The sequence below is a fragment of the Ricinus communis genome, chromosome 3 (genome assembly GCF_019578655.1).
Source record: "Ricinus communis isolate WT05 ecotype wild-type chromosome 3, ASM1957865v1, whole genome shotgun sequence".
Taxonomy (NCBI): Eukaryota; Viridiplantae; Streptophyta; class Magnoliopsida; order Malpighiales; family Euphorbiaceae; genus Ricinus; species Ricinus communis.
In genome coordinates, this window is record NC_063258.1 from 8,892,875 (window position 1) to 8,964,963 (window position 72,089).

The 72,089-nt window shown below is 36.6% G+C and overlaps 3 non-coding genes across 3 annotated transcripts; all 3 read right to left on the reverse strand.

Annotated features, from left to right (window-relative positions):
• Positions 1-14,829: 14,829 nt before the first annotated feature.
• Positions 14,830-14,936, reverse strand: LOC125369705. The gene has a single exon (XR_007215381.1). It is a non-coding gene; the product is annotated as a small nucleolar RNA R71 (small nucleolar RNA).
• Positions 14,937-42,615: 27,679 nt separating this feature from the next.
• LOC125369692 lies at positions 42,616-42,722 on the reverse strand. Its single transcript, XR_007215368.1, has one exon. It is a non-coding gene; the product is annotated as a small nucleolar RNA R71 (small nucleolar RNA).
• Positions 42,723-67,502: 24,780 nt separating this feature from the next.
• On the reverse strand, positions 67,503-67,605 carry LOC112534220. Its single transcript, XR_003078521.1, has one exon. It is a non-coding gene; the product is annotated as a small nucleolar RNA R71 (small nucleolar RNA).
• Between the last annotated feature and the right edge of the window lie 4,484 nt (positions 67,606-72,089).

The following is a 72,089-nucleotide window of genomic DNA, read 5'->3' on the forward strand; positions in this document are numbered from 1 at the left end:
ACTAAAAAATTTACGCTTTCTACGAGGCAGTTTTCTCAGACTCGCAATTATACTACTTTTACAGGGTTATTTTCTTAAATTAAAAAATATACATGTTTTACGGGGTTATTTTCTTAAATCGATAAATATACCACTTTTACGGGGTTACCTTCTTATATTGATAAATATACCTCTTTTACAGGGTTGTTTTCTCATATTCATAAATATACACGTTTTAAGGGGTTGTTTTCTCATACTCACAAATATACCAAAATTACGGGGTTATTTTCTCCAATTGCTAAATATCCCTTTATTACGGTTTATTTTCTAATATTTATAAGTATACCCCTCTTACGGGGTTGTTTTCTCATATTAAAAAATTTACCCATTCTACGAGGTTGTTTTCTTAGATTCGCAATTACACTACTTTTACAAGGTTGTTTTCTCAAATTCATAAATATACAAGTTTTACGGGGTTATTTTTTTATATTGATAAATATACTACTTTTACGGGGTCGTTTTCTCATATTAAATTATTAGTACTATTATGGGTTTGTTTTCTCAAATTCATAAATATATATACATTTTACGGGGTTATTTTCTTATATTATAATATTAACCCATTATTTTCTTATATTAATAAATATACCACTTTTATGGGGTTATTTTCTTATATTAGGTTATTTTCTCAAATTTATAAATATACACGTTTTACGAGGTTATTTTCTTATATCGACAAATATACCCCTTCTACGGGGTTATTTTCTCATATTATAAAATTAACCTATTGAGGGGTTTTTTTTCTCATACTCACAAATATACCACAATTACGGGGTTATTTCCTCAGATTCATAAATATCAAAGTATTACGGGGTTGTTTTCACATATTAAAAAACTTACCCCTTCTACGAGGCTGTTTTCTCATATTAAAATATTTGCCCATTCTGCGAGGTTGTTTTCTCATATTATAAAATTAACCCATTTAAGGGGTTGTTTTGTCATACTCACAAATATACCAAATTTATGAGGTTATTTTCTCCGATTGATAAATATCCCCGTACTACGGGGTTGTTTTCTCATATTAAAAAATTTACCCCTTCTACGAAGTTGTTTTCTCAAACTAACAATTGCACTACGTTTACGGAGTTGTTTTCTCACATTTATAAATATACACGTTTTATGGGATGATTTTCTTATAATTATAAATATATCACTTTTATGGGGTTACTTTGTTATATTGACAAATATACCCCTTTTACGGGGTTGTTTTTTCATATTATAAAATTAACCCATTTAAGGGGTTGTATTCTCATACTCACAAACATACCACAAATACTGGGTTATATCCTCAGATTCATAAATATCCCAGCATTACGGGATTGTTTTTTCAAATTAAAAAATTTACCCCTGCTACGGGCTGTTTTCTCAGATTCGCAACTACACTACTTTCACAGGGTTATTTTCTCAGATTCGTAAATATACATGCTTTACGGGATTATTTTCTTATATGATAAATATACCACTTTTACGGGGTCGTTTTCTCATATAAATTATTAGCACTATTATGGGGTTGTTTTTGCAAATTCATAAATATACACGTTTTACGGGATTATTTTCTTATATAAAAAAATATACCCCTTTTACGGGATTATTTTTTCATATTATAAAATTAACTTATTTAATGGGTTGTCTTCTCAAACTCACTAATATACGACAATTACAGGGTTATTTCCTCAGATTCATAAATATCTCTGTATTACGGGGTTGTTTTCACATATTAAAAATGTTATCCCTTCTACGAGGCTCTTTTCTTATAGTAAAAAATTTATTCGTTCTACGAGGCTGTTTTCTTAGACTCGCAATTACACTACTTTTACGAGGTTGTTTCTCATATTCATAAATATACACGTTTTACAGGGTTATTTTCTTATATTGATAAATATACCACTTTTACGGGTTTGTTTTCTCGTATTAAATTATTAGTATTATTATGGGGTTGTTTTCTTAAATTCATAGATATACATGTTTTACGAGGTTATTTTCTTATACTGATAAATGTAAACCTTTTACGGGTTGTTTTCTCATATTATAAAATTAACCCATTTAAGGGGTTGTTTTCTCATACTCACAAATATACCAAAATTACGAGGTTATTTTCTCCGATTGATAAATATCCCCGTTTTACGGGGTTGTTTTCTTATGTTTATAAATATACCGCTCTTACGGGGTTGTTTCGTCTTATTAAAAAATGTACCCTTTCTACGAGGCTCTTTTCTCATACTCACAATTATACTACTTTTATGGGGTTGTTTTCTCATATTCGTAAATATACACGTTATACAAGGTTATTTTCTTATATTGATAAATATACCACTTTTATGGGGTCATCTTCTCATACTAAATTATTAGCACTATTATGGTGTTATTTTCTAAAATTCATAAATATATAAATTTTACGGGGTTATTTTCTTATATTGACAAATATACCCCTTTTACGGGATTGTTTTCTAATATTATAAAATTAACCAATTTAAGAGGTTATTTTCTCATACTCATAAATATGCCAAAGTTACGGGGTTATATCCTCCGATTGATAAATATCCCCGTATTGCGGGGTTATTTTCTAATATTTATAAATATACCCCTCTTACGTGGTTGTTTTCTCATATTAAAAAATTTACCCGTTCTACGAGGCTATTTTCTCATATTAAAAAATTTACCCATTCTACGAGGCTGTTATCTTAGACTCGCAATTACACTACTTTTACGGGGTTGTTTTCTTAGATTCATAAATATACACGTTTTACGGGGTTATTTTCTTATATTGAGAAATATACCACTTTTTTACGGGATCATTTTCTCATATTAAATTATTAGCACTATTTTGGGCTTGATTTCTCAAATTTATAAATATAAACATTTTATGAGGTTATTTTCTTATATTGATAAATATACCACTTTTACGGGATCGTTTTCTCATATTAAATTATTAGTACTATTATGGGTTTGTTTTCTCAAATTCATAAATATATATACATTTTACGGGGTTATTTTCTTATATTGATAAATGTGCCCCTTTTACGGGGTTGTTTTCTCATATTATTATATTAACCCATTATTTTCTTATATTAATAAATATACCACTTTTACGGGGTTATTTTCTTATATTGACAAATATACCCTTTTTACGGGGTTGTTTTCTCATATTATAAAATTAACCCATTTTCCAATTGCAATGCAGTTAATCTTTTACTATCTAGTAGCTTTTCCTTTATGGCGATCAGTTCATGAATCTCCATCTCCAATCTTTCCTTTTCTTCTGTTATCCTGGAAAGTTTAACTTCTAAAGAACTGAGCTTTTCTTTTTCTTCAAATAGACTTGAACTGAGCTCTTAGTTTTCCTTAGGTTCTAATTATTGATCATCTTACACTCTGATTAGACGATCCTAGGGTTTGATTTCAAGTTGCTCTTTGGATTTTCAAGTTAGTGATTCATGAAGGGATTAGAGTTCTTGGAGGTTCTTTAACATTCGGTATCAGAGCTTTTAGCTCTTAGATCATGTTACTTATCTTTCTTTAATTTTATTTCATTGTATTCTTTAAGTTTCTAAGTGGTATGATTCGTTTATTGATAGCAATCTTGATTGCTGCTTCCACGCGCTTTCTCTCAATAGTGGTGTTTATGCTCTCCAAATAAAACCAAACCATCGTACTAGACAAAGAGGAGTTGACTGGTCCACAACTCTCGTAGTCCTAAATGTTTTGAGCCAGAATAACAAAAATAAGGGAAAATTCATGTAGGCATACCTAATAAAACCCCACCCCAAATTATGTAATTATATGCATTCCAAATATCAAAACACGTGCATTCCCTCTTAGATTAATCGAAAACAACATTATTTCTTCTTTACACATGTGGATTTGTGTCTTGTCCTACTAGATCAAGTCTCAAGCTTGTTAATTACATTCCCATGATTCTTTACACCAATCCTTGATGTCATCAAGAGTCCTCATGCTTAGAGGAATATGGAATGATGGAGATCCTAATGGTGCAAATCTTAAATTGAAATATTGGGGCTTCTCCAAATGATCGCGAATGAATATTTTGGAGGAACGAAGGAATGACAAGAATCAAGGCACGCCCTAATATTTTGATTTAGGATTTGCACCATTGAGACTCATCCTTCCTTATTCCTCTAGGCACGAGGACTCCTGATGATGCAAGGTTTGGCATATAGAATCCTCATAACACAATTGACAAGCTTGACCGATGGCATTGGGCCTTAGCTTGATGATCAAGCAAGTGATGTAAATCCATGTGCATAAGTGAGAAATCATGTTGTTTTCGATTAATCCAAGCATAATTCAAGTTGAATTCGAGCTCTTTGATGTTGAAATGCAGATAATGAAGTAATTTGGGTCTGAGTGTTTTTAGGTAGGCCTATGCAATTTTACCATTATTTTTGTTAAGCTGGCTCATATAAGGTTGTTGCACAGTCAACTCCTCTCTCGTTCTTTATTTGACTTTAGTTTATTCATCTTTCTTTACTTATTTTTTCATATTTATCTTCTAGTTTATTCTTCTTATGGAATGAGGCTTTCGCACTATAGAAAATGCATGCAACTAAATACTTGAGGCTAATGAGCATAGTATTTCAGTTTTCTATCTTGCAGGAAATCAAGTTATGGGTTCTTTCAAGAACTTTGTGGACTTATCAACATTCGCACTAGAGAGCATAGACTTATCCCTCACATCATTCCTTTCTCCTGTGTTCTTTATCTACCTTTGCGTTTAAATCAATTCCATTTGATCCTTACACTTAGCCACATAGAAGAGAACAAAGAACTTATGATTTCTTTCCTTATCGGATATGGAATCCTACCTATATTCTCATTTTATTTATTTATTTTGCATGTCTTTTTAATCTCTATGATGTTTTGGTTTTACTTGGGGAGCATAAATATGATTGTTGAGTGAAAGCTCGTGGAAGCGGCAATCATAGGCACTGATCCAATGCTTCGACGAATGCGAAGAAAGAAGATTAGTTGATCGAGTATTGATATTATTCTCTAGATGATCGCGGATGAATCTTTTAGAGGAAAGAAGGAATGACGAGAACTGAGGCATGCTCAGATTTTTTTTATTCATGATTTGCACTATTGGGATTGTCCATCATTCCTTACTCCTCTAAGGACAAGGACTCCTAAAGACACAAGGATTGACTTAAGGAATCATGGGAGTGCAACTAACAAGCTTGACAGGTGGTATTAGGGATTACCTTAATGATTAAGCAAGATGAGAACTCATGTTGTTTTCGATAGATTGATACGACTGTGGCTAACTTGTGCCAAATTCGTATTCAATGTTGATGTCTTCACCAAGGATCATTCACCTAATCATGCAAAGATGCTCCAACTCCCAACAGGACCCTTAAATAAATTGTACTTAATAACCTTAATTATAAAGAATTAAAGGCGGTTTAACATAAACATAAGTTTGTAAAATACCAAGCCTTCACTTGATAAATTCACCAAGTTTATTAAGAATAAAAGAAGAGAATTAACTCCAAAATAATCAATCAACAATTCTCTTTACATAGAAATTCGTACTAGCTTATATAGGCCTTAAAGAAACCTAATTCTATAATGATAAGGAAGCAAAAACAATCAGAGTAGGAATAGAACTCCTAAACTAAAAGGATAACTTAAAACAAGACTCCTAACAATTAAAAGACTTCTTTGAATGAACACATACTTCTAAAATCTGTCCAGCCCTAGTCCATATAAAAAACATGAGAATTAGGCTTAAGTAACATGTGATATGCGAGCCCATTCTTGAGTATTGGACTCCAAATTGCTTGACTTGATTATCTTAAGCTTATCTTGGCTTGATCATGACTCCATATGTTGGATTGAGTTGATAAGAGCATCAATGAGGCCCATTATCTTGACTAAGCCCCATCTCATTTGGATTTTGTATCGGACTAGGATTCCTACTGGAAATAGGATTCCTTTCGTCGCTTGAACTCCTAATATCATCATAACTCCTTGCTGGATTATGATTCCTAGTGGAATTAGGACTCCTGGTTAAAGTAGGATTCCTTGAGCAAGTAGGATTTGCATCATTAGGTTTTCTTGTTGGAGTAGAATTGTTGTGCTATATGGGTTCTAATCATAAATATTCTTATTCATGATTTGCACCATTAGGATCTCCATCATTCCTTGCTCCTCTAAGGACGATGACTCCTGATGACACAAGGATTGGCATAAGGAAACATGGGAGTGCAATTGACAAGCTTGACCGGTGGCATTGGGGATTACCTTGATGATCAAGTAGGATGAGATATAAATCCACGCATGTAAGGAAAAACTCATGTTGTTTTCAATTAATCCAACCGTAATACTATCCGGAATTCGAGCACTCCCATGTTTGAAATAATTTGGGTCGGAGTGTTTTTAGGTAGGCCCATGCAAATTTACCCTTATTTTTGTTAAGCTAGCTCATAAAATTTAGGACTACAAGAGTTGTTGTCTAGTTAACTCCTCTCTCTTTCATGATTTGACTTTAGTTTATCTATCTTTTTGTATTTATTTATTCATATTTAGCATCTAGCTTATCTATCTTTTTGTATTTATTTATTCATATTTAGCATCTAGTTTCTTCATCTTATGGAATAAGGGCTTTCGCACTATTAAAACCACATGTAACTTAATACTTGAGGTTAATGAGCATATTATTTCAATTTTCTACCTTGCTGAAGATCAAGTTATGGGTTTTTTGAAGAACTCTTGGACTTAATCAACACTTGCGCTAGCGAGCATAGACTTATCCTTACGTCCATCATTTCTCTTGTGTTCTTTATCTACCCTTGTATTTAAATCAATTCCATTTGATCCTTATGATTATCCATATGGAAGAGAACAAAGAAGTTGTGATTGCTTTCCTTATCAATTTGAAATCCCACCGATATTCTCATTTTTTTTGTTTATTTTGTGTCTCTCTTTCTAATCTCTATCTATTATGATGGTTTGGTTCTATTTGGGAGCATAAACACGAGTGTTGAATGAAAGCGCGTGGAAGTGTCAATCATAGGCACCGATCTAATGCTTCGATGATTGAGAAGAAATAAAATTAGTTGATCATGTATTGATATCATTTTCTGAATGATCGCGGAGGAATATTTTGGAGGAAAGAGAGAAAGACGAGAATCAAGGTCCGCCTAATTTGATACGAATGTGGCTAACTTGTGCCAAACCCGTATTCAATGTTGATATCTTTACCAAGGATCATTCACCTAATCAAGTAAAAAAACTCTAACTCCTAATAGGACCCTTAAATAACTTGTATTTAAGAACCTTAATTATAAAGAATTAAAGGCTATTTAATATAAACATAAGTTTAAGTTAAACTAAGTTTGTAAAATACCAAGCCTTCACTTGACAAATTCACCAAGTTCATGAAGAACAAAAGAAGAGAATTAACTCCAAAATAATCAATATTCAAAACTCCTTTTAAATAGAAATTCATACTAGCTTATATAGGCCTTAAAGAAACCTAATTCTATAATGATAAGGAAGCAAATAATAATAAGACTAGGAATAGAACTACTAAACTAAAATGAATAACTTAAAACAAGACTCCTAACAATTAAAAGACTTCTTTAAATGAACAAATACTTATAAAATTCGTCCAAACCGTAGTCCATATAATAAACATGAAATTCAGCTTAAGTAACATGTGATATGCAACCCATTCTTGAGTATTGGACTCCAAATAGTTTGACTTAATTATTTTGGGCTTATCTTGTCTTCATTACGCCTCCATATGTTGGATTGAGTTGATAAGAGTATCTTGAGGCCCATTATCTCAATTAAGCCCAATCTCACTTGGACTTTGAATCGGACTAGGATTCTTAGTAGAAATAGGATTCCTTTCATCGTTTGAACTCCTAATATCATCACAACTCCTTGCTGGATTAGGATTCCTAGTGGAATTAGGACTCCTTGTTGAAGTAGGATTCCTTGAGCAAGTAGGATTTGCATCATTAGCTTTTCTTATTGGAATAGAATTCCTTGTGCTACATGGGTTCTCATCATCGATATTCTTATTCATGATTTGCACCATTAAGATCTCCATTATTCCTTGCTCCTCTAAAGACGAGGACTCCTGATGACATAAGGAAACATGGGAGTGCAATTGACAAGCTTGACCGGTGGCATTAGGGATTACCTTGATGATCAAGCAGGATGAGATATAAATCTACGCATGTAAGGCATAACTCATGTTGTTTTCAATTAATCCAAGCGTAATACTATCCGAAATTCGAGCGCTCCCATGTTTGAAATAATTTGGGTCGGACTGTTTTTAGGTAGGCCCACACAAATTTACCCTTATTTTTGTTAAACTGGCTCATAAAATTTAGGACTACGAGAGTTGTTGTCTAGTTAACGCCTCTCTCGTTCATGATTTGACTTTAGTTTATCTATCTTTTTGTATTTATTTATTCATATTTAGCATCTAGTTTATCTATCTCTTTGTATTTATTTATTCATATTTAGCATCTAGTTTCTTCTTCTTATGGAATGAGGGCTTTCACACTATGAAAACCATACGTAACTTAATACTTGAGGTTAATAAGCATATTATTTCAATTTTCTACCTTGCTGGATATCAAGTTATGGGTTCTTTGAAGTACTTCTTGGACTTAATCAACACTTGCGCTAGCGAGCATAGACTTATCCTTACGTCCATCATTTCTCTTGTGTTCTTTGTCTACCCTTGTATTTAAATCAATTCCATTTGATCCTTACAATTAACCATATGGAAGAGAACAAAGAAGTTATAATTGCTTTCCTTATCGAATATGAAGTCCTACCGATATTCTCATTTTTTTGTTTATTTTATGTCTCTCTTTCTAATATATTTCTAATATGATGGTTTGGTTTTATTTCGGAGCAGAAACATGAGTGTTGAATGAAAGCGCGTGAAAGCAACGATCATAGGCACCGATTTAATGCTTCGAGGAATGCAAAGAAAGAAAATTAATTGATCGTGTATTGATATCATTCTTCAAATGAATATGAATGAATTATTTGGAGGAAATAGGGAACAATGAGAATCAAGGCATGCCCAAATTGATACGAACGTGGCTAACTTGTGCCAAAACCGTATTCAATATTGATGTTTTTACCAAGGATCATTCACCTAATCAAGCAAAGAAAATGTAACTCCCAACAGGACCCTTAAATAACTTGTACTTAAGAACCTTAATTATAAAGAATTAAAGGCTATTTAACATAAACATAAGTTTAGGTTAAACTAAGTTGTAAAATGCCTAGCCTTCACTTGATAAATTCACCAAGTCCATAAAGAACAAAAGAAGAGAATTGGCTCCAAAATAATGAATGTTCAAGAACTCCCATTGCATAGAAGTTCATACTAGCTTATATAGGCCTTAAAGAAACCTAATTCTATAATGATAAGGAAGCAAATAAAAATAATAATAGGAATAGAACTCCTAAACTAAAAGGATAACTTAAAACAAGACTCCTAACAATTAAAAGACTTCTTTAAATGAACAAATACTTCTAAAATTCATCCAATCCTAGTCCATATAATAAACATGACAATTGGGCTTAAGCAACATATGATATGCAGCCCATTCTTGAGTATTGGACTCCAAATAGCTTGACTTAATTATCTTGGGCTTATCTTGTCTTGATCATGCCTCCATATGTTGGATTGAGGTTATAAGAGTATCTTGAGGCCAATTATCTTGATTAAGCCCAATCTCACTTGGAGTTTGAATCGGACTAGGATTCCTAGTGGAAATAGCATCCTTTTGTCGCTTGAACTCCTAATATCATTAGAACTACTTGTTGGATTAGGATTCTTAGTGGAATTAGGACTCCTTATTGAAGTAGGATCCTTGAGCAAGTAGGATTTGCATCATTATGTTTTCTTGATGGGATAGAATTTCTTGTGCTACATGGGTTCTCATCATAAATATTCTTATTCATAATTTGCACCATTAGGATCTCCATCATTCCTTGCTCCTCTAAGGATGAGGACTCCTGATGAAACAAGGATTGACATAAGGAAACATGGGAGCGCAATTAACAAGCTGAACCGGTGGCCTTGGGGATTACATTGACGATAAACTAGGATGAGACATAAATCCACGCATGTAAGGCATAATTCATATTGTTTTCAATTAATCCAAGCATAATACTAGCTGGAATTCGAGTGCTTTGATGTCTGAAATGCATACAATGAAGTAATTTGGGTCAGAGAGCTTTTAGGTAGGCCCAACTGAATTTACCATTATTTTTGTTAAGCTGGCTCATAAAATCTAGGACTGTGAGAGTTGTTGCCCAGTCAACTCCTCTCTCCTTTTTGATTTGACTTTAGTTTATTTATCTTTCTATATTTATTTATTCTTATTTAGCATCTAGATTCTTCTTCTTATGGAATGATTTTGCACTATAAAAACCATATGCAATTGAATACTTAAGGCTAATGAGTATATTATTTCAGTTTTCTACCTTGCAGGAAATCAAGTTTTGGGGGTCAACAATTCAAAAGGGATTCTCAAGCTTATTTGTGGAAGTTCCATATCACAGCTCAACGAAAACAAGGGAAAATCTGCAAGGGCCTACCTAATAACACCCCGACTCTAATTACTTTTTTATATGCATCCCAAATATCAAAATGCTCATATTTCCACTTGTATTACACTTGGATTAATCAAAACCAACATGATATCTCTCTAATGCATGTGGATTTACGTCTCGTCTTTCTTGATCATTAAGCTAATCCCCAATGCCACTGATCAAGCTTGTCAATTGCATTCCCATGATTCCTTATGTCAATCCTTATGTCATCTGAAGTCCTCGTGCCTAGAGGAATAAGGAATGATAGAGATCCCAATGGTGCAAATCTTGAATAAGCATATCTGGGTGTGCCTCAATTCTCGGCGTTTCCTCTTTCCTCCAAAAGATTCTTCCACGATCATTCAAAGAATAATATCAATACTCGATCAACTAATTTTGTTTCTTCGCATCTGTCCAAGCATTGGATCGGTGCCTATGATTGTCGCTTCCACACACTTTAACTCAACACTCTTATTTATGCTCGCCAAATAAAACCAAACCATAAAACAAGACATATATTAGAAAGAGACGAACAAAAGAAATGAACAAATGAGAATATAGTTTGGATTTTGGATACGATAAGGAAAAAATAGCAAGTTCTTTATTCTCTTCTATGTCTAAGCATAAGGATCAAATCGAATTGATTTAAACAAAATGGTAGAGAAAGAACACAAAAGAATAAAAAGGATGTGAGCGATAAGTCTAGGTTCGTGATACGAATGGGCTATCAAAAGAAAAGCTTGAAGATGATAGGATTGATGAGGAGCACGGAAGGAAAGCTAAGAATACTAAAGATGGGCTAAGCTTGCCACAAGGCCCAATAATAAGGTCTAAAACTAAGAAGTTGCAACAAGCCTTAAATGGGCTAGCAAGGAGAGTCCATTTGAAGGCCCAAGATCCATAACTATTAAAGAGCATCAAGATAGGGCTTTATTCAATCTATTGAAGGTTCAAGCCCATGAAGAACCAATTAAGGCATGCTTGTAGGCCTTGGTTTAGTTTTATTAAGTTTATTAAGGTAGAATAGTATTCTTCCTATTAGTTTTCTTCTAGGGCTTGTTTCAAGTCTATTTAACTTGAAAAAAGCTATATGTTACTTTAAGTTCTGATTATTAATGATATTTCATTGTTCTAGCAACCTTTGCTTGAATTCTTTTATTCTTATTGAATGCATTCCACACTTATTAAAGATTTGATCTATCTTTGCGGCGTGCTAGGATTAGGGTTTAAAGGACTTAGTTTTCTTTAGGTTCTAATTTATCGATCAACTTATAATCTAATCTAGAGTGATTCTACTATTTGATTCAATTTGTTAGCGGGTCTAGGTTAGTGATATACGGGTTCATAACTATTATAGTTCGTATATTCTATTCTTAAAGGTTCTTAACATTTGGTATCAGAGCTTTGGCTCTTGAAAATCAGATTGCATATCCTTGTCCTTTTAAGTTATTTAGTTGTTTCTTTAAGTTTTTATGAAAGTATTTCAGCTTCTTAGAGATCTTGGAATGGAGGTACAGTTGTGTTCTTGATTTACATTATTGTTCTTATTTTGTATAATTTCATATTCAGATCTAGTAAAAAAAAAGAAAATAAAGAAAGAAAGAAGATAAGTATTAAAAAAATTGAATCTGGAAAAAGAATCTGTAATCTTGAAAGCTTACTTGAATATCTTGACTTTTCTTGAACTATCTTATTTGTTTTCTTGAAAATTTTGATTCTTGATTTGGTTTTTGAGTGTTTATAGGGGCTGATCTTGTTAATCACATTTTATTCTTAGTGTTTAGGGTTACAAAAGAGTCCTAATCTAGGAAAAGACAAGATTCCTATATTTTATGAAGAGGTGTAGCTATAAAGTAGCTAATCCATTCAGTTTAGAGAGATAAGAGAATTTGGATGGTAGATCTGATTACATTGACAACAAACAAACTTGAGAAAAGAGAATTGGTACGCAAGGGCTGTTCAAGTAATTTTGGTCGATTTTTTTTGGAGAGTTTTGTTTCTTATCTAATCCCTTATTGATTATAACAATATTATTGAAGGTTTTAGATTAATCTTGAAGCTTAAAATTGGATTTTAGTTGCTGTTTGGTTAGAGAAAGGATACAAGAATCCGAATTGCAATCTTGCTTTCTTGGAGGTTTTTCTTCAATTCTTTTCTTATAATTCTATTTCTTTAGTGTTTTCTATTGTTTTCTTATTATTTTTCATCATTCTTAATTGATTCAATTCTGTTATAATATCAAAATCCAAAAATAGCCGATTTGGGTATTTTGAAATTCTTGATTGTTTTTCTTATTTCTTGAGTCTTAATTTCTGTTTCTTTCACATGCCCATTGCATCTTTAATGTTTTTCATCGAGTTTGATCAAATCAAAGTTGTTTAGGGTGTATTTTCTTGATTAGGCAGAATTAAAGTCTTGATATTCTTGCATGTAATTTCTTGATTCTTGCATGCTTTGAGTCTTTAATTCATATGTCCTTTATTTCTTTAGTTGTTTTCTAGTGTTCTTGACTCATTAAAAGTTGGAGAGAGTATTTCTTTAAAACTTACCGATTTACTTCTTGCCTTTTTCGTGTTTCCATTTTACATATTATTGCTTCTAGATAACTTCTTTATATGTCATTTGCTTCCTTTTAAGTTTCTTTAATCTTGGATTCCTAATTTCTTGATTCCAACATAACCTTGATACTTTCTTGAATTTTAACGTTTGCTTCAACTAAGTGTCTTAATTTTTGACTCTTGTGTACTACAAAGAGAGTGATAAATTTGTAGTGATTCTTGATTCACACAAGAATATTTAAAAACAAGGTGATCGTAGACAAGAACCTATTGGAATTGATAGATATTATGATAAACTTTATGAGGATCATGTAACTCTACGTTCATAGGAGCTGGTAGAGGAGGATTTAGTGTAAATTATAGTGTGGGTATATGAGCTAGGCGAAACCCTAACTTGGGTAGAGGTGGTGGCAATTATGGTGGTAATGGGTATACGGTAATGATGATGTTGACCAGAACCTGGGTAGTATCAAACTTCGGATACCGAACTTTGTAGGGAAATCTAACCCTGAAGCCTTTTTAAAGTGGGAAAAAGGGGTTGATTATATCTTTGATTGTCATAATTTTTAGGATGAGAAGCAGATGAGATTGTGGTTAGTCATTTTAGTGATTATGCTATTATGTGGTATGAGCAGATGATAATGAATACGAGAAGAAACATGGAAGAGCCAATTAACAGTTGGGTGCTCTTAAGAATATTATGAAGAAGAGATTTATACCTTTGCATCACGAAAGGGAGTTGAATTAAAGACTTTAATACTTAAGGCAAGGTACAAAGAGTGTTTAAGATTATTTTAAGGAAATGGAGATGTTAATGACTAGGCTAGGCTTAGTGGAGGATAGAAAAGCCATAATGGCACATTTCCTTAGAGGGTTAAACAAAGGATTTTCTGATAGGATTGAGTTACAACATTATGTGGAGATTGATTAGATGGTGCACATTGCCATTAAGTTTTTGGCGCCGTTGCCAGGGAGTAGTAACGGTGAACTAGAGTGAATTGTTTTTCTGTTACTTTAGCCATTATTTATTTATTTATTTATTATTTATTTTATTGATTTTATTGATTGGTGGTTGTTTGGATTGTCGGTTTCAAGTAGTTTATGACTAGGAGCTCTAACCCTGATCCCATAGAACCCTTATCTGACTTAGAGTGCTCTCTCAGATTATTGAGACGATGTTTGCAGGCAGTTGAGGAGGAGGTCGGAGTTACAGTTCAGGTTCATAGAGCTAACGTGATGGAGAACCACAACCCCCAGGCCGATGACGATCAGAGGATGATGTACGAGTTTGCTCGATCATCTTTGGATGGGACGAAGACTAGTATAGTCAGACCTGCTATAGTGGCCAATAATTTTGAGATAAAAGCCAACGTTATCTCGATGATACAGCAGAGTGTGCAGTTTGGAGGATTGCCCAGCGAGGATCCTAATGCACATATCTCCAACTTTTTGGAGATTTATGACACATTCAACATAAAATGGAACAACCCATGACGCCATTCGACTGAGATTATTTCCATTTTCCTTGAGGGACAGAGCAAAGAGATGGTTGCAATCTCTTGCACAGCAGACGATTACTATCTGGAAGGCGTTGGCCAAAAAATTTCTATATAAATATTTTCCTCCTACTAAAACTGCTAAACTTAGAAATGATATATCTTCTTTTGTGCAGTTTGATGATGAAAGCATGTACGATGCATGGGAGAGGTTTAAGGACCTTTTGAGATGTTGCCCACATCATGGATTGCCAGTGTGGATGCAGGTTCAAACCTTCTACAGCGGGTTGAACCTGGCGATGAGCCAGATGGTGGATGCTGCAGCAGGTGGGGCACTAAATAGTAAGACGCTCGACCAGGCTCAAAACTTGATAGAGGAAATGGCCATGAACAATTATCAGTGGCAATCCTCTAAGAGCTGACCAAGAAGACAAGGAGTGGTCAACCAAGTGGATTCTACAGCAGCCTTGGCAGCTCAGGTGGAGCTTCTAACCGAGAAGATTGACCAACTCCAGATGCCGGTTCGTACAGCGAACGTAGTGCGAACTGTACTACGGGAGGTATGTTTGCTTCATCCTCTTCTACTTTTCCATCTGTTTCTGCTGTGTCTTCTGATGTTGAGCAGGTTGATTATTTGGGGAATGCCCCAAGGCAGTAGAACAACCCTTACAGCAACATAAACAACCCTAGGTGGCGCAATCATCCCAACTTTAGTTGGAGGAACAATAATACCCGGGGTCCACCAGGTTTTCAGAGACTTCATCCAGTAGCAACAACACCAATTAGCTGCCTAAGCTCCCTCCACCGGAAAGAAGTCAAATTTTGAGGAGCTTATGATGAAGTTTGTGACAACTACGGAGATGAGGTTCCAGCAAACTGATAGTGCACTTAAGAATCAGTAGGCCTCGATTCAGAACTTAGAGACTCAGATTGGCCAAATCTCTAAGATGTTGTCTGAGAGGCAACAAAGAGCGCTCCCTAGCACCACTGAGTCTAACTCGAGGGAGCACGTGAATGCCATCACTTTGCGTTCAGGTAAGTTAGTTTCAGCTCCTTCTAAGCCTGTTTTTTATGACTCCACTATTGATGTGCAGGTTGAGGCGAGCAGTAAGGTTAAGGAACTTGAGGGACAAAAGGTGAAACCGATCCTAGTAAGGGAATATCAACCTAAGATTCCTTATCCTGCTAGACTCAAACAAGCAGAAGCGCAAGAGCAGTTCTGTAAGTTTTTGGATATTTTTAGACAACTACAAATTAACTTGCCTTTTATTGACACATTGAAGCAGATGTCGAAGTATGCCAAGTTCTTAAAGGACATACTTAGTAGAAAAAGGAAGTTGGAGGAGGTAGCCTATGTTAAGCTTAACAAAGAGTGCTAAGCAGTGTTTCAGAGAAAGTTGCTAGAGAAACGTCATGATCCAGGGATTTTCACTATTCCTTGCACTTTGGTTAACTTGTGTGTTGATCATGCATTAGCTGATTTGGGGGCTAGCATAAATGTCATGCCCACTAGTTTATTCAATAAGCTAGGTATGGGGGAGGGAGAACCCACTAGGATGTGCATTCAATTAGCTGACCATTTTGTTAAGCATCCTAGGGGGATTATGGAGAATGTGCTAATCAAGGTAGATAAGTTCATATTTCCTGTAGACTTTGCGGTTATGGATATGGATAATGAGCATGGTGTACCGTTGATTTTGGGGAGACCTATCCTTGCCACGGCTAGAGCTAAAATAGACATATTTGAGGGAAAGTTAGAACTTAATGTAGGGGATGACTGTGTTACTTTTAGTTTATCCCCATTTGATAGTTCTCCCATCGACCAGGTTCATGCCATTTGTAGGGTTGATGGAATTGATCTTGCATGTAATAAGCAACCACAGGATGTACAATTAGATGATGCTATACATGTCTCGTTCCTTGTTGATGTGTGTTATTCATCTGAAGAAAACAACTTGTATCAATTTGAGACTTTGTACTATGATACACCCGAGAAGGGTAGTTACAAGTTTATTTATGACAGGTCACCTAGACAGGATTTGGAGTGGATGAATGGGCATCCCGACTCGGTGTGGAGAGCACATCCTTGGTCATCTACTGCACACATTGGACATCCTCCTTGCGCTTATATGCCTCAAGCCCCAGCCTACATTGAGTCCACCTTCTCAATTTGCCTGCGATGCAGGAATACTGCTGCAGAGTCCAGCTAGACGACTCAAACAAAAAGAAGCGCCTTCGGGAGGCATTCCCAAATCTATTTATGCTTTTTGAGTTTTTGGACATCTTTTATTATTTATACACTTTTCTAGTTTGATATCTCAGTTTAATTTTAGTTTGTTTTATTTTGAGATGATTTTAGTTTATTGAACCTTTTACTAGATGTTGCTTGGAATGTGTGTATTCTTGAGTTTTGCAGGAGTTAACCTACTCGATGCTCATACGCAATTTGGAGGACTAACATATCTTAGAGTGTTAAAGCACACATCAAGGTAGGAAGTTCGGCGACCCGAGATGGCAAAGTAAAGCCCGGAAACCTCCCCTTCACCATGGTTTCCGTAGCCATAACGGGCTACAAAACCAGGCCATGCCCATCAGCACGGCCTAAGTCAAGCCCGCGATTAAAGACACATGAAGACTTGGGGGATTTCAACCATTTTGCACAGCTTCCGAAGGCATCACGGGCAGCAACACCAGGCCATGCCCCCGCCCGTGCCAAATTGGTGAACCATCGAAGCATAAGGGCTCGACCGCATTTGAGTCCAGTCGTCTTGATCAAGACATGACCTTCGACCCACATGCCTATAAAAGGAGGCTTCCAAAAATTTTTGCTACCCCTTTTCTAAAGCTCCAATGTGTGGTTTTCTTCTATTTCTCTCATCCTTTCTACTTTTCTCGGAATTCCAAGTAAGTCTCTTCACTTTTTGCTTTTATTTATTTTTATTTTAGTTTTTCTTTTATGCGTATACTTTATTTAGGACATGCTAGTATGTTTTGGTAGTTTTTATGTTGTTGCACTGCTTTAATATGACCTCAATTAGATTTAATTTATATTAGTTGTTATGTTTTCTGTGAAGTTGATTATGAAAATGATAAGTGTGGGGTTTGCAGAAATAAAGTTGCGTTAGTTGGTGCACGATAAAGTAGGTTGGAATGTATCAGTTAGTTAGTTTATGCAGGAGATTGAGGCTTTAGTCTTTCATTAGGTCTAAAGTTTTCTGTTAGTCGAATCATAGCCGTTATGCTGTCTAATTTTTGGTAGGATTTTTTATTAACTTAATTTCTTGTGCGAATAACTAATGATTCATTGCAGCAGGTAATATGACGGACCACTATCAATCCCATAGGAAGCAATCAAAACGCGTTCCTACTAGTAAGCGATCGCGTGGCGAGGGAACATCTTCCTCCACAGCACCAGAACTAGCACTAGCACAAGCACCAGCATCAGCCTCAGCACCGCAACAATAACTAGTATGAGCTCGAAGAGCACCTACTGTGAACCCACCTGCACCTGGTCGTCATCCACTGTGGACATTCCCTAATGCAGAAAATGAGAGTCGGTTCCAAGTCATGAGATGGAAGCAAGTGATGGCAGGTGGTTGCATTGACTTCGCATCCCTAGAAAGAGTGGGATTGGCTCAGGATGTGCGCACTGTGTTTAAGACTCTACCGTATGCACGATTCTTTAACATCATTGAGCCAACCTACCATGAGCTTATAATTGAGTTCCTCAACACCTTCTTCCTACAGCAACAAATCACAAACTAGCATCAGCCTGATGCAGTTTATTTCAGACTTGAGGGAAGGGAGTTCTCAATGTCAGTCCCACAATTCGACATGCATTTGGGATTATAGACTGAATAGGAGATCTCGGGGGAGGATTATTAGGGATGCCTCTACATCAACCCAATATCATACGACACCATGTGGGACTCATTAGTAGTTAGGCTGGAAACGTACTACCCAAGCAGGTCTAAGGCGTCTAGCCTTCCGGATCATCTCCATTATCTCCATACCCTATTAGCTTACACCATTACAGGCAGAGAAGATAGTTTTGGAGTGGTAACACAAACCGATGTCTTCATCCTCTAGGCTATGCAACATCAGAAGAAGTTAGTGTAACACCCCCATCACATGTTAACCAATAAACATTAGCCAGGAAGCATACTTCTCAGCAAATTCTCTCAAGAAATCATTCCAAGTCAAAGTCATTGGTCGATCTTTGCTTCTTAAAACTGTTTCCCACCAATCAAGTGCATCTTTTTCTATTAAAGATACTGTATATAGAAGCCTTTGTTCGGATGTGCAATTAAATCTATCCAACACCCTTTCTGTATTTCGTAACCATTCCTCAGCCTCAGCAGGATCAGTAGTACCTTGAAAAACATTAGCACCTTGTTTCCTAACTCTTTCATAATTCTTATCTATCACAGCCTTTTGTTGTTGAGTCTGAGGCACCGGTGCTTGTTGTTGAGCTGCCCGTTGCATCAGAAAATCCATAAACTGTTCCATAACATTTTGTACATTCGATTGTGCAGCATTTTCAGAATGTAGCTCATGCTCATCATGTTGATCATGTTCAGATGCATTTTCATGACCATGCACAGACTCTAATGATTTATCTGGGCCAGTTGTGTGTTCTCCTTGTCTCTCCATCTATATATATGAAATGCAAATATTCAGTCAAGTTCAAAGAACATATATCATATGCTTAATGATATGCAACATGAATCTACTCCCAATGAATCTAATCCCTGCTCTGATACCACTAAAATGTAAATGCACATAACATGGATGATGAGAAAATGCAGGCATTACAGTTAGGCTTGGGATATTTGTTGGCTCGTCAAGTCTGATCATTTATAGTAGACGCCCAAAAGAAGATACATCGTTGTTTTGGCCCGTACATGACTAGGTTAGCCAAGAGACTAGACGTATTGGACGATTGTCTATCAGAGCTTTCAATTATTTGTGACATGACACCAGTAGGGATCAGACAGATGATCAACATGCAGATGATTATGGCTACTAGACACCCACATGGTATAAAGTACAAGCTTGTGAACACAATAGTCAGGGAGGCTAGAGGCGTGAGAGAGCCCAAGATCCGGCTTGGGATCCGGATGTTAGGATTCCTAATCCAGCTACAGTCTTTATGCCTCCATCTGGAGCCTCATCCTCTTATTCTGCAGGGACATTGAATGCTCAGATTAATGCTTTGGATGACCGACTAGATCGAGTCTGCGATCTACAACAGCAGCACCATACTCAATTTGCGTAGTTGCAAGAGGAGACTAGGGCACAGCTTGGCGAAATGAACACCATGCTTCAGCAGCTTATGAACGGGTTGGAGAGGCAGGCCACCCATACAGACTTCTTAATGGAGCAGATGAAAAAGTTGATGGACACTAGAGCACAAAATCAGTGGCTCATTGATAAGATGGAGTTCGATCTGGCAGGCTGCTTCACGGACCCTCATCCACCGCAGCCCCCTGTTCCTCATCTTCAAGCAAGTCCAAGCAGTGAGGATACACCATCAGCAGACTCCTAGTAGAAAAAAATTATGCGACTCTTCTTTTTCCTTGTTCTTTTTATTTTTTTTCCTTTATTGTATTCTATTTTATTTTCTTGCTTTTTGTATGCTTAATTTTATGTTATTTCCCTTCATTTTTTTTGTTATGTTAAGTTATTTTAGTAAAACACTATGCTTCCCAATCTGAAAACTAAGCATGATCTTCAATAACTATGATGTGCAAGTCATATGCTTACCCAGTTTTAATCTTTCTAACACTGTGGACAATGTTATATTTAAGTGTGGGGTAGGTACCTTAGTTTGTTATTCTCTTGACTTTTGTTTCGATCAAGTAGTTAATGATTCTTCTCTTTGAATAGATACCCTTATAGCTTTTATCGAATCTTGTTGGAAGAAGGAAATGAATGAATCTCTTAATTTCACTCGAGCCAGGTAAAACTGGTGTTCCTCAATTTTTCCATTTTACTTTATCTCGGAAATAGAACATTGTTAATATTGCTGCTTATTATTATGATTGATTGTTTAAACTTTGGTTTGAGAATTCATGCAATTTTGACTCACTCAAATGGTGAGGTTTTCAGCCAAATTGGGTATCATTATTATTTATGCTCCTTTTCTTGTTGTTTAGTGAGCATTGCACAAAATCTTCTTTTTCTAGAACTTGCTTTGTGACTCCTTTTGAGATTAAATAAATTTTTGATAGTCATGAGATGATTTAGCCACTTAGGATTTACACAATTTCGCCAAAAGCCTAATCCTGTTTTTCCCATAGTGAACCAATTTTGAGCTTTAGCCTTTTCTTTCATTGTAATTCACCTTTGACACTCACTTTATAACTTTTATTCATTTTACCATTCTTTCTACCATTGTTGCTGAAAATTATGTAAGTTTATGCTGCATTTCATTTTGGATCAAATTGCATTCTTTTTATATATAATCACTAAGTTGCTAGATTTTTCATAGATGCTTCCTTCAATCCAAAATTGGATATTCATTCTTATTGTTTATGTCAATAACCATAGCAGCTCCTACATAAGCTGTTGTAATATATACATAGTATATATAAAAGAAAAGCGAATTTAGCATTCTTTTAGTTCATTTCGAGCATCATCTTATTGTTGGAGCAACTTAATGTTCATTTTTGGTATAGCATTTGATACTTGGCTATTTTCTTGCATTATCTGCATAATTTTCTAGCAACTTTTAGCCTACTTTCCATATTTCTCCATACCCTACCTTAACCACATTACAACCTGGCTCAAGACCCTTTGATCATGATTATTGATTATTTCACAGTAGTGGAGATTGGATCTATAAGCAAGTTTATGGTAAGCACTTTTTTCTGTATTTTTGTGTTGAGAGCTTGGCAATCCTCTTTCACCTATATACACTTGTGTGTTTCGAGTGACATCTTGTGAGGCACGTTTCTCAATTTCTCAATTTGAATGGTTTATCATTTTAATTTTAGCAGTTTTATTAATTTTGTTCTCTCTCTTAAGGATTTAGTGATTTGGGGATTTTGGGGAAATTCATTACGGAGTTTTGAGATTTGTTTTGAGCTAACTTCTTGCAAAGTATTTGATTGAGTTATTTGGTATTTGTTTGAGGAGTGAGTTGTTGATTTCTTGAGGACAAGCAAAAGCTTAAGTGTGGGGTGATTTGATAGGCATCATACTACACATGTTTTCATGCCTAATTGTTTACATTTTTGTGCATGATTATCTTGTTTTATGCTAGAATCACCTGTCTTTTGTTTCCTTTCTCATTTCAGGTCATTTTCGAAGGACACTATCAACAATCAAGGGAAATACGCGTGATTACGGACCAGAATCCATCAAATTAGATGAGGACTAGCACCTCGAGGGTTGAGCACGGCCTGAACTCCGGCCGTGCTGAATTGCTAGCTAGTTGCCTTTCAAGAGTGCCTTTTGGCACAGTTTCCGTAGCCACCACGGCCTCCACCACAGCCCATGGTGGCTCAGCACCGACTTCAGCACGGCCTGGAAGAAGTCAACACAACAGAACCTTTAGGTTCAGCACGGCCTGGACTCCGCCCATGTTGACCAGCACAGGCTTTACCATGGCCGTGCTGAGGAGACTATATAGGCGAAAGTTCGATTTGGTGAGTGGAGGCTTAATTTTTTCTGACCTAATTCCAATATACTCTCAATTCACTTGTTTTCTAGACCTCAATAGTCGACTTTAGGAGATCAAATTCATCAATTGAGGGAGGATTACACTTGTTTTCATCATCGATTTGAAGATCAAAATAACATTTGGGAGCATTCAAAAGGCAAATTAGGGTTTGATATTTTGGATTGGAAAATTAGGGTTTCTCATCCAACTTGAAAGAGAAGGGTGTACATGCGTTCAATTTCCTTTTCCTTATTTGTTCCTTATTTTGCTTTAACTATGAACATGAGTAGCTAGATCTTTTGAACCCATTGGGGTCTTTATTGTTGATGGATTGTGCTTAATTGTTAGATTTGTAATTGCCATTCTTGTAATCTTTTTGCTATTCAGTAATAAAGTTTGATTCAGTTAATTTAAGACGTTGAATTAATTGTCTTTTGGGTTGTTTCTTAACATTGAGAAATGCTTGTTACAACTGGAATTTGAATAGTAAGAACTGGTAGTTAACACTTAGAGATAAGGTTAATTCACTCGTCGGATTAAGAATTAACAACTCTTAATAGATTTAAATCATGCTTAATGCTAATATGTAATAATCTGATAGGAAGAGATTCCATTAAGTTAGTACAGGTTTAGGGAGTCGGTAAACTCGAGAGAGGAACCGAGTTCGATTTAGGATTTAGGCACGGGTAAGCAAGATTGGTAATTTATAAAATCAACCTTTAGAATTCCATCACTTAGGTCCCCTTTGGGTTTGCTTCTCTTGTTGTGGTTGTCTTTCGATTGTCAGTTGCTGTTTATTCCTTTATTTGCATTCATAATCATTAGTTAATTAATTTAGACTTCTCACACTCTATTTCAGACTAGATAACATAAGTGAACAGTAGTAACTCTAGGTTCACCCGATCTCCAGGGATACGACCTTGATACTCACTAGTGCTAGGCCACATCGATAAGTTCACTGCCTTAGGTGTAGGTTGCATAAGTAGCCTATCAAGTATAATGTAAGTGGTACTTTTAATGTTGTTGATCTAACTCCTTTTGATGTAGATGATGAGCTTGAGTCATGGAAGAATCATTCAAAATAAGGGGGGAAAGATAAAGATGGGCTAGCACAATAAAAGCTTGAAGATGATAGCCTTGATGAGGAGCACGCAAGGAAAGCTAAGGATGCTAAAGATGGTCTAAGCTCGCCTCAAGGTCTAGAGCCAAGAAGTTGCAACAAGCCTTAAATGATTATAGACAAGATTGGGCTAGCAAGGATATTCCATTTAAAGGCCCAAGATCTATAAATATTAAGGAGCATCAAGATTGGGCTTTATTCAATCTATTGGATGTGCAAGCCCATGAAGAACCAATTGAAGCCGAAATATGCTTGTCGACCTTGGATTATTTTTATTAAGTTTATTTAGGGCAGAATAGTCTTTTTCCTATTAGTTGTCTTCTAGGGTTTGTTTCAAGTCTATTGAACTTGAACCAAGCCATATGTTACATTAAGTTTTGATTAGTAATGATAATTCATTTTTCTAGCAACCTTTGCTTGAATTCTTGTATTCTTTTTAAATGCATTTAACACTTATCAAAGATTTGATCTATCTTTATGGCATGCTAGGATTAGGGTTTAAAGGACTTAGTTTTCTTTAGGTTCTAATTCTATTGATCAACTTTATAATCTAATCTAGAGTGATCCTACGATTTGATTCAATTTGTTAGTGGGTTTCTAGGTTAGTGATATACGGGTTCACAACTATTAGAGTTTGTATATTCTATTCCTAAAGGTTCTTAACAATTCGCTAATGCATGTTTTCATAAATCTGCAAAGTTCTTAAAGAAACCCATAACTTGATTGCCCATAAGGTAAAGAACTAAAATTGTAACGACCCGAAACTAGATCACATGAGATATTGTCCCCTTTGGCCCTCCACTGGCCTCATGGTTTTGTCCCCTTGGCGGGTTCGAGAACTTCCCAAGAGGTCCTTTTGTCCCCTTGGTGGGTTGAAAAACTTCCCAAGAGGTCCCCCATCTTGGAATTTTTCTGAACCAAGCACGTTTAACTTTAGAGTTCCTACAACTCCACAACTAAAAAACCAAAAGGCACCTCAAGTGATTAGTTCCAACTCTTTATATATATGTTATCAACCATTCTCCGCCCCCTTTCAATGTGCAATTCGATTCATTCATGTACCCCCGTACCTCAGAGTGCTGTCATCCTAGAAGCCTGCTAGAAGCTGCTTCTTGTCCAGGCATTCTATCTTTTTTTTTGCCTTAGCAATCACTTCCCGCCCTCGTCGGACCGCTCTCTAGGCCAGGGTGTCACATGCCTACCAGCTTCTGCCTGGTTCATCCTCGAACCACACATCTACTAGAAGGGTCCTGCTCTAATACCATTTAAAACAACCTGGAACTAGATCACATGAGATATTGTCCGCTGGCCCTCCACTAGCCTCATGGTTTTGTCACATTGGGGAGTTCGAGAACTTCCCAGGAGGTCCCCCATCCTGGAATTTTTTTGAATCAAGCACGTTTAACTTTGGAGTTTTTACAACTCCATAACCAAATAACTAAAAAGCGCCTGATTTGATTAGTTCCAACTCTTTACATATATGTTATCAACCATTCCCCGCCTCATTTCAATGTGCAATTCGATTCATTTGTGTACCCTCGTACCTCAGAGTGCTACCATCCTAGAATCCTGCCAAAAGCCGCTCCTTATCCAGCTATTCTATCTTTTTCTTTGCCTCAGCGATCACTTCCCGCCCTCATTAGATCGCTCTCTAGGCCAGGGTGTCACAAAAATAATATACTCACTAGCCTTAAGTATTCGAATGCATGCAGTTTTTATAGCGCGAAAAGCCTTCTTTCCATAACAAGAAGAAACTAGAAGCTAAATTATAAATAAATAAAGACAGATGAATAAACTAAAGTCAAATCAAGAACTAGAGAGTAGTTGATTAGTCAACGACATTCATGGTCCTAAATTTTATGAGCCAGCTTAACAAAAATAAGGAAAAATTTGCGTGGGCATACCTAATAACATTTCGACCCAAATTACTTTACTATATGCATCCCAAACATCCAAACGCTCACATTCCTGCTTGTATTACACTTAGATTTATTGAAAATAATATAATTTCTCATTTATACGCATGGATTTACATCTCGTCCTGCTTGATCATCAAGCTAAGCCCTAATACCACTAGTCAAGCTTGTCAATTGCATTACCATGATTCCTTATGCGAATCCTTGTGTCATTAGGATCATGCATAGAGAAATAAGGAATGATGAAGATCCCAATGGTGCGAATTTTGAATCAGAATATTTGGGCATCCCTCGATTTTTAGTGTTCCTTCTTTCCGTTAAGAAATTCGTCTACAATCATTTGAAGAATGATTTCAATACACTATCAACTAATTTTTTTTCTTTGCATTTGTCCAAGCCTTGGATCAGTGTCTATGATTATTGCTTCCACGCGCTTTAAGTCAACAATCCTATTTATGATCGCCAAATAAAACTAAACCATCGTATTAGATAGAAATTATAAAGAGAGACACAAAAATGACAAAAAATGAGAATATAGGTAGGACTTTGGATCCAATAAGGAAACAAATTATGAATTATTTGTTCTCTTCCATACAGCTAAGTGTAAAGATCAAGTCGAATTAATTTAAACATAATGGTAGACAGACAACATAAAAGAAAGGAAAGGCGTTGATTTCTTGCAAAGTTCTTAAAAGAACACATAACTTGATTTCTGAAATAATATGCTCATTAGCCTCAAGTAATCAGTTCCAAGTGGTTTTCATGTTAATGTGTTGGGGTCCGCAATTCAAAAGGAGTTCTCAAGCTTATTCATGAGGGACCACTTCTCTTTCTCAAGCTCCATATAGAATGGCTCTAGCTGATTTGAAAGAGCTAAAGGTACAATTGCAAGAATTACTTGATAAAGGCTACATTAGGCCTAGAGTATTATTGCCTTGGGGAGCATCGATTTTGTTTGTTAAGAAGAAGGACGGCACTATGAGATTGTATATTGATCATAGACAATTGAATAAGGTGATAGTTCACAACAAATATCTGTTACCACAGATTGACGATTTATTTGATCGAAGGAGCTCATGTATTTTCTAAGACTGATTTAAGATCCAAGTATCACCAATTGAAGATTAAGGAAGCAGATGTTCCTAAAACAATATTTAGAACTCGATACGGCCATTATGAATTCTTAGTGATATCGTTTGGGTTAACTAATGCTCCAGCTGCATTCATGGACTTGATGAATGGGGTATTCAAGCCTTATTTAGACAGTTTTGTAATTGTGTTTATAGATGACATTCTGGTGTACTCACGAACAAAGGAGCAACATGCTAAGCACTTGAGGATTGTATTACAAACATTGGGAGATAGGCAATTGTATGCCAAGTTGAGCAAGTATGAGTTTTGGCTAGAGAAAGTGGTATTTTTAGGGCATAACATTTCATCCAAGGGAGTATATGTTGATCTGAAGAAAATTGAGGTGACCGTTAGTTGGAAACAACCTACCAATGTGCATGAGATACATAGTTTTTTAGGATTAGCAGGCTATTGTAGGAGGTTTGTGCAAAACTTCTCTACTGTTGCTTTACCTTTGACAAATTTATTGAGGAAGAATGTGAAATTTGTATGGAATAAATGCTAAGGCAGTTTTAATGAACTGAAGGCATGCTTAACTTTAGGACTAGTGTTGACACTACCAATGATAAGGCAATAATATGTTATGTACAATGATGCATCCATAAATGGTTTGGGTTGCGTGTAATGATGCAACAAGGTAAGGTGATAGCACATGCCTCTCGTTAATTAAGACCACCTGAGTTGAATTATCCTACACATGACCTTGAGTTAGCAGTAGTTGTTTTTGCTTTGAAGATTTGGAGGCATTATTTGTATGGTGAGAAGTGATAGGTTTTCACAGATCACAAGAGTTTGAAATACCTATTAAACCAAAAGGAGTTGAATTTGAGGCAAAGGAGATGAGTTGAGTTATTAAAGGATTATGATTGCACCATTAAGTATCACCTAGGAAAAGCTAATGTAGTAGCAGATGCACTTAGCAGGAAGTCCTCAAGTAACTTATCTTATATTCGTACTATGAGAATTCCATTGTTACTTGAGTTGAGGGCAATAAATATAGAGTTAGCTCAGGGAGAGAATCGAGCATTGCTAGCCACTTTGAATGTTCAACGAGTGCCAATTGATAGAATCAAAGAGGCACAAGGTCAAGATGAGCAATTGGTGAAAATCAAGGAACAAGTTCAACAAGGTAACCTAGTAGATTTTATGATCTCAGAGAATGATATTTTTCTTTACGGGGGTAGATTGGGTGTACCTAATGTTGAAGTTCTTAAAAGGGAGATAATGGAGGAAGCACACAATTTAGCATATGCCATGCATCCGGTGAGCACTAAATGTACCAGACCTTGAAGGATAATTATTAGTGGTTAGGGATGAAAAGGAATATTATAGATTTTATGAATAAATGTTTGGTGTGCCAACAAGTTAAATCAGAACACAACATCCGGTAGGAACATTGAAACCTCTTCCTATTCCTGAATGGAAGTGGGAGCATATTACTATGAATTTTATGATAGGATTGCCTGTAAAGGTGAATTAATCATTGGATAAACTTGCTAAAATCTACATTCGGGAGGTAGTGAGATTGCATGGTCAGTCAGAGAGAATAATTCAAACACTAGAAGATATGTTCCAACTTGTATGATGGAATTTTAGGGTAGTTGGCGATTAATTGAGTTTTCCTACAACAACAACTTTCATTCGAGCTTAAGGTTGGCAGCTTACGAAGCATTATATGGTAGGAAGTGCAAGACTGCAATTTGTTGGGATGAAGTTGGAGAAAAGCAGTTAACTGGTCTAGAAATTTTACAGATGACAACTGAGAAGATTCAGTTAATCTGAGATTGACTAAAGGAAGCTTAAGATAGACAAAAGAGTTATGCAGACTTAAAAAGGGTACTGATTAAATATATTATGGGTGACAAGGTTTTCCTTAAGATTTCACCATGGAAAGGAGTACTACGGTTTGGTAAAAGAGGGAAATTAAGCTCTAGGTACATTGGTCTATTTGAGGTGATTGAAAGGATTGGTCCAGTAGCTTATAGATTGGCTTTACCTCCAGAATTATCTCAAATTCATGATGTTTTCCACATTTCTATGTTAGGACTTTATTTTTAGTTATCTCTTTTAGTTAGGATGTTTATCTCTATCCTATTTGGGCTGTAATTCCTTAATAGCTTAGAATTAGGGTTTTCTAAAGGCTATAAAAGCCTAGTACGGATTTTCGAGCTCATGGATTGATGATTAATATATTTTGTGAGTTTATACTCTATTCTTAGTTCTTGTTGGAGCTAATTTGAACTTATCAAGCAATTCATTATTTATGGCATTCAAATTCGACTTATCAACTTAGAATCCATACTAAATTATGGCGTCTTCTACCTCTAATACCTTAGGTTTGATAGTTGAATATACTTAAGGTTTCCATTGACCTGGTTCTTATCACAAAAGACTCCATTGTATACGAGTTTAATCCTTTGAAATAGGTTAGGTTCGTATCACAAAAGACTCCATTGTATTAAGAAAAACATCCTCACTTTTCACCAATTCAACTTTTGCCTCATCCTGATCATCATTAATGATTTATTCAATTTTGAATTCGCACAAGGATAAATAATTGTTGTCTTTCTCACAATCTTCAATCATCGCATCTTTAAACTCTTCATTGACTTTAATAGAGTAATTTACCTCTTTTACATCATCTTGATTACTTTTCAATGTTGGCTTATGCTCGGCTTTGTTTTGGAGATGCTTAGTATAATTATGAATCGACTCCTTTAATTCAAAAAGAATTATGCATAATCGAATTGATATCCTTGATAGTATACATGTTTGCATGCTTGATTTTGAGTTATTTTTAAAGCAATTTATGTTTTTTTTGTATTAGGACCACCCTGTTTTAGTTTCCTTTATGTCTTAGGTGTTTCTCTAGGTACATCATCAAAGTTAGAGAGAAATTAGACAAGAATCGGGAAGAAACGAACGAATCGGGCGCGTTAGACTGTTCAACACGTCCGTGCTGAGGAGCACGGTCAGGGTCAGAGGGCATGCTGAAATGCCTTTCCTATGGCGATTTGAAGTGATTTGCAATATGGTTTTCGAGAGTGACACGGCCTAGGAGCATGTCCGTGTTGAGGAGCACAACCCAAATCCAAGTCATGCTGAAGAAGGCCAAATGTACACTTTTAGATCAACATGATATGGATTCAGCATGGCCTAAATCCAGGCCATGTTGGATCCCAAAACCCAAGTTAAAACAAAAGAAGAAAAAAGGAGAAAAAGGAAAAACAGAGAAGAAGAGAACTTTGGACTATTCAAGATAGACCTTAAGAGCTAACTTCCAAACGATCAAGAAGAGGAAAACAGAGATGAATTCTACTTCAAAATCATCAAGATAGCCGATCTTGAAGATTGGATCCAAGATTCTAGGGAAGAAGAAAGAGATCTTGAGCTGTATAGTGTGGATATAGAGTTATTAAAGAGGGATAACATCTTACCATTTCAGAAAAGGGTGTTCATGTTCTTTTCAATTCTTATATACTTTGTGTTCCATTCCTATTTTACTTTAGCCATGAACATATGTAACTAATTCTATCAAACCCATTTGGGGTTGATCTTTAGCCATGCTAGGCTAGTTTTATGCTTAAATGATTGGACTATTGATTTAAGATTGTAGTTTTCATTCAAGTATAATAAAATTTATTGTTTCTTCTTCATTATTGAATCAATTTGAGAACTCCTTTGTAATTGAGAAATTCAATTGCGTTTGGACAACTGCTTGTGTGATTAGGTGATTTGCATCCTAGAGATAAGTGTAATAGCTTACTGGAATAAGAACCAGACATTCTTATTAGTGTAATTTAAAGATTAATGCTATTCTAAAATCGATTGTTAGGAAGAGAATCTAACTTTAGATCTTTAGGGTTAGAAATTGGTTAACTTAAGAAAGAAGCCAATTCATTCAAGAAATTATCCACAGATCACAATTCTTAATAAATCAATTCATAAATTATTATTTGTAAGCCGGCTAGCTAGAGTGATCCCCAATTGGGTTAACTCATCTTATTATCCTTTTTCAACTTTTATTCTCTTTATTAAATTTTAGCTTTCAATTGCATTCTTAATCATTTTTAGTTAACAATCTTCACCACCTTTTGATCGGTTAGATAATAGGATTAACGTAGTAGTAGTAGTTTCTCAGTTCCCGTGGAATACAATATTGATAGTTGTCATAGTTAGATTACATTCGATAAGTGCACTTGCTTGTAGATTTCTAGTCGTGTTAGCGAGCCATCAAGTTTTTGGCACTGTTGCTGGGGAGTTTGTTTTGAGAAATATTGTGAACTATGTGTTCTTGTTAATTTAGCCATTTACTATTTATTCTTTATTTGTTTTTTGTTCAATTTTCTTCTTTTATTCATTTGTGTTGTTGGTTATTTGTTGTTTCAGGTAGTGTATGATCAGGAGGTCCAATATTTATCTAGTAGACCCTCTACCAGAACTAGAGCGATCCCTCAAGCAATTGAGAAAGCGATTGAACGTAGAGGAAGAAGAGATTCAGGTTAGAAAATCCATATACGAGAGTGAGTCTGGAAACATTGTAATATAGATGGCAGATGCCAATGACAACAATGACAATAACCGGACGATGTATGATTTTGCAAAACCATTGTTGGAGGGGATATGAACATGCATTACGAGACCGGCTGTTGCCGCCAATAATTTTGAAATAAAGCCTAATGTTATTTAAATGGTGCAGCAAACGATTTAGTTTGGAGGCCTGCAAGATGAGGATCCTAATGCACATATAGCAAGTTTCTTGGAGATTTGTGATACCTTCAAGATTAATAGGACAACAGACGATGCAATTCGTCTCCACTTGTTCCCATTTTCCTTGAGGGATAGAGTAAAGCAGTTGCTATAGTCACTACCTCCTAACACTATCACTATTTGGGATTGTTTGGCAGAGAAATTTCTATTAAGTACTTTTCTCCCTCTAAAATTGCTAAACTTAGAGATAACATATCTTTTTATGTGCAGTTTGACAATGAGTCGATGTACGACACTTGGGAGAGGTACAATGACCTACTACAATGCTGCCCACACCATGGACTACCAATCTGGTTATAGGTATAAACTTTTTATAATGGTTTGAATTTGGCTACTAAGCAAATGGTAGATGCAGCTGCAGGTGGTTCTTTGAGCAGCAAGACACGAGAGCAAGCCCAAAGTTTGATTGAGGAGATAGCTAAAAATAATTACCAGTGGCACACTACTAGGAGCAGGATGGGACGTCAAGGGAGTATACACCAGTTGGATGCCACTGCAACCTTGGCAGCTCAAGAGGATTTATTATCTAAGAAACTTTATCAACTCCAGATGCATGTCCAAGCAGCTCAAACAAGCTGTGAGTTTTATGGTGGCCTGCATTACAATAGTAACTGTATATCGAGAGATATGTTTGCTTCCTCTTCTTTATCTAACCATGAACAGGTGGACTATATGGGAAGTCAGCCTAGGCAGTAGAATAACCCGTATAGAAACACCTACAATCCGGGATGGAGAAATCATTCGAACTTCAGACGGAGGAACAACAACAACTAGGGGCCACCAGGGTTTCAGCAACTACATCAACAGTCGTAACAATTTTTTCTCCCACCTCAGTTTCCTCAGGCTCAAGAGAAAAAGCCTAACTTAGAGGAGCTGATGATGAAGTTTGTGTCTGCTTCAGAGACTAGATTCCAGCAGACGGACGCAGCTCTTAGAAATCAACAGGCCTCCATTCAGAACTTTGAGAATCAGATAGGCTAGATTTCTAAGATGATGACTGAGAGCCAGCCAGGGACTTTGCCAAGTAATACGGAGTCTAACCCGAGAGAGCACGTGAAGGCTATCATTTTATTGGTATATATGATTATAATTAAGTTTCTTCATTTTAGCTTAATTTCTTTTTTTTTGTTAATCTATTGAGATATTTTTTTTGGTTGATCCTCTTTGACTCCTAGATTGTATTGGATGATCAGTAAAACTTAATTACTTATGTTGGTAGGTAGGTTTATATTGTTAACGATAGGTTTTTACTAAATACCAACCCAATCAATAACAGGTTAATATTGTTTCATTTTTTTTGAATTTTTAATTTTGTACACTAAATGCATAAACATGTTATTTAGTGATTGGTGTAAACAAGTAATTTTATTTATTGCCTTTCAATTTTTTAAGTATATTCCTATTTCTAATGATGATGATGCTGTGCAGGAAGATTCGGGTAGGAAAGATGGAAATAGCAAGGTGATGGAGCTAGAGAAGATAGAGGCTAGGAAGAAGAGTCCTCTGAGGGAATACCAGTCCCCAATCCCATATCCTGCCAGGTTGAAGTAGGAGAAAGTCGATCAACAGTTCATTAAGTTTCTTGACTTGTTTAAATAACTACGAATTAATTTACCTTTTGTTGAAGCTATTTCACAGATTGGTGAGTCTAATTATGCTACCCGTGGATGAATTCTTAACCAAGTTCGGTTTCTCTCTCGAGATAACCGAATTCCTAAATCTAATAACCTAAAGTTGGAATCTCTTCCTAACGATTGATTCTTAAATTAGCATTAAGCTTTAATCCGCCTCTATTAAGCTTTGTTAATTCTTAATCCGGCTAGTTAATTATCCTTATCTCTAAGCGATTATTAACCAGTTCTTGCTATTCAAAATTCTAATTGCCAAATGGACTTCTCAATCACATAAAGCAATCTAAACACACAATTCACAACGTCTCATGAATAATGCATTATCTTATTAATACTGAAAACAAGAAGAATACAAAACCAACTCAAACAATCCAATAATATAATATCAAGCCAATATAGTAAAGAATTCCCAATGGATTTAATCAATCTAGCTAATCATGTTCATTCTCAAAATACACAAGAATTCAATTACAACAATAAGCAAAGGTAGAGAAAACCCGATTACACCCTTGGATGAGAGTAAACAGCCCCAAATCCTTTTGCTCCAATTGAATCGATTCTTGTTCCTCTTACTCGGATTGAAAATCAATCGACGAACCTCGCCCAATCTTCGATCTTTGAAGGGAATCCGATTGAAACCTTGATCCAAGTCTCCTTTTCTCTTAGTTTCAACTCAAAATCCCCTTAGGGAAAGAAAAATTAGGGTTTGGGATGTTCTAACCCTAGCCGCCTCCTTTTTTTCCTCTCTTTGTTCTTTTAATTAATACCCCTTGTCGCCTCCAACATGGCCGTGTCCTTGGCCGTGTTAAGGACACGGTCTGGTGTTCCTGGCTGTGTTACTCTCTATGGCCGTGCTCCATAAGGTCTACTTCTTCTTTGATGTCCAACACGGCCGTGTTGGTTCCCGTGTTGGTAACACGGCCTGTGTTTGTGACTGTGTTGAGAACAGGGCCAGTGTTGAGACCAACACGACCATGTTCAGCTTTCTCATGCCCGTACTTAGCTCGTTTCGGCAGCTTTGACGTCCAATTATGCTCCAATTCTTTCCTTTTTCATTCTTTGACTTCTTTTGGACCTAATGCACACAAACATATGCATAGGGTGAGTGTTGGTACCAATTCACATCCAAATATCCATAAAATCGATCTTAAAAACCCCATTTAGATGTGTGTATTTTACGCACATCAAATAACCCCACACTTAGCTCATTGCTTGTCCTCAAGCAATCAAAAGTAAAATAAGAAAAATAAACCATTAAGAAACAACACTTAAACTGATAGACAAACTAGAGAGAGAGCTCCTGCACATATCCTTAACAAGTGTAAGTTAAACAGAAAGAAACGAAACAATCAATTCAAGTATCACAACCAAGGTGCCATTGATTCACAAAATACTATCTCAACAAAATTATTTAGAACCAACTCCTCACCAGATTCACTCTAAATCACTCAAAGTGTTTAAAGGGTAGTGTCTAATCGCTCAATGCATCAACTACTGCCTTACTTACTATATGCTTGCTTTTAAATCCTACTCCTACCACTTATGAAGAGTCAACAACCATGTCAAGAGGTCTTTATAAAGGTTGTAATGGGGATTAGGTAGGGGTAGGTAAATTTAGTCAGGGATAAACAATGAAATACATGACATGCACACAAGTCACAAAAATTATAAGGGATAAACAATGAACAGTAGTCCAAGTTGGGAAATAAGAATCAAGTCAAAATGTTTAGCTCACTTACTTTCTTTCTTTTCATCACCTTTCCCTCTTATTCTTCTTTTTCTTTTTTCTTTTTTTCTTTCTTTTCATAAGGGAATAACATTCACATAATAGAGTGAATTTCTTTTTGGATTGAAGTAAGCTGCTATAAGATTCCAACGCTATTCCCAAGACAAAAAATTCCCAATAAAAACAACTCATGCAAAATCATAACCCAAAGCAGAATAAAACTAAGTGGTAATGGAATATGATAGAAAATGGTGAAAGAGGGGGGTTATCTGCAGAATCAATAAACGAATGAAGGCTATTTGGCTAGAATGAAAACCTAAGTGCCTCTATCATACCAAAGTGTTAAACTCTTCTTGTGGCCCTCATAAGCATTACCGAGCAAGTTCTAAAGGTAAAGACAGTAATCGACACTCTTAACAAGAAATAAATACAAGCATATAAAGTGTATGCTTACAATTTAGGCTCAATTTCTCACAAGTGTGCTTTTGAGTAGGTTCCAAACAAAAATCATCAAAACAAAATTAAATAAACCAAAGCAACTTAGGGCAAAACTCAAACTAATTATCTTACATTCTTCTGCATAACTCAACATTATCGGTTTTACCCGATCACATGGACATAAACAAGATTTCAAAAGCAAGTCAACAGTAAGAGCATCGAAACAAAGTGAAAATTTTTCAAAATTTTACAAAAAATTGCACAAAGAATAAACAAATAACTGAGATGGAATAAATGAAATGCGATATATACACTAGAAAAGGATCTGAATTTCATATACAAAATAATAGAACATGAAAGCAAGTATATATTGATATCACCACCCCACACTTGAAGGACACACCGCCCTCGTACAAAATATATGAAATGAAAAAGGAAAAAGAAACTAATACTGCCCTGATTATGGCTCCGGAGTGAAAAGAGGTGCATCAGCAGGTATATCAGGGCGCTAGCTGGTCTGTGGTGGAGGAGTGGCTGCAAATAATAAAATAAGGAATTAAAATCAAAACTGAAATAAAAATTAAATAAAATATGAAGACTAAAACTAATAAAATGTTTCAAAATGAAAGGGTAAAAAAATTAAAAATTAAAAATGAAAAAAGAAATAAAATAAAATTTGGGGTGCCTCCCAAAAGCGCTTCTTTTTGATGTGATGAGTCTTCTTAGCTGGACTCATGGTGAAAAGCAAACGGGCGTGATTGACGACCATCCATCCTTCTTCCAAGCAAATGGCTTCAAGTATCCGCTTAAAGGGATAATCGTCGACTTCCTCTTCCGGACTGTCAAGCAAGCTGCCAGTATAATGGGTAAAACTCGCTCCTCGTATAATTGAACGTAGCCATGATGCTCTAGGGGCTCTTCCAATTTGAAAGCTAGAGTTTCAACAATTGGAAGGATCGATGGTTGGGCAATCTCTTCAGGAGTGTCGAAGGTTTTCTTCAGTCCCTGGCTTGGTTCACTTGCTAGAAGAAACTCGAGCTCCTCCAAGACTTTTTCATTGGATAACTCGTGCTCATCTTCCATCATCGAAGGGACTTGTGGAAAATCCACCAACAATTCCTCTAACTGCAACTCAGCATTATCAACTGTACATTCTTGTTGATAGTCTTTCAGAGGAATCATGTATGCCTCTTCCTTTTATGGTTCTATCTCCATGTTCAAGAAATCATCCAGCACAGAAGCATCATCTTCAAACATAGTAGATAAACCAGAAAAATTCTCACCTGAACGCAAAGTGATGGCGCTCAAATGTTCCTCGGATTCAGTAGTGTTTGATGGAGTTCCTAATTGCTCTTCAGCTAGTAACTTGAAGATTAAGCCTACTTGATGCTCTATGTTGTTAATCGAGGCTTGTTGATCTTCAAGTATCCTCTCTGTTTGTTGGAATCTATCATCAAGACTTGTAATGAACCTCATCATCAGCTCATCCGACACTAACTCTTCATCTTGAGTTGAAGGTGCAAGATTAGGTCACGATGTGGTTCACGAGATTCCGTGGTTCTCGGGCCATCTAAGCTCCATCCATAGGGTGAATGAGTGCTCCACTCTTGATTATAGGTGCTTCCATACGAGTCATTTGGCCAATTGCACGTATAATTCACCTGTTCACAGTTATAAGAATAAGGAGTAAAATCACTACACAATGGACAATCATTACTCAAATGTAAACCACAACAAAATTCATAAAAAACTTGAGATGAAAGGATAGGAGTGGAAAGTTGATCGGTAGCCCTGCAAAACGATTCCACTCGAGCTTCTAAAGATGCACGGGTATCCCAATTTTTAGCACTCTCTTGGTTCCTAATCCCATTTTCCAATGCGTAATACAAAGAGTTTGAGTTTAGCATTGAACCTCCTTATCATTCACTATCTGAATCATAAACTTAAAATAAATAAATATGTACAAATAAAATAAAATAAATAAACAAAAACAATCATAAAATAATAAGAAAGAAAAAAAATGGCTAAATTAACAAATAGCAAATTTCACTCTAGTTTTCAAACATTCCCCGGCAACGGTGCCAAAAACTTGATGGGTGCTACTCGTGTTAGCTACAATCTAAGGTAGTGTACCTATCGATGCCGTCTAGCACTAATGGCGAGTATCAAGGTCGTATTCCTCGGGAAAGTGAAAGCCCAGAGTTACTCCTTTGTTCTTTGTTATATTAACCTAAAATTAGCGATAAATAATTTCTAAACTAACTAATAGCTACAAGCTAAGTCCTAAGGGAGATGCAAGAGTGATTGGTAAATGAAATAATCAAGATAAGAAGACAAACCCAAAGGAAATCTAAACTAGTTGGCAATCAAACAAAAGATAAAGGATTGGTGAGTCTAATTATGCTACCCGTGGACGAATTCTTAACCGAGTTCGGTTTCTCTCTCGAGATAACCGAATTCCTAAATCTAATAACCTAAAGTTGGAATCTCTTCCTAACGATTGATTCTTAAATTAGCATTAAGCTTTAATCCGCCTCTATTAAGCTTTGTTAATTCTTAATCCGGCTAGTTAATTATCCTTATCTCTAAGCAATTATTAACCAGTTCTTGCTATTCAAAATTCTAATTGCCAAATGGACTTCTCAAACACACAAAGCAATCTAAACACACAATTCACAACGTCTCATGAATAATGCATTATCTTATTAATACTGAAAACAAGAAGAATACAAAATCAACTCAAACAATCCAATAATATAATATCAAGCCAACATAGTAAAGAAATCCCAATGGATTTAATCAATCTAGCTAATCATGTTCATTCTCAAAATACACAAGAATTCAATTACAACAATAAGCAAAGGTAGAGAAAACCCGATTACACCCTTGGATGAGAGTAAACAGCCCCAAATCCTTTTGCTCTAATTGAATCGATTCTTGTTCCTCTTACTCGGATTGAAAATCAATCGACGAACCTCGCCCAATCTTCGATCTTTGAAGGGAATCCGATTGAAACCTTGATCCAAGTCTGCTTTTCTCTTAGTTTCAACTCAGAAACCCCTTAAGGAAAGAAAAGTTAGGGTTTGGGATGTTCTAACCCTAGCCGCCTCCTCTTTTTCCTCTCTTCGTTCTTTTAATTAATACCCCCTATCGCCTCCAACACGGCCGTGTCCCTGGCCGTGTTAAGGACACGGTCTGGTGTTCTAGGCTGTTTTACTCTCTATGGCTATGCTCCATAAGGTCTACTTCTTCTTTGATGTCCAACACGGCCGTGTTGGTAACACGGCCTGTGTTTGTGACCGTGTTGAGAACACGGCCAGTGTTGAGACCAACACAGCCATATTCAGCTTCCTCATGCTCGTACTTAGCTCGTTTCGGCAGCTTTGACGTCCAATTATGCTCCAATTCTTTCCTTTTTCATTCTGTGACTTCTTTTGGACCTAATGCACACAAACATACGTATAGGGTGAGTGTTGGTACCAATTCACATCCAAATATCCATAAAATCGATCTTAAAAACCCCATTTAGATGTGTGTATTTTACGCACATCACCCAGGTATGTGAAGTTCTTAAAGGAAATCTTTAGCAACAATAGGAAGTTAGAGGACTTGGCGATCGTGACCTTAAATGAGGAGTGTTCAGCTATACTTTATAACAAATTGCTATAGAAGAAGCTTGATCTAGGGAGTTTTACTATCCCTTGTGTGATTGGTGATTTGACAATTAGCAATGCTTTAGCTGACTTAGGAGCTAGGATTAATTTAATGTCGTACAGTTTGTTTACCAAGTTAGGGCTGGGTGAGATGAAAGCCACTAGGATGAGCATACAATTAGTTGATAGGACTATTAAGTATCCTAGGGGTATTATGGAGGATATACTTGTTAAGGTTGACAAATTTATATTTCCTATTGACTTTATGATCACTGACATGGATGGTGAGAGTAACATACCTTTAATTTTAGGTTGACCTTTCCTTGCAACGTCTAGGGCTATTATAGATGTTTGTGATGGGAAGCTTAAACTTAGGGTATGGGATGAAACTGTCACTTTTGATTTGAATAATTCTATAAGACAGTCCTTAGATCATGATGATACTATTTTTTTGTTGATTTACTTGATGATGTTATTGATATACAGTTGCAGGAAATATTACTTAATGATCCCTTACGAGTTGCCTTGCAGGCAAAGGATGAGCATGAGCTATCCAATGAGAGTGTGTTGGAGCAGCTTACATTTTTGTTAGCTAATGAACTAAGCAAGAATACTAATAAGTTTATTACGATTGATAGGGTAGGTGTGCAAAAACTGAGGCTGTCATTATAGGAACCACTAGTCCTTGGTTGAAAGAGCTCCCAAAGCACCTCAATTATGCATATCTGGATGAGGATAACATGTTGCCTTTCATCCTAGTAGCAGACTTGGCACCCGATGAGAGAGAGATGACTTTTACCTATCTTAGGAAGTACCAAAAGGCGTTTGCTTAGAAAATTGCTGACATTCCTAGGATTAGTCCTAGCTACTGCTTGCACAAGATCTGTATGGAGGATAGCTGTAGGCTAGTGGTGCAACCACAGCACAGACTAAACCCGAACATGAAGGAAGTGGTTAAAAAGGAGGTAATTTTTTTTATGTAGGTTTGATTTACGCTATATCTGATAGTTCCTAGGTTAATCCTGTGCAGGTAGTTCCTAAAAAGGGAGGTATGACCGTGGTTAAAAATGAGAAGGACGAGCTTATACTGATTAAAATGGTAACGGGCTTTCGAGTGTATATAGATTACATGAGGCTAAATGATGCCACTCGAAAGGACCATTTTCCCCTTCCTTTTATTGATCAAATGTTGGAAAGGTTGTTTGGGCATATGTTTTATTATTTCTTAAATGGTTTTTTAGGTTACTTCCAGATTCCCATTGCACCTAAAGACCAGGAGACAATCTTTACATGCCCGTATGGGAGGATGCCATTCATATTGTGCAATGCACATGCGACTTTTTAAAGGTGTATAATTGCGATCTTCCATGATATGATTGAGAATTTCCATGGAGGTCTTTATGAATGACTTTTCTATATTTGGTAACTCTTTTACTCAGTGTTTACATAATCTAGAACGCATGCTTGAGCGTTTTGTGGATGCTAACCTAGTCTTTAATTGAAAAAAGTGTCATTAATGGTTAGGGAAGGTATAGTGCTGGAACACAAAATTTTGCATGAGGAGGTGGAGGTCGATGGGGTCAAGGTGGTACTATTACTAAATTACCCCTACCTAGTTCAATTAAGGCTATTAGGAGTCTATTAGGTCATGCAGGTTTCTATAGGAGGTTTATTAAGGACTTCTCTAAGATTGCTAGATGATAAGCATCATACTACATATGTTTTCATGCCCGATTGTTTACATTTTTATGCATGATTATCCCATTTTATGCTGAAACACCTGTCTTTTGTTTCCTTTCTCATTTCATGTCATTTTTGAAGGACATCATCAATAATCGAGGGAAATACGTGTGATTACGGACCAAAATCCATCAAACTGGGCGAGGACTAGCACCCCGAGGGTTGAGCACGGCCTGGACTCCGGCCGTGCTGAATTGCCAAGAAGCTATCCCCAATTGTGCCATTTCAGCACGACTTTCGAAGCCACCACGGCCTCCGTACGGCTGTGGTGGCTCGACTTAGGCCGGCTGGAAGGAGTCGGCTAGACAACAGATTTCCACAGATTCAAGATACTGACTGGACTCCGGCCGTGATGAATCATCACAGCCTGGACTCCGGCCATGCTGAATCAACTATATAGGCAATTTTGAATTCTTTTGGAAGGGGGGACGAATTTTGGACTCAATTTCAAGACACACACTTAATCAATTGTTTCCTATACCTCAATTGTAGACCTTGAGAGATCAAATTCATCAATTGAAGGAGGGATTTCACTTGTTCCAATATCGAATTGAAGATCAAGACAAGCTTTGGGAGCATTCAAGAGGCAACTAGGGTTTGAGATTTCGAATTTGCAAATTTAGGGTTTCTCATTCAGCTTGAAAGAGAAGGGTGTACATGCCTTTAATTTTCTTTTCCTTATTTTGTTCCCTAATTGCTTTAACCATGAACATGAGTAGCTAGATCTTTTGAACCCATTGGGGTTCACCTTTGTTGATGGATTATGCTTAATTGTTAGTTTTATAATTGTCATTCTTGCAATCTTCTTGCTATTTAGTAATAAAAGTTTGATTCAGTTAATTTAAGACGTTGAATTAATTGTTTATTAGGTTGTTTCTTGACATTGAGAAATGCTTGTTACAACTGGACATTGAATAGTAAGGACTGGTAGTTAACACTTAGAGATAAGGTTGATTTACTCGCCGGATTAAGAATTAATAACTCTTAATAGTTTTAAATCATACTTAATGCTAATCTGTAGTAATCCGATAGGAAGAGATTCCATTAGGTTAGTGCAGGTTTAGGGATCCGGTAAGCTCGAGAGAGGAACTGGGATTCAATTCAGGATTTAGGCACGGGTAAGTAAGATCGGCAATCCATAAAATCCATCTTTAGAATTCCATCACTTAGGCTCCCTTTTGGGTTTGTTTCTCTCTTTACAATTGTCTTTTGATTGTTCGTTGTCCTTCATTTACTTAATTGCACTCATAACCATTAGCTGGTATGTTATAACTTTCACACCCTATTTCAGACTAGATAACATAGCAAGCAGTAGTAACTCTAGGTTCACCTGATCTCCAGGGATACGACCTTGATACTCACAAGTGCTAGGCTGCATCGGTAGGTTCACTGCCTTAGGTGTAGGTTGCATAAAGAGCCCATCAAGTTTTTGGCGCCATTGCCGGGGAACAGTAATGGTGAACTAGATTGAATTATTTTTGTGTTAATTTAGTCATTGTTTGTTTATTCATTTATTCTATATTTTTTATTATTTTTTATTATTTATTGTTATATTATTTTTGATTGATTGGTGGTTGTTTGGTTGTCGGTTTCAGGTAGTATATGACCAGGAGCTCTAACCCTGATCCTATAGCACCCTTATCTGACCCGGAGCGCTCTCTCAGATTATTGAGACGATGTTTGCAGGCAGTTGAGGAGGAGGACGGTGTTACGGTTCAGGTTCAAGGAACTGACGCGATGGAGAACCTCAACCCCCAGGCCGATGATGATCAAAGGACTATGTACGAGTTTGCTCGACCCTCTTTAGATGGGACAAAAACGAGTATAGTCAGACCTGCTGTAGTGGCCAACAATTTTGAGATAAAGGCTAATGTTATCCAGATGATCCAGTAAAGCGTGCAATTTGGAGGATTGCCCAGCGAGGATCCCAATGCACATATCTCCAACTTTTTGAAGATTTGTGACACATTCAAGATAAATGGAACAACCGATGATGCCATTCGGCTGAGATTGTTTCCATTTTCCTTGAGGGATAGAGCAAAGAGATGGCTGCAATCTCTTCCACAACAGATGATCACTACCTCGAAGGCGTTGCCAAAACATTTCTATACAAGTATTTTCCTCCCGCTAAAACTGCTAAACTTAGAAATGACATATCTTCTTTTGTGCAGTTTGATGATGAAAGCATGTACGATGCATGGGAGAGGTTTAAGGATCTTTTGAGATGCTGCCCACATCATGGATTGCCAGTGTGGATGCAGGTTCAGACCTTCTATAGCGGGTTGAACCTTCTAACGAGGCAGATGGTGGATGCTGCAGTAGGTGGGGCGCTAAGTCGTAAGACGCCCGAGCAGGCTCAGAACCTGATAGAGGAAATGGCCATGAGCAACTATCAGTGGCAATCCTCTAGGAGCCGACCAGGAAGACAGGGAGTGGTCAACCAAGTGGACTCTACAGCAGCCTTGGCAGCTCAAGTGGAGCTTCTAGCTAAGAAGATCGACCAACCTGCGACGTTGGCTGCGAGTTGTGGTGGCCCGCATTACAAAGGCGAACTGCATCTGCGGGAGGTATGTTTGCTTCATCCTCTACTACTTTTCCATCTAATTCTGCTATGTCTTCTAATGTTGAGCAGGTTGACTATATGGGGAATGCCCCAAGGCAGCAGAACTATCCTTACAGTAATACATACAACCTTGGGTGGCGCAATCATCCCAACTTCAGTTGGAGGAACAATAACGCTCAGGGTTCACCTAGTTTTCAGACACTTCATCACAGTTTCCAGAATATTCAATTTGGGCTGCACAAGCTCCTCCCTCTACCGGAAAAGAAGTCAAATTTAGAGGAGCTTATGATGAAGTTTGTGACGTCTACGGAGATGAGGTTCCAGCAAACTGATAGTGCACTTTGGAACCAGCAAGCCTCGATTCAGAACTTGAAGACCCAGATTGGCCAAATCTCTAAGATGTTGTCTGAGAGGCAGCAAGGAGCGCTCCCGAGCACCATTGAGTCTAACCCGAGGGAGCACGTGAATGCCATTACTTTGCATTCAGGTAAGTTAGTTTCGGCCTCCTTCTAAGCCCTGTTTTGATGACGCCACTATTGATGTGCAGTTAAGGCGAGCGGTAAGGTTAGGGAACCTGAGGGACAAAAGGTGAAATCAATTCCAGTCAGGGAATATCAACCTAAGATTCCTTATCCTGCTAGAGCTAAACAAGTAGAGGCGAAAGAGCAGTTTAGTAAGTTTTTAGATATTTTTAGACAACTGCATATTAACTTGCCTTTTATTAATGCATTGGAGCAGATGCCGAAGTATGCTAAGTTCTTAAAGGACATACTTAGCAGAAAAAGGAAGTTGGAGGAGGTCGCCCTATGTTCAAATTTTTAACGAGGAGTGCTCGTGGTGTTTGGAGCAAGTTGCAGGAAAACGTCACGATCTAAGGAGTTTCACTATTCCCTGCACTTTAGGTAATTTATGTGTTGATGATGCATTAGTTGATTTGGGGGCTAGCATAAATGTGATGCCCACTAATTTTTTCAATAAGCTAGGTTTGGGGGAGGCAAAATCCACTAGGATGTGCATTCAATTAGTCAATTGCCTGTTAAGCTTCCTAGGGGAATTGTGGAAAATGTGCTAGTTAAGGTAGATAAGTTCATATTTCCTGTGGACTTTGTGGTTTTGGATATGGACAATGAGCATGGTGTACCATTAATCTTAGGGAGACCTTTCCTTGCCACAGCTAGAGCTAAAATAGACGTACTTGAGGGGAAGTTAGAACTTAATGTAGGGGATGACTGTGTCACTTTTAGTTTACCCTCATTTGATAGTTCTTCCACCGACCATGTTCATGCCATTTGTTGTATTGATGGAATTGATCTTGCATGTAATACACAACCATAAGATGTACAAATGGATGATGCTATACATGTTTCTTCCCCTATTAGTATGTGTTATTCATCTGAAAAAAATAACTTGTATCAATATGAGACTTGGTGCTATGATAGACCCGAGAAGGGTAGTTGCAAGTTTGTTTTTGATAAGTCACTTAGCCGGAATTCGAAGTGGATGAATGGACATCCCAAATCGGTTCAGAGAGCACCTCCTTGGTCATCTACCGCACACATCGGACCTTCTCATTGCGCTTATATGCCTCGAGCCCCAACTTACATTGAGCCTACCTTCTTAATTTGCCCGCGATGCAGGAATGCTGATGTAGAGTCCAGCTAGACGACTCGAACAAAAAGAAGTGCCTTCGGGAGGCATTCCCGAATCTATTTTTGCTTTCTGAATTTTTGGACATTTTTTTTATTTTATTTTATGTAGTCATTTGCAGTTAGATATTTCAGTCTGTTTTTAGTAAGTTTGATTTTGAGGAGATGCTATCTTATTAAACCTTTTACTAGACGTTGCTTGGAATGTGTTTATTCTTGAGTTTTGCAGGAGTTAGCCTACTTGATGCTCGTACGTAATTTTGAGGACTAACATATGTTGATGTGTTAAAGTACACATCAAGGGCAGTATCTAGTAGACTTTCTAGTTTTTATCTCTTTTTGTCGTCTTGTTTTTCTTTTAGTTTTCCAATTTCTTTTATGGACTCCCATAATTAGCTTCATTTTACGTATTTTATTCCTGACTACCTTGTTCACACTGAGGACAATGTTTTTCATAAGTATAGGGTAGGTACCATAGATTTGTGCAGGTACTAATTTTGTCTTTGTTGTTTTTATCTTGAGTTCGCCTCTACTTTCTTCCTTTAGACACAAATCAGGGATTGGTCGCAGCTATAAGCCATTTCATTTCGGTTAGGGGGGCAGACTTGCATGATGAATATTCCCTAGTTTGGTGTTGCACTTGACCTCTATGATCAGGTGACCATAGAGTTAGATGATTTTAGAGGTTCCTTATACAATCTGGGAGTTTCTTTCGACAAGGCCTGGGAGACCATCTCAGAGGGGGACGAGCCTTACTACTCGTGCAATTCCAAGGCGTCCAGCCTCTCAGATAGCCTGTGCTATCTTCACTGCTTGCTCGCATATACATTGACAAGGCGAGGGGATAATTTTTGGAGTGATCACTCAGCCTGGCGTATTCTATTTATGGGCCCTGCATCAGAGAAGGAGGGTGGACATAGGGTATGGATTAGCCCAGCAGTGCAAGACTGTTACTGGGGACCCGAAGAAGTCTTGGATATGTTTGGACCTTATGTGACTAGGATTTCTAGGAAGATGGAGCTAGTAGATAGAGCTCTACTAGATGAGTTGACGCTTGTGGGCGAGATGACCCCTACTGGCCTCTCTACTATGTAGCATATGAGGATGACCACCCGGAGGACAAGGCCCCTAGGGCCAGAGTACAGACTTATTCTGTTGATAGCCTAGGCAACTCGGGAGGAGCAGGGGGAGCACCCTAGACCTGCAGATATTCCTGGCTCCTCCCAACCTTCATCCTCATCAGCTCCTCGGCCATCTAGTGTGTAGATTAATGAGTTGATTGTGAGATTTGATCGGATCATCGATATACAACAACAGCACACATATAGGTTCGAACAGGTTTGAGCAGGAGGTTAGAGCGCAGTTCTGGCATTTTGATGCTAATCAGAGGCAGATTCTGGATTTGCTACATAGGCAGTTGGCCTAGGGAGATAGGATAGAGGCAGCCATGCAGTAGAATAGGATAGACGATTTTGACTTTGCTAATTTTGGCAAATATTTCCCACCTCCAGTAGCCGCACCTCCACCACCTCCTCCACCACCACTAGCCTAATAGGATGAGTTGGGCAATATCTCTTTTCCTTTTTTGTGTACTTAATATGTTACTTCCCAACTCTTTTATACACTGCGGATAGTATGTCCTTCAAGTGTGGGGTGGATACGCCGCTGTTTTGGTTTTCATTTTCTTTTATTTTTCGATTGTTATGTAATGTATTATTGATGATGTATATCTTTACGATACTTAAGATTTTTATTAGCTTTTTGTTTATCTTCGAAAGATTGATAGTTATGATTTTGAGCATGAGATTTTTCCTCCTTGTTGTTTGCTGCTTTTGGAATATTATTGAGCAATTTTTGGTTTATTATAGTTGCTGGGTTAAACCAGTGTTACTTGACCATTTTTTAAGTCAGTTAATTTGAATTTGATTAGTTGTTGCATCTTGTGTATGAATTGATTAAATGATGATTTCATTGATGGTATTTGGACACCTTATGCAAATGTACACATTTAAATTGTGAGTTTTGAACCTAATTGAGCATACATCATAAGCTCCTTTTTCCTTGTTTAAGTGTGCATTGTACTCTTCTTATTCCTAGAACTTGCTGGTAATGCTTGTTGAGGTCATATAAATAATTAAATGATGTGAAATGATAAGGACACTTAGGATTCACCCTTGTAGCCAAAAGCCAACCTGTAAATATTTTCCATTAGTTAGCCAAGTTTGAGTCTATTCACTTTCTTCATTTTTATCATTTTTGTTTTATCATCACACTTTGTTAAGCCTTTCATCGATTGATCCCTACCCTATTTCTGGAATTTTTGCAATGTGTTCATTGAATTGTTGGATAAAATGCTGGTTTTATGATTACTTTGAATTCACTAAGTCCCTCAAAAAATTATTTTAGATGCTCCCTTCAATCCAAAATAAAAATCTATTGCTAAAAACAACAGTACTTTATTGAGTATTCATTCATTCTTCACCTTTTGAGCATCTTGTTTTTGAACTATAGTGAATTTAATTACCTTTGTTTGCCATTTAGTCCTTTTTGAGCTGACATTGGGGGGAAGGCATTGCAAAAAGTCCAGAAATTATTTACACCTCACTCCTAAAATTCCATACCTATATACCTAAGCCACACTTCAACCCTTCTAAAGACACTTGATTGTGATGTTTGATTGTTTGCAATAGCGCAGACGAGATTTATGAGCAAGCCTATGGCAAGTAGGTTGAATATAATTGCATTGAGGGATTTATGACTACCTTTTAAACACTGAGTGCATAGAGTGATCCCTTGTGAGGCATACACTTTCTTAGATATTTGATGTTGAATATACTATTTAAATTCTTCATACACTAACATGATAATTACTCTTGTTTAGATTGCTAGTTTACTTTTTGGTTGAGCTTCAATTTGGGATAGATTGAATATTGCTTAATTGTAATCAAATGCATGAGTTTTAAGGGGTTTTGATTGCAAGCTTATGATCTAAACTGTTGATTGCTTGAGGGCAAGCAAAAGCTTAAGTGTGGGGTGATTCAATATCCTTGATAGTACACATGTTTGCATGCTTGATTTTGAGTTATTTTTAGAGCAATTTATGTGTTTTTGTATTAGAATCATCCTATTTTAGTTTCTTTTGTGTCTCAGGTGTTTTTCAAGGTACATCATCAAAGTTAGAGAGAAATCGGACCATAATCGGGAAGAAATGGATGAATCGGGTGTGTTAGACTATTTAACATGCCTGTGCTGAGGAGCACGGTCAAGGTTAGAGGGCGTGCTGAAATGCCTTTCCTATGGCAATTTGAAGCGATTTGCAATATGGTTTCCGAGAGTGACACGACCTAGGAGCATGTCCGTGTTGAGGAGCACAACCCAAATCCAAGCCGTGCTGAAGAAGGCCGAATGTACACTTTTAGATCACTACGACATGGATCCAGGCCGTGTTGACCAGCACGGCCCAAATCCAAGCCGTATTGGATCCTGAAACCTAAGTTAAAACAAAAGAAAAAGAAAGAAAAAGGGAAAAAAAGAGGAGAAGAAGAGAACTTTGGACTATTCAAGACAGACCTTGAGAGCTAACTTCTAGACGATCAAGAAGAGAAAAATAGAAATGAATTCCACTTCAACATCTTTAAAATAGCCGTGCTTGAGGATTGGATTGAAGATTTAAGGGAAGAAGAAAGAGATCTTGAGTTGTAGAGTGTGGATATATAGTTATTCAAGAGGGGATAGCATCTCACCATTTAAGAAAAGGGTGTTCATGTTCTTTTCAATTCTTGTCTACTTTGTATTCAATTCCTGTTTTAGTTTAATCATGAACATGTGTAACTAATTCTGTCAAACCCATTTGGGGCTGATCTTTAGCCATGCTAGGCTAGTTTTGTGCTTAAATGATTGGACTATTGATTTAAGATTGTAGTTTTCATTCAAGTATAATAAAATGTATTGTTTCTTCTTCATTGTTGAATCAATTTGAGAACTCCTTTGTAATTGAGAAATTCAATTGAGTTTGGACAACTACTTGTATGATTAGGGGATTTGTATCCTAGAGATAAGTGTAATAGCTTACTGGATTAAGAACTGGACATTCTTATTAGCGGTAATTTAGAAATTAATGCTATTCTAAAATCGATTATTAGGAAGAGATTCCAACTTTAGATCTTTACAATTAGGAATTGGTTAACTCGAGAGAGAAGCCAATTTATTCAAGAAATTATCCACAGATCGTAATTTTTAATAAATTAATTCATAATTTATTGTTTATAAGCCGGCTAGCTAAAGTGATCCCCAATTAGGTTAACTCATCTTATTATTCTTTTTGAACTTTCATTCTCTTTTTTAAAATTTAGCTTTCAATTGCATTCTTAATCATTTTTAGTTTATAATCTTCACAACCTTTTGATTGGTTAGATAATAGGAATAGCGTAGTAGCAGTAGTTTCTTAGTTCCCGTGGAATAGGATATTGATACTTGCCATAGCTAGATTACATTGGATAGGTGCACTTGCATGTAGATTTCTAGTCGTGTTAGCGAACCATCACGAATCAAGGCTACTCTTAAAGATTTTAGATCCTTTGAAAATTCATCATTCATATCTTGATGCAATTGTCTTTCCAAGTTCTTTGGCTTAGGTTTAGGGTTATAAAATTTTGATTCACACTTTTCATAATGATTATCTTTCTTTTGTCCCCACAATCTATCATAAGATTGATAAAGAAGATCTCAACATCCTCTAGCAAACTCTTCTTGACAAAACATCTCACACAAAACTTTCGTGTTTAGCATTGAAACTCTACTATTCTTGTAAAGACTAAATCAATTAATCATCAAACAATCAAAGTTATAATTATTCAATAGCCAACGAATCAAATTTAAAACACACACAAGAACACAAAAATATGAAAACTAAACTAGACTTAATGAATAAGATTAAGCCTATACATAATGAAAGACATAAGAATAAAGGTAATAAAAGGCTAACTAAGCTTAATAAGTGAACAAAACAAAATGCCTATGATTGTCGGTTCTTAGAGGAATAAGGAATGATGGAGATCCTAATGGTACAATTCCTGAATCTGAATATTTAGGCGTTCCTTGATTCTTGGTGATCCATCTTTCTCTATAAGATTCATCCATGATCATTTGAAGAATAATATCAATACTCGTTCAACTAATTTTCTTTCTTCGTATTTTTCCAAGCATTGTATCAATGCCTATGATTGTCGATTCCACACACTTTAACTCAATACTCCTGTTTGTACTCGCCAAATAAAACCAAACCAACATACAAGACATAGGTTGGAAATAGAAGAACAAAAGAAAAGAACAAAGGAGAACATAGGTAGGATTTCTGATTTGATAAGAAAAAAAAATGCAAGTTCTTTATTCTCTTTTAGGTCTAAGTGTAAGGATCAAATTGATTTAATTTAAACACAAAGGTAGACAAAGAGCACAACAGAAAGGAAGAAAGTGAGTAATAAGTTTAGGTTTGCTAGTGCGGGTCTTCACAAGTCTGGAAAGTTCTTGAAAGAACCCGTAACTTAATTCTTTTCAAGGTAGAAAACTTAAATAATATGCTCACTAGCCTCAAATATTCAGTTGCATGCGATTTTCATAGTGCGAAAGCCCTCATTCCATAAGAACAAAAAACTAGAAGCTAACTGTGAGTACATAAATAAAAAAAAGATGAATAAATTAAAGTCAAATAAAGAATGAGAGAGAGAGTTGACTAGTCAGTAACTCTCGTAGTCCCAATTTTTATGAGTTATCTTAACGAAAATAAGGGGCAATTTGCATGGGGCTACCTAATAACAATCCAACCCAAATTACTTCATTATATGCGTCCTAAGCATCAAAATGATTGTATTCCTGCTTGTATTACACTTGCATTTATAGAAAATAATATGATTTCTCCCTTACGCACGTGGATTTACGTCTCCTCCTGCTTGATCTCTTTTGTTATTAGGTAGAGAGAAATCATGTTGGTTTTGATTGATTCAACTCAGAATGTGAGCATTTTTTTTGGGATGCTTATAAAGAAGTAATTTGGGTCAAGGTGTTATTAGGTAGGCCCTTTCAGAATTTTCCCTATTTTCGTTAAGTTGGCTCATAAAATTTGGGACAACGAGAGTTGTTGACTAGTCAACTCCTTTTCGGTTCTTGATTTAACTTTAGTTTATTCATCTTTCTTTATTTATTTATTCATATTTAGCTTCTAATTTCTTCTTCATATGGAATTAAGGCTTTCGCTCTATAAATCTGCATGCAACCTAATACTTGAGGATAGTGAGCATATTATTTTAGTTTTCTACCTTGTAGGAAAGCAAGTTATAGGTTTCTTTCACGAACTTTACAGACATATGATGACCTGCATTAGTGAATCTAGCCTTATCGCTCACGTCCTTCGTTTCTGTTGTGTTCTTTGTCTACCCTTGTATTAAATCAATTCAATTTGGCCCTTACACTTAGCCATGGAAGAGAATAAAGAACATGTAATTTCTTTCCTTATCATATATGAAATTCAAACTATGTTCTCATTTGTTTGTTTCTTTTTTCATCTCTTTCTAATCTACATCTTGTACGATGGTTTGGTTTTATTTGGCGAGCATAAACAAAAGTGTTCAATTAGAGCGCATGGAAGTGACAATCATAAGCACCAATCCAATGCTTGGATAAATGCAAAGAAACAAAATTAATTGATCGAGTATTGATATCATTCTTTGAATGATCATTAATGAATCCTTTGGAGGAAAGAGGGAATGCCAAGAATTGAGGTACGATCAAATATTCTGATTTAGGATTTGCACCATTGGGATCTCAATCATTCCTTTTCTCTATAGGCACGAGGACTCCTGATGATATAAGGATTGGTATAAGGAATCATTAATAAGCTTAACCGCTGGCATTGGGGCTTAGCTTGATGATTAAGCAAGACGAGATGTAAATCTATGCGCATAAGGGAGAAATCATGTTGTTTTTAATAAATCCAAGCGTAATACAAGCGGGAATTCTATCATTTTGTTGTTTGTGATGCATAAAATAAAGTAATTTGGGTCGAACTGTTATTAGGTAGGACAATGTGAATTTACCCTTATTTTTGTTAAGCTGGATCATAAAATTTGGGAGTACGAAAGTCGTTGACCAGTCAACTCATCTCTTGTTCTTGATTTGATATCAGTTTATCCATCTCTCTTTATTTATTTGTTCATGTTTAGCTTCTTGTTTCTTCTTTTTATGGAATTGAGGGCATTCACACTATAAAAACTGCATGTATCTGAATACTTGAGGCTAATGAGCATATTATTTCAATTTTCTAGCTTGCGAGAAATCAAGTTATCAGTTCTTTCAAGAACTTTGTAGATTTATCAACACTTATGCTAGTGAGCATAGGCTTATCCATCACGTGATTCATTTTTTGTGTGTTCTTTGTCTACCCTTGTATTTAAATTAATTTGACTTGATCGTTACGCTTAGCCGTATGGCAGAAAATAAAGAATTTGTGACTTTTTTCCTTATCGGATCCGAAATCCTACCTATGTCATTTTGTTTATCTCTTTTGTGTCTCTCTTTATAATTTTGTTCTAATACGATGGTTTAGATTTATTTGGCAAGCATAAAGAGGAGTGTTCAGTTAAAGCACATAGAAGCAATAATCATAGGCATCGATCTAAGGCTTGGAAAAATGTGAAGAAAGAAAATTAGTTAATAGAGTATTTATATCATTCTATGATTGATCACAGTCGAATCTTTTCAAGGAAATAGGGAACGCCGAAATTCAAGGCATGCCCAAATATTTTGTTAGGATTTTTACCATTGGGATCTCCACCATTCCTTATTCCTCTAGGCATGAGGACTTCTGATGACATAAGGATTCACATAAGGAATCATGGCAACATAATTGACAAGATTGACCGGTGGCATTGGGGCTTAGCTTGATGATCAAGTAGGACGGAATGTAAATCCACGCGTGTAACGCAAAAATCATGTTGTTTTCAATAAATCCAACTGTGATACAAGCCTGAATATGAGCGTTTTGATGTTTTAGATGCATAAAATAAAGTAATCTATGTCGAAGCATTATTAGGTAGGCCCACGTGAATTTTCCCTTATTTTTGTTAAGCTGGCTCATAAAATTTATGACCATGAGAGTTGTTAACCAATCAACTCCTCTCTCGTTCTTGATTTGACTTCATTTTATTCATATTTATTTATTTATTTATTCATATTTAGGTTCTAATTTCTGCTTCATATGGATTTATGGTTTTCGCACTATAAATCTGCATGCAACCAGATACTTGAGGATAGTGAACATATTATTTTAGTTTTCTACCTTATAGGAAATCAAGTTATAGGTTCTTTTAAGAACTTTATGGACTTTTGAAGACCCATACTAGCGAACCTAGACTTATTGCTCACTTCCTTTCTTTCTTTCATGTTCTTTATCTACCCTTGTGCTTAAATCAATTCGATGATCAAGTTTTGGCATAAGGAATCATGGGAACATAATTGACATGCTTGACCGATGGCATTGGGGCTTAGCTTGATGATCAAGCCGGACGAGATGTAAATCTACAGGTATGAGGGAGAAATCATGTTGTTTTCGAGCAATCCATGCATAATACAATTAGGAATGCCAGTGTTTTGATGTTTGGGATGCATAAAATGAAGTAATTTGGGTCAGAGGGTATTAGGTAGGCCCAAGCAAATTTCCCCTTATTTTTATTAAGCAGGCTCATAAAATTTAGGACTATAAGAGTTATTGCCCAGTCAACTCCTCTCTCGTTCTTGATTTGACTTTAGTTTATTCATGTTTCTTTGTTTATTTATTCATATTTAGGTTCTAGTTTCTTCTTTTTATGGAATGAGGGCTTACGCATTATAAGAACCATATGCAATTGAATACTTGAGGCTAATGAGCATATTAGATCAGTTTTCCACCTTGTGGGAAATCAAGTTATGGGTTCTTTAAGAACTTTTTGGAATTATCAACACTCATCCTAGTAAGCATAGACTTATCCCTTACATCCTTTCTTTTTTTTATTTGTCTACCCTTGTACTTAAATCAATTCAATTTGATGCTTACTCTTAGCTATATGGAACAGAACAAAGAACTTGTAATTTCTTGCCTTATCGTATCTAAAATCCCACCTATGTTCTCATTTTGTTTATTTCTTTTGTGTCCTTCTCTAATCTTTATCTAATAAGATGGTTTGGTTTTATTTTGGGAGCATAAAAATGAGTGTTGAGTGAAAGCGTATGGAAGTGGTAACTATAGGCACTAATCCAATGCTTAGACAAATGTAAAGAAAGAAAATTAGTTGATCGAAGGGAATGACGAGACGTAAATCCATGTGGGTTAGTGAGAAATCATATGGATTTTGATTAATCCACGTGCAATACAAGTGGGAATGTGAGCATTTTGGTGTTTTGGATGAATATAAAGTAGTTTGGGCTGGCGTGTTATTAGGTAAGCCCTTGCAAATTTCTCCTTGTTTTCATTAAGCTGGCTCATAACTTATGGGACAATGAGAGCTGTTGACCAATCAACTCCGTTCTCATTCTTGATTGACTTTAGTTTATTCATCTTCCTTTTTTATTTATTCACATTTAGCTTCTAGTTTCCTCTTTATATGGAATTAGGACTTTTGCACTATAAAAACTGCATGCAATCGAATACTTGACGCTAGTGAGCATATTATATAAGTTTTCTACGTTAAGGGAAATCAAGTTATGGATTATTATAAGAACTTTGCGGAATTATCAACACTCGCACTAGTGAGCCTAGACTTATGGCTCACATCCTTCATTTCTTTTGTGTTCTCTGTCTACCCTTGCATTTAAATCAATTCGATTTGTCCTTACACTTAGCCGTATAGAAGAGAACAAAGAATTTTTTATTTCTTTCCTTACCGGATCTGAAATCTTACTTATGTTCTCATTTTGTTTGTTTCTTTTATGTCTCTCATTCTAATTTGTGTCTAATATGATGGTTTAGTTTTATTTGGCAAGCATAAACATGAGTGTTGAGTTAAAGCATGTGGAAGCAACAATCATAGGCACCGATCCAAGGCTTGGACAAATGCAAAGAAAGAAAATTAGTTGATCGAATATTCATATCATTCTTCAAATGATCTCGGATGAATCTTTTAAAGGAAAGAGGGAACGCCGAGAATCGAGGCATACTCAAATATTTTGATTCAGGATTTGCACCATTGGGATCTCCATCATTCCTTGTTTCTCTAGGCACGATGATTCCTGATGACATAAGGATTGGAATAAGGAATCATGGTATTGCAGTCGATAAGCTTGAGCGGTGACATTAGGGCTTAGCTTAATGATCAAGCAAGAAAAGATATAAATCCACGTGTGTAAGGGAGAAATCATGTTTTCATTAAATTAAAGCGTAATACTAGCGAAAATATGAGCGTTTTGAAGTTTGGGACACATAATGAAGTAATTTGGGTCAGACCGTTACTAGGTAGGCCCACACGGGTTTGGGATGCATATATTTATTAAGTTGGCTCATAAAATTTAGGACTACGAGAGTTGTTGAGTAGTCAACTCCTATCTCGTTCTTGATTTTACTTTAGTTTATTCATCTTTCTTTATTTATTTATTCATATTTAGCTTCTAGTTTCTTCTTCTTATGGAATGAGGGCTTTCACACTATAAAAACTACATGAAACTAGCAAGCATATTATTTTAGTTTTCTACCTTGCCAGAAATCAAGTTATGGATTCTTTCAAGAACTTTGCAGACTTATGAAGATCAGCACTAGCGAACCTAGAGTTATCGCTCACGTTCTCCCTTTCTTTTATATTCTTTGTCTACCTTTGAGTTTAAATTAGTTCAATTTGATCCTTATGCTTAGACATAGAATAGAATAAAGAACTTGCGATTTCTTTCCTTATCGGATCTGAAATCCAAGCTTATGTTCTCATTTGTTCGTTTCATTTGTTCATCTCTTTCTATTTTATATCTTGTATGATGGTTTGGTTTTATTTGCGAGCATAAACATGAGTGTTAAGCTAAAGCGTGTGGAAGCGACAATCATAGATACTGATCTAATGCTTGTACAAATGCAAAGAAACAAAATTACTGGATCGAGTATTGATCAAAGAAAAAAAATTACTTGATCGAGTATTGATATCATTCTTCGAGTGATCGTGAAAGAATCTTTTGGAGGAAAGAGAGAATGCCGAGATTCGAGGCACGCCCAAATATTCTGATTTCAGATTAGCACCATTGGGATCTCCATCATTCCTTTTTTTTTGTGCACAATACTCCTAATGATACAAGGATTGGCATAAGGAATCATGGGAATGCAATTGACAAGCTTGACCATTGGCATTGGAGCTTAGCTTGATGATTAAGCAGGAAGAGATGTAAATCCATCCGGATTAGGGAGAAGTGATGTTGTTTACATTGAATCCAAGCGTAATACAAGCGAGAATGATAAGAACCCACCTAGCACAAGAAATCCTACTCCAACAAGGAATCCTAATAATGCAAATCCTACTAGTTGAAAGATTCCTATTTTGACAAGGATTCCTACTCTAACTAGGAGTTCTACTCCAACAAGGAGTCCTAATGATATTAAGAGTCTAAATGACATCAAGAATTCAAGTGACATTGGGAATCCTAATCTAACTAGGATTCAAACAATCAAGCATCACAATCAAAGGGTCTTTAAAACGGTCGAAATGGGGCTTAGGTATAGGTATGGAAATTTGGGAGTGGGGTGTAAATAATTTCTAGACTTTTTGAAATGCCTTCCCTCTAATGTCAGCTCAAAAAGGACTAAATGCCAAACAAAGGTAATTAAATTCACTACAGTTCCAAAATCTCTAAAACAAGATGCTCAAAAGGTGAAGAATGAATGAATACTCAATCAAGTACTTTTTTTAAGCAATAGATTTTTATTTTCAATTGAAGGGAGCATCTAAATTAAATTTTTGAGGGACTTAGTGAATTCAAAGTACTTATAAAATCGACATTTTATCCAACAATTCAATGAACACATTGCGAAAATTCTAGAAATAGGATAGGGATCAATCGATGAAAGGCTTAACAAAGTGTGATGATAAAATAAAAATGATAAAAATGAAGAAAGTGAATAGGCTCAAACTTGGCTAACTAATGGAAAATATTTACCGGTTGGCTTTTGGCTACAAGGGTGAATCCTAAGTGCCCTTATCATTTTATAACATTTGATTGTTCATGTGACCTCTACAAGTATTACCGAGCAAGTTCTAGAAATAAGAAGAGTACAATGCACAGTCAAACAAGGAAAAATGAGCATTTATGATGTAAGCTCAATTAAGTTCAAAAACTCATAATTTAAGTGTGTAGATTTGCATAAGGTGTCCAAATACCATTAATCAAATCGTCATTTAATCAATTCATATACAAAATACAACAACTAATCAAATTCAAATTAATTGACTTAAAAAATCATCAAGTAACACGTTTAACCCAGCCACTATGATAAACTAAAAATTGCTAAATAATATCCTAAAAGCAACAAACAATAAGGAGGAAAAATCTCATGCTCAAAATCATAACTATCAATATTTCGAAGATAAACATCATCAATAATACATTACATAATAATCAGAAAATATAAGAAAAATAAAATCCAAAACAACGGCTTACCCACCCCACACTTAAAGGACAGACTATCTGTGGTGTATAAAAGAATTAGGAAGCAAGATATTAAGTGCACAAAAAAGGAAAAGAGGTATTGTCGTACTCATCCTGCTGGGTTGGTGGTGGTGGTGAAGGTGGTAGAGGTGGGGCTACTGGAGGAGGTCCATCATTGGTTGTTGGAGGTGGAAAATAGTCGCCAAAAGCAGCAAAGTCAAAATCTTCCATCCTATTCTGCTGCAAGGCTGCCTCTATCCTATCTCCCTAGGCCAACTGCCTATGTGCAAATCTAGAATCTACCTCTGCCTAGCATCAAAATGCTGGAACTACGCTCTAACCTCCTGCTCAAACCTGTCGAACCTATATGTGTGCTATTACTGTATGTCGGTGATAAGATCAAATCTCACAATCAGCTCATCAATCTGCACAAGAGATGGCCAATGAGTTGATGAGGATGAAGGTAGGGAGGAGCCAAGAATATCTGCAGGATTGGGGTGCTCCCCCTGCTCCTCCCGAGCTGCCCGGGCTATCAACCGAATAAGTCTGTACTCTGGCCCTAGGGGCCCTATCTTCCGGGTGATCATCCTCATGTGCTGCATAGTAGAGAGGCCAGCAAGGGTCATCTCGCCCACAAGCGTCAACTCATCCAGTAGAGCTTTGTCTACTAGCTCCATCCTCCTAGCAATCCTAGTTATACAAGGTCCGAAACAGATCCAAGTCTTCTTTGGGTCCCCAGTAACAGTCTTGCACTGCTGAGCTAACACATACCCATGTGCACTCTCCTCCTCTCATGCAGGGCCCATAAATAGAATACATCAGCCTAGGTGACCACTCCAAAACAGTCCCCTCGCCCTGTCAATGTATATGCGAGCAAGCAGTGAAGATAGCGTAGGCTATCAGAGAGGCTGGATGCCTTGAACTTGGTCAGGTAAGAATGCTAATCCCCTTCTAAGATGATCACCCAGGCCTTGTTAAAAGAAACTCCCGAATTGTATAAGGAACCTCTGAAATCATCTGACTCTATTTTTGCCTAGTCATAGAGGTCAACTGCAACACCAAATTGGGGAATACTCATCATGCAAGTCTGCCCCCTACAGCAATGAAATGGCTTCTGGCTGCGACCAGTCCTTGATCTGTGTTTGAAGGAAGAAAGTAGAGGCGAACTCAAGTGTGAGCTCCCTGTAAGTGGGCTCCACAATGCCGAAGAAGGCCTCAAAAGGTGGAGTCTGAAGTAACTCTCGAACCTCAGTAGCTAGGAAAACTGTCTCCAATGCCTGCTAGTCGATGCATCTCCTACAGCCTAACTGCTTGTACCGCAGCTGCTGGTAATGAGCCTCGTGAGTAGGGCTCTGAAATTGTAAAAGTCTATGTCGTGTGGGAGTTGGAGCTGGAGCTGGAGCTGGAGCTCGAGGTGCAGGTGCAGGTGGTGCAGGTGGGTCAATCAGGTCTGAATGCCTTCTCTTAGAGACACCCACCTTCTGGGGTCTCTCACGCTGCTCAACCATGGTTCCTGCATGAAAATTGATCAAACTCTTGCTAAAATAGTAATTCTTGCACTAAAGAAACAATCATTCCAATAATAGCAATAGTTTAATAGCAAAACAACAACAATTTAACATATTTTCAACACACTTGCGTTAGTTAATTTCCAATTCAACAGCATAATAACTAATTCACCAAACTAGCTCGCAGTAATCGGGCAATTCCAATGCAGAATAAAAGAAATAAAAAACAAAAGTAATAGTAACTAATAAAGCAAAATAAACAATAACATCAAATCAACATTAAAAGAAAAATAAGAAATTGAACGAAGCAATAAATAAAATGCAACAAAAGTGATGAATTTAACGAAATAACAAAATTAACAAAGAGATTAATGAAAATAAGAAACAATATAAAAAAATTTAGAAACAATTGACTAAATTAAAGGAAAGAGCATATGTCCAAGTTTGTGATGCATGCCAACGGTCAGGTAACACTGCCTGAGATGAAATGCCCCAACATAGTATACAAGTGTTGGAAATTTTTGATGTTTGGGGCATTGACTTTATGGGTCCTTTTCCTCCTTCGTATGGATGCAAGTATATATTGGTGGCTGTTGAATATTTTTCTAAATGGCCTGAGGCATAAGCTTTGCCTACTAATGATGCTAGGGTAGTTGTGAGGTTCCTTAAGAAACTATTCTCTAGGTTTGGAACACCTCGAGCATTAATTAGTGATAAGGGAACCCATTTCTAGTTGAAAAAGTGATTAAAAGATATGGAGTATCTCAACGATTCTCCACGACTTATCACCCACAAACGGGTGGGCAAGTAGAGGTTACTAATAGAGGGCTTAAGCGCATTTTAGAGAAGACTGTAGGAGCCAGTAGGAAAGATTGTGCTACAAAGCTAGATGATGCTTTATGGGCATTTAGAATTGCCTATAGGACTTCTACAGGGTTCACTCCCTTTAGGTTTGTGTATGCGAAAGGTTGCCATTTACCTGTTGAGCTAGAACATAAAGCGCTATGGGCACTTAAATCTTGTAATTTTGATTTAGATAGCGCAAGTAGACAGAGGTAGTGGCAACTAAATGAACTAGAGGAGTGGCGTCAACAAGCTTATAAAAATTCGACAATCTATAAGGCGAAGACCAAACAGTGGCATGACAAGCGATTGAAAGGTTTGAAGGAGTTTAATGTAGGAGATAGTGTGTTGTTATTTAACTCTCGTCTCCATTTATTTCCAGAAAAGCTGAAGAGTCGCTGGTCGGGGCCATTTACAGTGACGTAAATCTTCCCTTATGGTGCGGTTGAATTGCATCATCCGGAAAAGGGAAATTTCAAGGTTAATGGGCAGAGGTTGAAGCATTATCTTGGAGGGTCACTCGATGTAGAGGAGCATGTCAATTTGGCGCTCTATTTCTGATTCGAAAAGGATTGAAGTCTAGCTTATGACTTTAAAGAAGCTTGTTTCTTTTTATTTTATTTTAATTCTTTAGTTTTCCATTTTTGGTATTGATTTTGGTTTGAATTATGTGTGAACTTAGTTTGATTAGGTTTTACAGTTTGTTTTTGTTAAGTTTTATGTATGTTGATTGTATGAGTTAAGGACTTATTGGTTGTGCAGGTGAGAGAGATGGAGAAAGTGCTGAAAATCTCAAGTTTTACAGTTTTTGGAGCTCAACACGGGTGATGTATGTAAAATACACACATCTAAATGGTGTTTTTAAGATTGATTTTATGGACATTTGGATGTGAATTGGTCCCAACATTCACCCTATGCGTCTGTTTGTGTGCATTAGGTCCAAAAGAAGTCAAAGGATGATAAAGGGTAGAATTGAAGCATAATTGGACGCCGAAGCTGCCGAAACAAGCTAAGTATGAGCATAAGGAAGCTGAACATGGCCGTGTTAGTTTCAACACTGGCCGTGTTGGGTGTCATCAAACATAAAAGAAAAATAAGTTTTTAGGGAGCACGACCACAGAGAGTAACACGGCCAGGAACAACAAACCGTGTTTCCAAAATGGCCAGGAACATGGCCGTGTTGGCGGTGACAGGGGGAATTAGTTAAGAGAAAGAATAGTGGAAAGAAAAGAGGAGAGCGAAGGAGAACGTCCCAAACCCTAACTTTTCTTTCTCAAAGGGTTTTCTGAGCCGAAAGCAAGGGAAAAGGAGACTTGGATCAAGGTTTCAATGAGATTCTCTTCAAGGATTGAAGATTGGGCAACGTTCGTTGATTGGTTTTCAAATCGAGCAAGGGGAACAATGATCGATTCAAGTTTGAGCAAGAGAAATTGGGGTTGTTTACTCTCATCCAAGGGTGTAATCGGGTTTTCTCTACCTTTACTCATTGTTGTAATTGAATTCTTGTGTATTTTGATAATGAACATGATGAGCTAAGTGTGGGGTGATTTGATGTGCGTAAAATACACACATCTAAATGGGGTTTTTAAGGCTGATTTTATGTACATTTGGATGTGAATTAGTCCCAACACTCACCCTATATGTCTGTTTGTGTGCATTAGGTCCAAAAGAAGTCAAAGAGTGATAAAGGGAAGAATTGGAGCAGAATTGGATGTCAAAGTTGCCGAAACAAGTTAAATTTGCGCATGAGGAAGCTGAACACGGCCGTGTTGGTTTTAACACTGGTTGTGTTGCCAATACGGGCACCAAAATGGGCTGTGTTGGGTGCATTTGACAACAGGAAAAAGAAGCGTTAAGGAGCACGACCACAAAGAGTAACACGGCCATCAGCACAGGGTCGTGTTCCCAACACGCCCACCAATACCAGGCTATGTTCCTAACACGACCATGTTTGCGGCCATCAACACGACCATGTTTGCGGCAGCTGGACAAATTAATTTAAAAGAAAGAAAACAGAAAAATGCGATCCAAGGAGGGTTAGGACGTCCCAAACTCATTTCTTTCTTTCTCTAAGGGTTTTTTGAGCTGGAACTAAGGAAAAAGGAGACTTGGACCAAGGTTTCAATTGGATTCTCTTCGAAGATCGAAGATTGGCGAGGTTCATTGATTGGTTTCAATTTAAGCAAGAGGAACAAGAATCGATCCAAGATTGGACAAGAGGAATTGGAGCTGTTTACTCTCATCTAAGGGTGTATTCGGGTTTCTTTAACTTTACTCATTTTTGTAATTGAATTCTTATGGGTTTTGATAATGAACATGATTAGCTAAACTTGTTAACCCATTAGGGTTCTTTATCTAGGGATTTTTTGTACTTAACTTTTGAATTGAATGTATTGATTGTCAATATTGGTTTGCAATGGAAATGCTTATTGATTTGTTCTTCATATCTTGTTGAATGATTTTTGAAATTTGAATGTTCTTGAGAAAGATGTTTAGGTTTGGACTGTCCTTTGCAACCTAGAATTGAATTCGCCTAGACATAGGGTGTTCGTTGTACCGGATTGAGAATTAACAACTCTCAATAATGTTAAATGGTACGTAATGCTAATTTGGATAATCAGATTGGGGAAGAGATTTCAACCTAATTAATCTAAGTTAAGATGTTAGTGTCCTTGAGAAAGGTGTTAATTGCGTAGAGATTTTCCCATGGAAGTTGAATTCAATCAATCAATTCCATTTCCTAGAGACAAGAATTCCCAAGGGGTTATTCCTTAACTTGAATTAATCCTTCCCTAGTAGCCGTAGTTAGATAACAATTAGAGTAGCTTTAGTTCATTTGGTATTTAGCATTCAACACCATTTTAAGATTAGATAACAGAGAAGATTGAGTAGGTTTAGGTTCACACGTTCTTTGGGGAATATGACACTTGGTACTCGCCGTTAGCTATACTCCACCGATAGGTACACTGCCTTAGGTCGTAGTCTTGCTTGACTTAGCAACCATCATAGATTAAGGCTTTGAGCTGTTCATCCGATTCTAAGAAAAGGGTGTATATGTTTCGATATCTTTGTTCTTTCATTTTAATTGGATTCCTATTTGCTTTAGACATGAACATGTGTAGCTAGATTGGTTGAACCCATTAGGGTTCCTTGCTATGTTGGCCTTGTACTGAATTGTTGAGATTGTTTGAGTTTCCTTTCTTGTACTATTTTTACAATTAATAATATTAATCTACTTTTCGTTACATTGATTGTATTGATTACTATTCATAGAATTCTTTTAACAATTGAGAAATTGTAATTGAGTTCAGAAATTGAATTGCAAGAACAAGTTAATTTTCACTTAGAGGTAAGGTTAATTAATTTGCCGGATTAAGAATTAATAAAGCTTAGTACAGGTGGATTAAAACTTAAGCTTTACTTAATAATCAACCGTTAGGAAGAGATTCCGACTTTAGGTTTTTAGGTTTAGGAATTCGATTGTCTCGAGAGGGAAACCTAATTCAGTTTGGAATCCGTCCATGGCTAGCATAATCAGACTCAATAATCTATTATCTTTTATTTGGTAGCCAACTAGTCTAGGTCCTCTTTGGGTTCGCTTTCTTGTCTTAATTATTCTCTTTGCTCATTCATTCTCACATTACACTTAGAATTTAGTGTTTAGTAAATCTAGAAACCTCTGTTATTAATTTTAGGCTAGATAACAAGGAACAAAGTAGTAACTCTGTTTTTAATACTTGCCGTTACGCTAGATTGCATCGATAGGTTCACTACCTTAGTTGTAGTTGCATAAGCATATGCACATCATTCACATTCGTCGAACCATTGGATCGGTGCCTATGTTTGCCGCTTCCATGAGCTTTCACTCAACAATCATATTCATGCTCCCCAAGTAAAAACACACCATCATAGAGATTAAAAAGACATACGCAAAATAGACAAACAAAATGAGAATATACATAGGATTTCATAACCGATAAGGAAAGAAATCACAAGTTCTTTGTTCTCTTCCATATGGCTAAGTGTAAGGATCAAATGGAATTGATTTAAACACAAAGGTAGATAAAGAACATAAGAGAAAGGAATGGCATGAGGGATAAGTCTATGCTTGCTAGCGCGAGTGTTGATAAGTCCACAAAGTTCTTAAAAGAACCCATAACTTGATTTTCTACAAGATGGAAAACTGAAATACTATGCTCGTTAGCCTCAAGTATTCAGTTGCATTCAGTTTTTATAGTGCGAAAGCCTCATTCCATAAGAAGAATAAACTATAAGTTAAATATGAAAAAATAAATAAAGAAAGATGAATAAACTAAAGTCAAATAAAAAACGAGAGATGAGTTGACTGGGCAATAACCTCATAGTTCCAAATTTTATGAGCCAGCTTATCAAAAGCAAGGGTAAATTCGCATGGGCCTATCTAAAAACACTCCGTCCCAAATTACTTAATTATCTGCATTTCAAACATTAAAGAGCTCGAATTCAACTTGAATTACGCTTGGATTAATAAAAAAAATATGATTTCTCACTTACGCACGTGGATTTACATCTCCTCTTACTGGATCATCAAGCTAAACCCAATGTCATCTGTCAAGCTTGTCAATTATATTCTTAGGATTCTTTATGCCAAACCTTGCATCATCAGGAGTCTTCGTGCCTAGAGGAACAAGGAAGGATGGAGATCCCAATGGTACAAATTCTAAATCGGAATATTTGGGCGTGCCTCGATTCTTATTGTTCCTTTTTTCCTCTAACAGATTCATCCGCGAGCATTTGGAGAAGCCCTAATATTCCAATTTAGGATTTGCACCATTAGGATCTCCATCATTCCATATTCCTCTAGGTATGAGGACTCTTGATGACACAAGGATTGGCATAAGGAATCATGGGAATGTAATTAACAAGCTTGACCGGTGGCATTAGGGTGTGACTTAATGATCTAGTAGGATGAGATATAAATCCACGTGCGTAAAGAAGAAATAATGTTGTTTTTTTATTAATCTAAGGGGGAATGCACGCGTTTTGATATTTGGGACGCATATAATTATATAATTTGGGGTAGGGTTTTATTTTATGCCCACACAAATTTTTTGTTTTTCTTATTCTGACTCAAAAAAATTTGCACTACGAGAGTTGTGGACCAGTCAACTCCTCTTTGTCTAGTATGATGGTTTGGTTTTATTTGGAGAGTTTAAACACCACTATTGAGAGAAAGCGCGTGGAAGCGGCAATCAAGATTGTTATCAATAAATGAATCAAACCACTTGGAAACTTAAAGAACACAATGAAATAACATTAAAGAAGGACAAGTAACCTGATTAAAGAGCTAAAGTTTAAGAACCTCCAAGAACTCTAATCCTTATGAACCCGTGAATCACTAAATTGAAAATCCAATGAGCAACTTCAAATCAAACCCTAGGATCGTCTAATCAGAGTGTAAGATGATCAAGAATTAGAACTTAAGGAAAACTAAGTTCTTTAAACCCCAATTCCAAGTATGCCACAAGGATAGATCACCTCCTTGATAAGTACGTTTTTGCATTCAAACAAAAATACAAGATACAAGCAATTTTGGTTTGAAAGAAAGTAAAAATTTAATTAATCATAATCTGAAAAATGGCATACGAATTTGATATATTTTAAAGACATATCCAAAGTCATAAAAAGAAAAGAATTAATACTAACATGGACAAATGTTGATGTCTTTACCAAGGACCGTTCACCTAATCATGCAAAAAAACTCTAATTCCCAACAAGACCCTTAAATAACTTGTGCTTAAGAACCTTAATTATAAAGAATTAAAGGTTGTTTAACATAAATAAAAGTTTAGATTAAACTAAGTTTGTAAAATATCAAGCCTTCACTTGATAAATTCACCAAGCTTATAAAGAACAAAAGAAGAGAATTAACTCTAATATAAACAATATTCAACGAAACTTTACGTAGAAATTTGTACCAGCTTATATAGGCCTTAAAAAAATCCAATTCTATAATAATAAGGAGCGCATATAATAATAAAACTAGGAATATGATGTGCATAGGTTTACACATATTTGCTTGCATATTATTGAGCATTTTCTTAGCATTTATTGTGTTTTTATTCCAAGATCACCCATGTTTTGTGTCCTTTTTTATTCCAGGAGATTTTATCGGTCCATATCAGTATTCGAACAATTTTAGATTAATTTTGGGCGAAAGCGGACATAATCAGAAGCGTTTGACCTTAGGTTGACTTTTAGGAAATCAACACGGCCCGTGTTTGAGCCCGTGTAGAAATTTCCAGGGCGTGTAGCATAAGCACTTTGAAGCAAACACGGTTCCCGAGAGTAACACGCCCCAAAGCATGGCCCATGTTGGCTAACATGGGCTAGAACACGCCCTTGCTACATTTAAGAGCACGGCCCGTGTTGGATAACACGGGCGTGAACACGCTCGTGTTTAAGCGCAGTATAAGATTGAATGAGCCAGTAAAGAGAAAAGGTTCTACCATTTTGACTCTTCATCCTGCTCTGTAATTTCTCTATACGCATTTCAGACATCCCGAGGCGGCTTCCAAGAGACTGATTTCACCTTTTGATATCGGATTCATGACTCTAGGGATTCAATTGAAGATTAAAGAGGAGTTTAGGAGAAATTCAATAGGCATTTTGGAAACTAATTACAGTGTAGATCAAGGCTTTGAGATGTTCATCCAATTCTAGGAAAAGGGTGTATATGTTTCGATTTCTTTATCCTTTCATTATAATTGAATTTGTATTTATTTTAGACATGAACATGTGTAGCTAGATTGATTGAACCCATTGGGGTTCCTTGCTATGTTGGCTTTTGCACTGAATTGTTAAGATTGTTTGAGTTTCTTTTCTTGTATTCTTTTTGCAATTACTAATAAAAATCCAGTTTTCTTTACATCGAATATGTTGATTATTGTTCATAGAATTCTTTTAGTAACTGAGAAATTTTAATTGAATTTGGAAATTTAATTGCAAGAACAAGTTAATTTTCACTTAGAGATAAGGTCGATTAATTTGCTAGATTAAGAATTAACGAAGCTTAATAGAGGTGGATTAAAGCTTAAGGCTAACTTAATATTTGATCGTTAGGAAGAGATTCTAATTTTAGATTTTTAGGTTTAAAACTTTGGTTTTCTCGAGAGGAAAACCAGAGTCAGTTCAGAATCCATCCACGGGTTGCATAATCGAACTCAATAATCTGTTAATTTTTATTTTGTTTCCAACTAATCTACGTCCTCTTGGGTTCCCTTTCTTGTCTTGATTATTCCCTTTTCTTATGCACTCTCGCATTGCATTTAGAATTCAATATTTTAGTCATTAGTAAATTTAGAATCCTCCGTTGTTATTTTTAGGCTATATAACAAGGAACGAGTAGTAACTCTAGGATTTCACTTTCCTGAGGGATATGATATTTTTAATGCTTGCCATTATTCTAGGCTGCATCGATAGGTTCACTGTCTTAGTTGTAGTTGCATAAGCTTCGCATCAAGTTTTTAGCCTTATTGCTGGGAACTTTGTTTGAAAACTAGAGTGAAATTTGTTATTTGCTACTTTAGCCATTTTTCTATTATGTTTTTGTCATTGCTTTTTATTCATTTATTTATTTGTTTGGGTTGTTGCTGCCTTGTTCATTTCAGGTAGTTTATGACCAGGAGTTCCAATCCTGCACCAGTAGACCATCTGCCCAAACCAGGGGGATCCCTCAGGCAGTCGAGGAAGCGTTTAAACGCGAAGGAGGAGGAGCAGATTAAGATTCCTGTCAATATAACAATAGACATGGAAGACGACAACAACACCGTTGCTGAAGCAAACAGGACGATGTTTCCTCTTTTGTGCAGTTTGATGATGAGAGCATGTATGATGCAGGGAGAGGTACAAGGACTTGTTGAGATGTTACCCACACCACAGTTTGCCAGTATGGATACAGGTGCAGACTTTTTACAATGGCTTGAACTCGGCTATGAGATAGATGGTGGATGCAGCTTCAGGTGGGGCCATCAATGGTAAGACGCCAGAGCAGGCCTAGAACTTAATTGAAGAGATGGCCATAAGCACATATCAGTGGCAATCTTCTAGGAGTAGGCCAGGACGGTAGGGAGTGGTGAACCAGGTAGATTCTACATCAGCCTTGGTAGCTCAAGTGGAGCTTTTGGCTAAGAAGAACGACCAGCTCAAGATGCCAGTCCAGGCAGCGTAGCTTGGCTGCAAGTTTGTGGTGGCTCGCACTATAGTGCAAACTGTAATGCAAGAGGTATGTTTGCTTCTCCTTCATCTTCTTCTACTAACCATGAACATGTTGATTATATGGAAAATACGCCCAGGTAGCAGAACAACCCCTATAGCAATACATACAACCCAAGATGGCAAAACCATCCTAACTTTGAGCAGCAAAATAACAATACCTAGGGTCCACCTGGATTTCAGAAGTTGCACCAGTGATGGGCTACTGATGCAACCTACACCTAAGGCAGTGAACCTATCGATCCGGCCTAGCACTAGTGAGTATCAAGGTCGTATCCCTAGAGATTGGTGAACCTAAAGTTACTGCTGTTCGTTATGTTATCTGATTTGAAATAAAGTGTGAGAAGTCGAAATTACTTAACTAATGACTATGAATGCAAATAAATGAATGAACAGCAACTAACAGTTGAAACACAACCGTAATAAAAGAAGCAAACCCGAAGGGGACCTAAGTGATGGAATTCTAAGGTTGATTTTATAAATTACCAATCTTGCTACCCGTGCCTAAATCCTGAATTGAACTCGGCACCTCTCTCTCGCTCACCCAGTTCCTAAACCTGCTCTAACCTAATGGAATCTCTTCCTATCAGATTATTATAGATTAGCATTAAGCGTGATTTAGATCTATTAAGAGTTGTTAATTCTTAATCCGGTGAGTGAATTAACCTTATCTCTAAGTGTTAACTACCAGTTCCTACTACTCAATTTCCAGTTGTAACAAGCATTTCTCAATGTCACGAAACAACCCAAAAGACAATTAATTCAACGTCTCAAATTAACTGAATCAAATTTTATTACTAAACAGTAAGAAGATTACAAGAATGGCAGTTAAAAATTCAATAATTAAGCACAATCCATCAATAAAGGTGAACCTCAATGGGTTCGGCAGCCCTAGTTACTCATAATGAAAGAAACAAATACAAAAGGAAATAAACAACAGAAGAGGAAATGGAACATGTAACACCTCTTCTCTTGAATCAGAGTGGAAATGTCGCAAGCACCGATTCTGAAACCAGCCTCAAGTATAGATCTCGGATGTCTCGGTCAATCGTCTAGAAACTTCAATCTTTGCTTGAATCCTCCAAATCAATGCTTTGAACTGACGTTGATCTCCTAAAATGTCAAGAACAGAGGTGTAGAAGTGAGGGGTCGCGCGCGTAGAGAGTCTAGAAATCAGAAGCGGACCCTGTCTTTTTTTACGTGCGCCTACTTATAGGCAAAAGTGCTCTAGCCCGTGCCATGGCCCATGCAATGGGAAAGGGAGGCCGTGCAACGGGCTGTGCATATGTGCATGGTCGTGCAATTGCCCGTGCGAAGGCCTCGAATTGCATGCTAATCAAGGAATCGACTCCAACAAACATTTAATATGCGTAAATCATCCATATAGCTTGGTTTCTGCCTGGAAATCAATCAATTTCCCATCAATGAGTCCAAAAACCTGAAATACTCAGAAACATACTGAAGTGCGATCAAACAGGAATAAATATGACTCAAATACAGGAATAAATGATTAATAAACAATTAATAAATATGCATAGAATCGTCTACATCAAACTACCCCACACTTAAGCGTTTGCTTGTCCTCAAGCAATTAACAACTTACTCCTCAAATAGATACCAAATAACTCAATCAAATACTTTGCAGGAGGTTAGGTCAAAACAAGTCTCAAAACTCCATGACGAATTTCCTTAAAATTCCCAAATCAATAAATCCTTGAGAGAGAGAACAAAGTTAATGAAAATGCTAAAATTAAAATGATAAACCATCCAAACTAAGAATTCGAGAACCATGCCTTACAAGATGTCACTCAAAACACACAAGTGTATATAGGTGAAAGAATATCGTCAAGCTCTCAACACAAAAGTACAGAAAAAGGTGCTTACCATAAGCTTGCTTATAGATACGATCTCCACCACTGTGAAATAGTCAATAAACATGATCAAAGGGTCTTGAGCCAGGTTGTAATGGGGTTAAGGTAGGGTACGGAGAAATATGGAAAGTGAGCTGAAAGTTGCTGGAAAATTATGCAGGTAATGCAAGAATATAGCCAAGGATCGGTCTTTGTCACGAAAATTGAAAACTAAGTTGCTCTAATAATAAGATGATGCTCGAAATATTTTATTATTATTATTATTATTATTATTATTATTTTTTTTTTAATCCTGCAACAACAGATAATGCAGGATGAAGTAATACAATGCTCAATCAAAGTAGTAAAATGATATGTACCATTTGGATTGAAGGGAGCATCTATGAAAAATCTAGTAACTTAGTGAGTATATGCAAATTGATCCAAAATGAAATGCAGCATAAATGTACATAATTTCCAGCAATGATGGTAGAAAGAATGGTAGAATGAATAGAAGTGATAAAATTAGTGTCAGAGGTAAATTACAATGAAAGAAAAAGGCTAAGGCTCAAAATGGGTTCACTAAGGGAAAAACAGGGTTAGGCTTTTGGCCAAATTGTATAATTCCTAAATGCCCAAATCATCTCATGACTATCAAAAATTCATGTAATCTCAAAAGTCATCACAAAGCAAGTTCTAGAAGCAAAAATTCTGCACAATGCTCACTAATAAAAAACAGAAGCAGCATAAAAGCCTCACCATTTGAGTGGGATAAAATTGCATGAATTCTCAAACCAAAGTATAAACAATCAAACAATCTAATAAGCATCAATATTAACAGTGTTCTATATCTGAGATAAAGTAAAATATTAAGGAAAAGCACCAGTTTTACCTGGCTTGATTGAAATTAAGAGATTCGTTCATTACCTTCTTTCAACAAGATTCGATAAAAAGCTATACGGGTATCCAGTCAAAAGAGAAAAATTATCAACTACTTGATTAAAACAAAACTCAAGATAAGGACAGTAAGAATGAATGGACTCAATCAATAAGGGAAATGAAAGCAAGATAAAAACAGCAGAAACAAAATTAGTACCTGCACAAAAATAAAGTACCTACCCTACACTTAAGGACACTGTCCTCAGTGTGAACAAGGTAGGCACTCCAAAAAGAAATGAAATACGCACAAAGAAGCAAATTATGGGAGTCCACAAAAAAACTGGAAAACTAAAAGAAAAACAAAACAACAGAAAGAGATAAAAACTAGAAAGTCTACTAGATACTGCCCTTGATGTGTGCTTTAACACTCCAAAATATGTTAGTCCTCAAAATTACGTATGAGCATCGAATAAGCTAACTCCTACAAAACTCAAGAATAAACACATCCCAAGCAACATCTAGTAAAAGGTTCAATAAAATAAAATCTCCTCAAAATAAAACAAACTAAAAACAAACTGAAGTATCTAACTAGAAAAAATAACTACATAAATAAAAAGATGTCCAAAAATTCAAAAAGCATAAATAGATTCGGGAATGCCTCCCGAAGGCGCTTCTTTTTGTTCGAGTCATCTAGCTGGACTCTGCAGCAGCATTCCTGCATCGCGGGCAAATTGAGAAGGTGGGCTCAAAGTAAGTTGGGGCTCGAGGCATATAAGCGTAATGAGAAGGTCTGATGTGTGCGGTAGATGACCAAAGAGGTGCTCTCTGCACCGATTTAGGATGCCCATTCATCCACTCCGAATTCCGGCTAAGTGACCTATCAAAAACAAACTTGCAACTACCCTTCTCGGGTCTATCGTAGCACAAAGTCTCAAATTGATACAATTTGTTTTCTTCAGATGAATAACACATATTAATAGGGAAAGAAACATGTATAGCATCATCCATTTGTACATCCTGTGGTTGTTTATTACATGCAGGACCAATCCCATCAATACTACAAATGGCATGAACATGGTCGGTGGAAGAACTATTAAATGGGGGTAAACTAAAAGTAACACAGTCATCCCCTACATTAAGTTCTAACTTCCCCTCAAATACGTCTATTTTAGCTCTAGCTGTGGCAAAGAAAGGTCTCCCCAAAATGAATGGTACACCATGCTCATTATCCATATCCATAACCACAAAGTCCACAGGAAATATGAACTTATCTACCTTGACTAGCACATTCTCCACAATTCCCCTAGGAAGCTTAACAGAACGGTCAGCTAATTGAATGCATATCCTAGTGGATTTTGCCTCCCCCAAACCTAGCTTATTGAACAAAGTAGTGGGCATGACATTTATGGTAGCCCCCAAATCAAC